Below are 72089 nucleotides of genomic sequence, written 5' to 3'. Positions count from 1 at the left end.
AAACTTCAGCTCCTAGAATACTGAAGTTCAACAATTACAAAACAAAATTCCAGCTCCTAGAATGCTGAAGTTCAACAATTACAAAACAAAACTTTAGCTCCTAGAATGCTGAAGTTCAGTAATGCTGAAGTTCAACAATTACAAAATAAAACTTCAACTCCTAGAATGCTGAAATTCAGCAATTACAAAATAAAACTCCACCTCCTAGAATGCTGAAGTTCAGCAATTACAAAACAAAAACTTCAGCCAAAACATGTTGTAGTTTTATTGAACTGAAGTTTGTCATTGCACTATGAACTGAAGTTTGCGTGATTGCTGTGAGCACCTAATTTTTTACCGTGTTTGAATATTTTCCGCTCCCATCTTCCCACGCGTGTCCCCACTCTTTGTCCCCCACGCGTGTTCCCACTTTACCTTGTCCCCCACGCGTGTCCCCACTTTGCCTTGTCCCCCGCGCGTGTCCCCACTCTACCTTGTCCCCCATGCTTGTCCCCTCCCCACCATACCTTGTCCCCCCATGCTTGTCCCCTCCCCCCCTACAATTTGCTCCCTACTCCTCTCTCCATTGTTCCCCACCTTTGTTCCCCCATGATTGTCCCCTAACCTCATGCCAAAAATCAGCCAAAACAAAAGCCAACAACCACCCCAAAAAACGAGGTCAAAAAAAAAGAGAAAAAGTCAGCAAAAAAAATTCCAGCCAAAAACTCCATAAAAGCATGTTAAAAATGAATCCAAAAAAAGGAGGATAATAACCAGCAGCTCCAAAAAATCAGCCACAGTAGCTCCAAAAAAAAACGCCAATAAACCCGACGAAATACTATCCAAAACCAGAAGAAAAAAAAACACCTCTGTCGAAATGACCCCTTTTACGCTCGAAACGATGGTCTGTATAGATTTCGTCCGGGTTTTGATTCTAGTTTGTCATTGAGGTTTTGGCCGTTTGGTTCTGTTCCGTTGGAAGGTCCTTGTTTTGGTCGAATTTTGGTTTCCAATTTCCTTGTATTTTTGCCTCACCAAAGGTTCTCCAATATAAAAGGAAGTTCTCAGCGGTAAGGTCCACTCTTTGCGCTTATATTATCTCAATTTGATTTTGCTAGCATAGTAAATGATATTGATTATTGTTGCTCCTCGGTGTTATTTTATCCTTGTTCGTCATCTTAGCATAGTGGATGAATTCATGCTAATCTTTTGCTGCTTTGAATTAAGTCATGTGCTTGATACAATTGTTAAATTAATGTATTGGCTTGTTTTTTATTCATTTATGTAAAAATATGGCAGTATGCTTTCCATCTATTAAAGTGCAATCCAAATTGTATGGTAGGAATCTAGAGGCTAGAAGTAATTAATGGGCTCAAATAATGGATTCATACTGGCCATTTCATAAATGAGAGAGGCCACTTAAATCCAAACTCGCAAGGGTCACATGCTGACGATAGAGATGTATCATCGATAATTCAACTCTTGCCAAAAGTGAGACGTCTAATTCAAAAGAAGTGAGTCTACTTGCACCTGTTAGTTTAGATGCCTCGTCCATTAGTACTGTCGTTGTTGCAATTGATAATGAGAGAATAAGTCAGAGAAGGATTGTTTGCTAAAGAGAGAGTAAGAATGAGAAAGTCAAGGAAATATCGTGACTATGGGTACGGTTTCCGTAGCATAGTCATGATACGTAATCACTAATTCGAGTGTGTGTTTCACGTGACTCAACCCTAACTTCAAATAATAAAATAAATATGTTGTAAAACGCGCGTTCATTTCACGTGGCGCTATTCGCAATGCGCACAAAAAAAAAATAAATGAGTGCGCGACATCGCAGCTTGTTCAAACAAATTTCATAAATAATAAAATGGTATAAAAGCGGTAATGTATAAAAGGTTCTAAAACATGTAATAACTCAAATATTCAAGCCAAGTTTAACTCAATAAAGCGACCGTGCTAGAACCACGGGACTCGGGGAATGCCTTGCACCTTCTTCCCGGTCAACAGAATTCCTTACCCGGACTTTGTTTTCGCAGACCGATAATAATAGAGTCAAACCTTCCTTTGACTAGGGATTCAAATAAAAGGTGACTTGAAACACCTCAAAACTCAATTCCAAGTGGCGACTCTGTAAGTAAAATAATCCCTACTCAAGTTTGTCACTTTAATTGGAAAAAATCTTTAACCCATAATCCATAACATATATCTTTTGGGGGCATAAAAGGGGTGTGACAGCTCTGGCGACTCTGCTGGGGACTTCAAGAATTCGAGCTTGTACATTGACTTTATTTGGCTTTATTAATTTTTGTATATATTGTGATTTATTTGGGACTAATGTGCTACTTGTCCACTTTTTACTATCTTGATATTGTTGGACTGTACATATAAATTGTATCCTCTCTCGCATCCCACTGAGTCTTCTGATAATTAGTTATGTTGTGTTTGCCTACCAGCATCACAAAATTTCTGTCTTGAGATAAAGCCAGTTAGCCTACCAGCTTCTGGTGAAGGATTTAGTCACACATGTTTAGGCGGGAGAGCCGTTAGCTAGCCAGTGCTGTTCTACTACTGGTAATGCTTGACGCTCCTCGGCTCAGGTTGTCCGTCCGGGTAAGCCAGGTCTATATACCATCTCCTTTAGGATTTATAAACTTAGAAAAATAAGCCACAAGCAATGAATATCCCTAATAGGCTACGCTTTATTTGCATCATGTGCATTTAATTTAGCAGCGCTCGACTCATGGGCCGAGTTCTGTTTTAGGACAGGTACCTTGTTGAGACCATTATGTCATGTTATGTGCTACTTGTTGCATTATTTGGGAGGCTTGCATGTCGACCGACTTTAGCATATATCGGTTAATCGAAGAGAGAAAAAATAATGTGGTTTAGTGCATATGGTTTTTAAAGATTAATTTTCATATTAAAAAAAAGAAGAACATAGTCAATTTTGACCGAACTACGCGGGTCTGATTCTCACCGGATGTGAGATACGTAGGCAAACCTCATCGGTTCCGGCCCCCAATTTTCAAAAATCCAAAAAAAATAATATTTTTCTTTAATTCCTTATTTAGAAGTCTTTCTTTGAGACGTAAAATCCAAAATTCCAAAAATATTGCCTTTCGTTTTATTTTTATTTTTTTTAAAAAGGGTCTTTCTCCCAAAATTCAAAAAAAAAAATCAAAATCTAAAAAATATTTTCTGTCTTTTTAAATTTACAAAAAAAAAAAAATTACTTTCTTTCTTTTTTTTAAAAAAAAAAGTATTTCTTTCGAAGATTATAAAAAAAAATCTGTGATTATTTGTATATGAGTAAAAAAAAAAAGAGTTAGTTTATTTTACTTTATTCCTGATTTTTCCTGAACTACGTAATGATCTGATTCATGCGGCGACATGATACATAGGCAACCCACAAAAGGTTCGATCAAAATATTTTTCAATGATTCTAAGATGAGGGATCAAAATGAGGCGTGAGTGAAAAGAAAAAAAAAGGAGAGAAGAAGATAAGAGCATAAAAATAAAATAAAATAAAAATAAATAAATAATAAGAGCGTCAATAAGAAGCTACCCCATAAGTCGGAATGAAACATGAAGCCTCCAAAAGCATGTTAGAAATAGTGACAATGATAGGATCATGGCACATTATGTGTGATTTCATATCTATAAAATGCTTAACCCTAACACGTTTGCTGTCTCTTACAAGTTTAGCTTAAGGTGGTTGGTTTGTGGTGAAACTGGCAACACACCATTACTTCACTAGATCTAAGGGAGTAGTAGTAATGACCAACGATGATGAGATCGAGCTGATCAGTGATGACCCACAGGGTCAATCAGTTGAACAAGAGTCAGAGGAAATAAGAAAATTGAGACAGCAATTGTCTGATGTATATCAAGCTTGGGTATCTGGTCAGCCTCCACCCCGTGGTCCCTCAGAGGGAACTTCCACTGTACCCCTGGCTACTCAACCGCCGCTCCATGCAACGAGCGACCACATCCTACCACCAGGGTATGTGCCAAACTACAGCCTCCACGTTACTCCTGGTACCTCTAATGTGCGACCTCCAGCCGCACCGGTCAGGAACACTCCTCTAGTCGTGTCTGGCGCACCGGCATACACAATCCCGCCTCCACCTCCTGTGACGAGGCCAATCAATGAGCCACCATCTCATGTTTATGATGGCCAATACTACTCTCCAAATATGGCTTTCGGGGTCTCGGCTCCATATAATCAGACTCCTCAGTACGAGTCACCAGTGGAAAATGAAAGGCCTACCAAGACGGTTGAATCGGATGAGATGGCCAAGAAAATAAAAAGTCTTGAATAGAACATAAAGAACATACAAGGATTAGGGGGTCACAAAAGTGTTTCGTTCAGTGATTTATGCATGTTCCCTCTCATCCATTTGCCACCAGGGTTCAAGACCCCAAAATTCGAGAAATATGATGGACATGGCGACCCTATCGCCCATTTGAAAAGGTACTGCAACCAGCTGAGGGGTGCAGGTGGAAAAGAAGAATTGCTGATGGCTTATTTTGGAGAAAGTCTGGTGGGGGTAGCCTCCGAATGGTTCATTGACCAAGATATCTCTCACTGGCATGTCTGGGACGACATGGCCCAAGCCTTCGTCAAACAATTTCAATACAACATAGATATTGTGCCGGATCGCAATTCTCTGTCCAATATGAAGAAAAAGCCGACTGAAAGCTTTAGGGAGTATACGATCAAGTGGAGGGAGCAAGCAGCTAGAGTTAAGCCACCCATGGATAACCACGAGTTGATCACTGTTTTTCTGGAGGCCCAAGAGCCTGATTACTTTCAGAACAATATACAGTGTTTAATGCTCAATCATATGCTCATCCTCCTAATCAACAGGTACGGGCACCAGCTCCAAGACTACCCCGACCTCAGCAGCAAAATTTTCGGGCACCCTACAACGCTCGTCCTAGGCAGGATTATGGTCGAGAGCAGAGGCCAGTGGAAAAATTTACTCCATTGGCGGAATCATACTCTAGTCTGTTCCAGAAGTTGAAGCAGATAGGCGTGATTGGACCCATCGCTCCCCACCATATGCATCCCGATTCACATGGATTTCAAGCAAACGCTAGATGTGAATATCATTCAGGTGCTCCGGGGCATAGCACTGATGATTGTTGGACCCTGAAAAGAGCCGTAGAAAGACTCATTGTTGAAAAATTGATTGTAGTCACGAATGGTGAGGACCCTCCTAATGTGACCAATAACCCGTTACCAGTACACGATGATGTTCATTTTGTGGGAATGATTGGCCGAGATCATGAATACAAGCCGGTTGGTCGAGCAGAAATGACAGTGGTAACGATTCAAGAGGGAACCAAACTGGAAGTAAATCCAAGCCTAGATGCACCGTTGATTGTGAAAGGTGCCCAGAGCTCAGAAGGGGCAATTTTATATGTTCCAAAAATCTCGAGGTTGGAGGTTCGCTCCAATGCTCCAAGCCCAAAGTTATACGTCCTTGGAGGTCACCCCATCACAAAGGAGAATCAGGGCGGTACGATGGGTATAATAGAGCCGATCATAATCAAGCCTGCCACACAACCCCGTATAACAAATACGAAAACCATCCCTTGGAACTACAACAAAACTGTAGTAACCTACAAAGGTAAGGAAATCATAGAAGAAGTGGGGGAAATTGGAGGTTTGACTCGATCAGGAAGGTGTTACTCTCCAGAAGAGTTGAGGAAGGCTAAGCAAATCAGAGAAGGCCAAATGCCAATAAAGAAACCGGTCACTGAAGAAGAGGCGGAGGAGTTTTTGAAAAAGATGAAAGTTCAGGATTACTCAATCATTGACCAGCTGAGAAAGACTCCTGCCCAAATCTCTTTGTTATCTCTGCTTATACACTCAGGAGAGCATGCCCGTGTACTAATCAAAATCCTGAACGAGGCACATGTCTCAGAGAATACCACTGTGAATCAATTAGAGAAGATGGCCAATAGATTTTTTGAGGTGAACAGAATTTCCTTTACTGATGATGAACTTCCTGAGGAGGGAGCCGGTCACAATAGGGCTTTGCACTTGACTGTCAAATGCGAGGGGCATTATGTGAAGCGAGTCATGGTTGATGGAGGCTCGAGTGTAGATGTATGCCCTCTTTCTACCTTGCAAAGCATGAAGATCAATACAGACAGGATCCGACCCAGCAATGTTCTCATCCGGGCTTTTGATGGCTCAGCGAGGGATACCATTGGGGAGATCGACCTGACCATGATGATTGGGCCTGTTGATTTTGAAATTGTCTTCCAAGTATTGGACATGAAAACTTCTTATAACTTTCTTCTTGGAAGGCCATGGATCCATACGGCCCGAGCTGTGCCATCCACCTTGCATCAGATGCTCAAATTCGAGCACAACAGGCAAGAAATCATTGTTCACGGAGAAGACGAGTCATCCATTTATAAAGACCCATTAATCCCATGTATTGAGGCCAAGGAAGGATGTGAGTCCATTGTCTATCAGACTTTTGAAGTGGTTGTTGTGGACCATGTTGAGGAAGGAAAACCCATTCTACATCCGCGTCTCTCTGCCACATCTGTAATGGTGGTTGCACTTATGATGAGACAAGGTTATGAGCCAGGAAAAGGTTTGGGGGCATCATTGCAAGGAATTTCAAAACCCATTTCTCCGTTCAGTAATAGGGGTACTTTTGGTTTAGGCTTCAGGCCAACACAAGCAGACAAAGACAAAGCCAAGCACTGCAAGAAGCACGGGTGGGTCTTGCAGAAACCTATCCCTCACATTTTCTACACTTTTGTCAAGCTACGATTCAAATATGGTCAAAATTCTGAGGCGCATGCAAACATTGATGAAATTTGCCATGACCTCAGGCAGATGTTTTCTGAAGTGAATATGATCCAGGCGGGTGAAGGCACTAGTCGTGCCGATATGCAACTAATTGGCCCAGAAACCATGCTCAATAACTGGGAAGCAACTCCTCTCCCCACAAGGAAGGAGTTTTGTTTTGTTAATGCCGACTTTAATAACATGACATGCATGCGGAATTCACGCCCAGATCTCAAAAGGCTGTCTAATTTCGAAATAATGCATCAAGAGGTCGAATATGATGAAGATAAGGTTTTTGATGAAATAAAAAGAGAGTTGGAACAATTTGAAAACAAGCCTAGGCCCAACCTCAATGAAACTGAGCCAATTAATATCGGAGGTCATGAAGAAGTCAGAGAAACAAAGATAAGCATTCACACTGAACAAAAAACCAGAGATGCCTTGATTCAACTTTTATTTGAGTATAGAGATGTGTTTGCCTGGTCTTATGATGATATGCCTGGTTTAAGCGTCGATTTAGTGGTTCATAAACTTCCCACGTATCCTGATTTTCCACCAGTCCAACAGAAGCAGCGAAAATTTAAAACGGACATGAGTGATAAAATCAAAGAGGAAATAATGAAGCAATTGAGCGCCAATGTTGTCAGAGCTGTACGATACACCACCTGGGTGGCAAATGTTGTGCCCGTGCCAAAGAAAGATGGAAAAACTAGAGTCTGTGTTGACTACAGAGACCTGAACAAAGCAAGTCCGAAGGATAATTTTCCTTTGCCGAACATCCATATTCTTGTAGATAATTGCGCAAAGCATGAGATACAGTCGTTCGTGGATTGCTATGCTGGGTACCACCAGATTCTAATGGATGAGGGTGATGCAGAAAAGACCGCTTTCACCACTCCATGGGGTACCTATTGTTACAGGGTCATGCCATTCGGTTTAAAGAATGCAGGGGCAACTTACATGAGGGCCATGACCACCATTTTTCACGACATGATGCACAAAGAGATTGAAGTATATGTCGATGATGTCATCATAAAATCAAAGACACAGGCTGACCACGTGACTGATTTGAAAAAGTTCTTCAAACGGCTTCGAAGGTATGACCTTAAGCTCAATCCAGCCAAATGTGCGTTTGGGGTTCAATCTGGGAAACTCCTCGATTTTATAGTCAGTCGGAGAGGCATCGAATTGGATCCATCTAAGATAAAGTCCATTCGAGATCTGCCACCCCCGAAGAACAAAAAGGAGGTCATGAGTTTGCTCAGAAGGTTGAACTACATCAGTAGGTTCATTGCTCAGCTCACAACCACGTGCGAGCCCATCTTTAAGTTGCTGAAAAAGGATGCTGCAATCAAGTGGACAGACGATTGCCAAAATGCATTTGACAGGATCAAAGATTATCTATCAAAACCCCCTGTACTGGTCCCACCTGAACCTAGTAGGCCTTTGTTTTTATATCTATCGGTGATGGATAATTCTTTTGGATGCGTTCTGGGGCAACATGATGCGACAGGCAAAAAGGAACAAGCAATATATTATTTGAGCAAGAAGTTCACAAATTATGAGGTTAAGTACACCCTTTTAGAAAGGACATGTTGTGCTTTGACTTGGGTCGCTCAGAAGTTGAGACATTATCTTTTGGCCTATACTACTTACCTCATATCCAGAATGGATCCTCTGAAGTATATTTTCCAAAAGCCAATGCCCACCGGCAGGCTCGCAAAATGGCAAATCCTGCTTACAGAGTTCGACATCGTCTATGTCACTCGCACTGCAATGAAAGCACAGGCTTTGGCCGATCATTTGGCAGAGAATCCAGTTGATGATGAGTACAAGCCACTTACCACATACTTCCCAGACGAAGAGGTCAACTCAATAGAGGAAGTAGTTCCAGATGACAACCCTCTATGGAAAATGTATTTTGATGGAGCTGTCAATATCAAAGGAGTTGGGATCGGGGCAATCCTCATCTCACCTATTGGACAGTATTACCCTGCAACAGCCCGACTTCGGTTCTTCTGTACCAATAATACGGCAGAATACGAAGCATGTATCATGGGTTTGAAAATGGCCCTCGATCTGGATGTGCATGAACTATTGGTTATGGGAGATTCTGACTTGCTTATCCGGCAAGCCCAAGGTGAATGGGAGACTCGAGACATCAAGCTTATTCCATACAGACAATGTGTACAAGATTTGAGCAAAAGATTCAAATCCATCGAGTTCAGGTACATTCCCAGGTTTCACAACGAGCTAGCCGATGCTTTGGCTACTTTAGCCTCGATGCTCCCTTATCCGGGAAACACCCATATCGATCCACTAGAAATCCAAGTTCGGAATCAACACGGTTACTGCAATACAATTGAGACAGAACCAGATGGTGAACCATGGTATCATGACATAAAACGATTCCTGAAAATGAGAGAATACCCAGAGCACGCTAAGGGAGATCAAAAAAGAACTATAAGGAGGCTCGCCAGCGGTTTCTTCCTGAGTGGGGAGATTTTGTACAAAAGGACCCCAGATTTGAACTTGTTGAGATGCGTAGATACAACAGAAGCTGAGCGGATCATGAGTGAAGTACATTCGGGGGTATGCGGACCTCACATGAATGGATATGTTTTGGCGAAGAAGATTCTGCGGGCAGGGTATTATTGGCTTACAATGGAGCGAGATTGCTTCAGTTTTGTTCGCAAGTGTCACCAATGCCAGATTCATGGTGACCTGATTCACTCGCCACCTTCAGAGTTGCATCCCATGTCCTCTCCTTGGCCTTTCGTTGCTTGGGGAATGGATGTTATTGGGCCAATTGAGCCAAAGGCTTCAAATGGGCATAGATTCATTTTGGTTGCAATTGATTACTTCACCAAGTGGGTGGAAGCCGTCACTTTCAAAGCAGTCACCAAGAAAGCAGTGTTAGACTTTGTCCATTCCAACATCATCTGCCGCTTTGGTATCCCAAATACCATTATCACTAACAATGCAGCCAATCTCAATAGTCATTTGATGAAGAAAGTATGCGAGCAATTTAAAATTATGCATCGCCATTCTACCCCTTACCGGCCAAAAGCCAATGGAGCCGTTGAAGCGGCGAACAACAACATCAAGAAGATTCTTAGGAAAATGGTCCATGGCTCGAGACAATGGCATGAAAAGTTGCCTTTTGCTCTTCTGGGATACCGCACGACTGCTCGCACATCGGTTGGTGCAACTCCTTACCTGATGGTATATGGGATAGAAGCTGTAATACCGGCTGAAGTCGAAATTCCCTCTCTTCAGATCATTGTGGAGTCGGAGATTGAAGATGTAGAATGGGTAAAGACCCGATTAGAACAACTAATATTGATTGATGAGAAACGGCTAGCAGCAGTGTGCTTTGGCCAGTTATACCAGCAAAGAATGGCACGCGCTTACAACAAGAAAGTGCGTCCAAGGTACTTCGAGGTAGGCCAACTCGTCCTGAAATGCATTCTTCCACACCAAGTATAAGCTAAAGGAAAGTTCGCCCCAAACTGGAAAGGACCCTACATCATCAAGAAAGTGTTACCAAAAGGGGCCTTGCACTTGGTAGATGAAGAAGGACGGGTACCAGACATGACTATTAATGCAGATGCAGTCAAAAGATATTATGTGTGATATATACCCACTGTGGAACTTTCGCTCATGATTTTCTTAGATCGAGATGACGAAGGCTACCATTGCTCGCTATTCCAAGAAAGTGCCACCCTTTTGTTACCCCTTTTTAAGTTGTATTTCTCTTCTTCCTTTGTTTTCCACTTTTTGGAACATGTGTACTTAAAAAATAAAAATAAAATAAAAAAAGAGCAAATTTTCTTAGTCATTGAACTACGTCCGACCTGATTCCGAAAGGATACGTAGGCAGCCTTACCCTGGGTTCGGTCCCATTGCAACAAAAATCCATATTCCCAATACTCCAAAACTGGGGCAGAAGTTTGTTTTTATCTTACGGTTTTTCCTGTAGAAACAGTTCCAAAGGTTGTAATTCAGTTCAAGGTTCCTTTCGACTTTTCCTGTTAAGAACTTCTGATCGATCTTTGAGAATACTTGAAGTCCACATGCCAGGGGCATCAGCCAACCTTTCGCGTGTCGTATCTTAGTGAGAAAAAAAAAAAGAAAAAGAAATGAGAGAGTCTTATCGGTGAAAACCCGTATGGGCACTGTAAGGCGATGGTGATTAGAGAAATGAGAGAGGTCAGTTAGCGAAAACCTGCAAAGGGCGCTACTAGCCGGATGAGGGTCTTCCATGCTCCGGCATGAGCACAACTAAGACAGTTTCAAGATTGAACATTTGCGACATATTTTGAGAATTAGACAGCTTAGACAGATCAGGCGTCCAGTCCAAAATGCATGTCATGATTCATTGAAGTCGGCACATATCTCCAGATAAATCTCCTTATTTCTCTCCCCGAAAGGGACACCTTTTATTTAGACACAATTCCTTTTTCATTTCCAATTGCTCTTCTATTCTTTTCCATAATTTTTCTTAGATTCTCTTTCGGTCTAATCTCGCATCAAAAGCAAAGCAAAAATGGCTGCCAACTGGCTACAGTTTCCCCGTAATACCAAGCATAATTTGGAGCATATACGGCATTGACAAAGGCAGGAATCCATATGTGATCCCTTTTGATAAGGCGGACAAAGTGTCTCAAAGAAACTAAAAAGGTCGCTTAAGCAAGACTTGCTTCATGAAAAAAGTTGATAAGCACTACAGACAAACATTGGTTCTAGGTGAAAGACAACTAAGTTTGATTTTAAAGGAAAATTTCTTTGCCTTAGGGACAAGGATTAGCGGTACCATGGACATCCGGGTATGAAACAGCCAGGGGCAACGTCAGAAAGACAATGTCTCTAGAAAGCAATACAGAGTATTCGGGAACCTCGGTATCACACTGACAAAATGGAGGGGTGAATTCAAACTACTAAGGGCATCAAGGCCACAAACCGACCACCACTTTAAAAAACTCACAAATTTTTCTTTGTTTGAAGCAGGATCAAAGCAGTGCAGAATGGCGATTTTCAAAGGGCGAATGTCACCAAAAGTAAGTTTTCGCAAAATCTCAACTTTCCTTTATTTGCAGCATGCATCACTACTGTTCATACCTCCCATTTTTGTAGCTTAACCCAGGTAGAACCATTTTGCCTAGGGGGATCCAGCTCATAGTTCCGGGTAGAAGTACTTTTCGCTAAGGTTATTTTCGTAGCTTAACCCAGGTAGAACCTTTTCACTTAGGGGGATCCAGTTCATAGTTTCGGGTAGAAGTACTCTTCGCTCAGGATGTTTTACGTAGCTTAACTCGGGTAGAACCATTTTGCCTAGGGGGATCCAGCTCATAGTTCCGGGTAGAAGTACTCTTTGCTCAGGATATTTTATGTAGCTTAACCTAGGTAGAACCTTTTCGCCTAAAAGGGATCCAGCTTATATTTCCGGGTAGAAGTACTCTTTGCCCAGGCTTGCTTTTCGTCGCTTAACCCAGGTAGAACTTTTTCGCTTAGGAGGATCTAGCTCATATTTTCGGGTAGAAGTACTCTTAGCCCAGGTTTGCTTTTCGTCGCTTAACCCAGGTAGAACTTTTTCGCCTAGGGGGATCCAGCACATAGTTCCGGGTAGAAGTACTCTTCACTCAAGCTTGCTTTTTATAGTTTAACCCGGGTAGAACCTTTTCGCATAGGGGGATCCAGCTCATAGTTCTGAGTAGAAGTACTCTTCACTCAAGCTTGCTTTTCATAGTTTAACCCAGGTAGAACCTTTTCGCATAGGGGGATCCAGCTCATAGTTCTGAGTAGAAGTACTATTCGCTCAGGTTGCTTTTCGTCGCTTAACCCAGGTAGAACTTTTTCGCCTAGGGGGATCCAGCACATAGTTCCGGGTAGAAGTACTCTTCGCTCAGGCTGTTTTTTGTAGCTTAACCCAGGTAGAACATTTTCGCTTAGGGGGATCCAGCTCATATTTTCGGGTAGAAGTACTCTTCGCCTAAGCTTGCTTTTCATAGCTTTAAAACAGGTAGAACTTTTTTGCCTAGGGGGATCCAGCACATAGTTCCGGGTAGAAGTACTCTTCACTCAAGCTTGCTTTTCATAGTTTAACCCAGGTAGAACTTTTTCACCAAGGGGATTCAACATTCCTTTTCTCAGTAATACAGGGCACCAACCCCCTGGTTACATTTCCTTTTCAGTAATACAGGGCACCAACCCCTGGTTACATTTTCTTTTCAGTAATACAGGGCGCCAACCCTTGGTTACATTTCCTTTTTAGTAATACAGGGCGCCAACCCCTGGTTACATTTTCTTTTTAGTAATACAGGGCGCCAACCCCTGGTTACATTTGCTTTTCAGTAATACAGGGCGCCAACCCCTGGTTACATTTCCTTCTCAGTACTACAGGGCACCAACCCCTGGTTATATTCCCTTTTCAGTAATACAGAGCGTCATCCCCTGATTACATTTCCTTACCAATATAGGGTACACCAATCCCTGATCTCCTTACTAGTATAGGGTACATCAATCCTTTGTTGTGTTCTCCAATATAGGATACTTTATTCCCTAGTTGATTTGAGCTTAAATGCATGGTACACCACTCCCTGATATTATTGCCAATATAGGGTATCCCATTCCCTTTCCACATTTTTCCAATATAAGGTACACCAATACTTAGTTAAGACATTCTTTTGGGATCATGACCTTTTCAGGGTACACCATTCCTGTTCTTTTATTTCTTTCAATAAAGAAGTAGTTTAGAATTTTTGTTACAATAACTCATGAAATTTTCCTAGTGAAAACTGGGGCAGAAAAATTTCGTTTGTTTGTTTGTTGTGATGTCTGAGCAGGTTTTACCGCGAGGCACAGTGTTCGAGATGAACAAAAGAAAAAGTCTCAATCCAGAATAAAGAAAAGAAAAGGAAAAGAAGTGAATCCAAATGTAGAAGCAGATGGAAAGGATATGAACTACTCAAGACATGACTGGAGTTACGAGCTTCACATTTCCCGTCTTGCTCAAAAGAAGCCGTAGAAGAATGAACTAGCACCTACAGCTAGCAAGCATCAAGGTTCAGATCAGAGTCTGCATGAACAACCAGTCAAGACTCAAGATCAAGGTTCAGAAGACTTATAGATAGGAATTTTGTAACTCATAGTTGATAGGCTTGTTTAGTTTCTTTCAATTTGGATGTAATAGCAAGACCACAGACCGGAGGATCGACGGAACCTAGATCGACTTTCGAACTCATCACTCCATCATTTTTCTTGAACTACACGCGACCTGATTCCCTTATAACCCGGAATATGTAGGCTGTCCAAAACCAGGACTCGGTTGCATATTTTTCTTTAATTTTCTTCCTCTTTTGAATATCGATATGGTCAAAACTTAGTCACACGGCTCACTTTATCTTTGCCTGAAAACTTTTAATGTTTCCAAGCAAAGAGGGGCATGCTGTGAGCACCTAATTTTTTACCGTATTTGAATATTTTTCGCTCCCATCTTCCCACGCGTGTCCCCACTCTTTGTCCCCCATGCGTGTTCCCACTTTACCTTGTCCCCCATGCGTGTCCCCACTTTGCCTTGTCCCCCGCGCGTGTCCCCACTCTACCTTGTCCCCCATGCTTGTCCCCTCCCCACCATACCTTGTCCCCCCATGCTTGTCCCCTCCCCCCCTACAATTTGCTCCCTACTCCTCTCTCCATTGTTCCCCACTCTTTGTCCCCCCATGATTGTCCCCTAACCTCATGCCTAAAATCAGCCAAAATAAAAGCCAATAACCACCCCAAAAAACGAGGTCAAAAAAAAAAGAGAAAAAGTCAGCAAAAAAAATTTCAGCCAAAAACTCCATAAAAGCATGTTAAAAATGAATCCAAAAAAAGGAGGATAATAACCAGCAGCTCCAAAAAATCAGCCACAGTAGCTAAAAAAAGACGCCAATAAACCCGACGAAATACTGTCCAAAACCAAAAAAAAAAAAAAAAACACCTCTGTCGAAATGACCCTTTTACGCTCGAAACGATGGTCTGTATAGATTTCGTCCGGGTCTTGATTCGAGTTTGTCATTGAGGTTTTGGCCGTTTGGTTCTGTTCCGTTGGAAGGTCCTTGTTTTGGTCGAATTTTGGTTTCCAATTTCCTTGTATTTTTGCCTCACCAAAGGTTCTCCAATATAAAAGGAAGTTCTCAGCGGTAAGGTCCACTCTTTGCACTTATATTATCTCAATTTGATTTTGCTAGCATAGTGAATGATATTGATTATTGTTGCTCCTCGGTATTATTTTATCCTTGTTCGTCATCTTAGCATAGTGGATGAATTCATGCTAATCTTTTGCTGCTTTGAATTAAGTCATGTGCTTGATACAATTGTTAGATTAATGTATTGGCTTGTTTTTTATTCATTTATATAAAAATATGGCAGTATGCTTTCCATCTATTAAAGTGCAATCCAAATTATATGGTAGGAATCTAGAGGCTAGAAGTAATTAATGGGCTCAAATAATGGATTCATACTGGCCATTTCATAAATGAGAGAGGCCGCTTAAATCCAAACTCGTAAGGGTCACATGCTGACGATAGAGATGTATCATCGATAATTCAACTCTTGCCAAAAGTGAGACGTCTAATTCAAAAGAAGTGAGTCTACTTGCACCTGTTAGTTTAGATGCCTCGTCCATTAGTACTGTCGTTGTTGCAATTGATAATGAGAGAATAAGTCAGAGAAGGATTGTTTGCTAAAAAGAGAGTAAGAATGAGAAAGTCAAGGAAATATCGTGACTATGGGTACGGTTTTCGTAGCATAGTCATGATACGTAATCACTAATTCGAGTGTGTGTTTCACGTGACTCAACCCTAACTTCAAATAATAAAATAAACATGTTGTAAAATGCGCGTGCATTTCACGTGGCGCTATTCGCAATGCGCACAAAAAAAAAATAAACGAGTGCGTGACATCGCAGCTTGTTCAAACAAATTTCATAAATAATAAAATGGTATAAAAGCGGTAATGTATAAAAGGTTCTAAAACATGTAATAACTCAAATATTCAAGCCAAGTTTAACTCAATAAAGCGACCGTGCTAGAACCACGGGACTCGGGGAATGCCTTGCACCTTCTTCCCGGTCAACAGAATTCCTTACCCGGACTTTGTTTTCGCAGACCGATAATAATAGAGTCAAACCTTCCTTTGACTAGGGATTCAAATAAAAGGTGACTTGGAACACCTCAAAACTCAATTCCAAGTGGCGACTCTGTAAGTAAAATAATCCCTACTCAAGTTTGTCACTTTAATTGGAAAAACTCTTTAACCCATAATCCATAACATATATCTTTTGGGAGCATAAAAGGGGTGTGACAATTGCGTTTGCAAGTCAGGCCAAACTTCAGGCAAAAATATCTGAAGTTTTGCGTTGATAAGACTACACTTAAGGCAAAACATTCTGAAGTTCAAACTTCAGACATAAATTTTTGCTACTTCAGGCCCGTATGTCTGAAGTTACCCGAAAAGTGGGTACGCTTGCAATTTTTTTTGCAAAATGGGTATAAGTTAAAATGTGACCCAAAATCTGGGTATAGATGCAAATTCCTGTGTTGATATGCAACATCTACTAAGGAAAGGGCTATGATTGTGTTCATTCACATTAATTAAACGGACAAAGCATAATGGTTCAATTCACAAGCGTGTTGAAGCCTTGAAGGGTGTAAATATAGTATTCTCTTACCTTTCAATTTTTATCCCTCCGATTATTATATATGTTACGGGATGAAAGGTAATAGTGAGTAAGTTCGTATAGGATGGCGCTAGCCGACATAAATTGCGATATTCATAATGACAACTTTAAATCATGGGCAGAAGATCATTATATGCTATGAACAAATCCCATGTCATCCGCCCTAATATGATTCAAATAAATCGTTAGGCATTTGATTACCAATGGTCAGAAGTGTAGAATCAACCAACCCGTTAGACATGAAATTATAACGGATATAAGTCATGGAACTATAACGTACAATAAGGAGTTATTGCTCATGCTTCCACGATCCGTTAGAGAATAGTATAACCTTATCTTGGATTTATATACTTAGTATATATGCCTGCGCTTCGCACAGTTATAATATAAAAATATAAAGTTCCGCTAATCAAATAGAAAGAATATGTGAAAGACATTCCAGTTAAACATGAAATAGCCTACTTTAATCAGATATAGTAGCTTGCATAAGAAAAATAGAATGAAAAAAAAAAGAATAAAAAAAGGAAATAAAAAAGAGAAAAGAAAAGTTAATGTCAAAATCGAGGGTGTAAACCTGAGATATCACTAAAAATTTTCTTCCACCAAGTTTTTTTCTCAATGAGTTGTTCCTGCCTATATTTTAAAAAGGTTGATCTTTCGTATATGTCAAATAAAAAAAATAGTATTGGAAAGAGAACAAAAAAATAAAAAGAATTATAAAAAGAGGTGGAGAAAAAGAAAAAAAATCAATTAATAAATGTATCCTACTCTTTAAGGCTTTTTTTTACCCCTATACTCGATTTCATTCCTTCCTATCTTTATCTTCAATCCTGGCAACCCAAATCCCCTGTTCATATTTTTCAGTTAATTTTTTATGCTTTGGTGTGATTGTACAGTTAACGTACTTTGTTTTAGAAGCATAATAAATCTGTATACGGTAAAAATCGGTTAGTCCTTCGTACGAACTGGTCGAAATAGTAATGCATTGGATCGAAGATTAGGTTGAGGACCGAAGTTAGGTCATCAAATTTCGAGCCCCAGGGATTGATCAAAGACGAGCTCGATATCATTATCGAGTTCGAATCCAAATCGAACTATGATGAAGTTACCGAGCTTACGAGGCAGAGACCGACCAACACTGTCCCTGAATCAATACAAGGCTCCGAACCAGAATAGAGCTCGGGTCAAGATCGAGAGCTCGAGTCGATATCAAGCTCGAGACAATATCGAGCTCATAGACAAGAACCGTTGCAACCGCACTAGGAGAGAGAATTTTGGCAGAAATTATGGAAAAGCTAATTTATCATGGGTCTTCCACTACGTATTGTTAATTGTATCTAAAGCAGGATCCCTCCACTATAAAGGGGTTGATTATTATTTCTGTAAGGGGAAAGTTTTGCATACATTATAACTGAGATATCATATACCCATATATTGAAGAGTTATCCCTTTTTAGCTTGATAAATTGATTCATCTTGCCTAATCTGTAAATCATCTTCTTCCCAACTTTGCTTATTTTGCATTCTCTACAGTTAACATTCGATATTTCTATTCATTCTTACTATTTGTGTCAAGTTATACCACATACTCTTAGAACTACGTACAATTTCAACTCTATCCGTTTTTCGGGTAAACAGTTTGGCGCCCACTATGGGGCTAAGGATAACAGTGGTTATTTGGTAAGAATTTGCTAAACGCACCATCTTACACTTGTTGTTGAAAGTATCTTTGATTTCGAATTAGCAACAACGAACTCTCAATTAATGGCCTTACCTATCGACAACGAAGCTGGCCTTCAAGGAGAAAACAACAACTTGACAACCAGGGCCGAAAGGTCGCTTGTCGATGCCGTTAGGGCCTGAGTCGAAGTACCATTAGACGTTAATTCTCATATGCTATTGAGGAAAACCAATGTTCTGAGCATGAAAATAGCATTCATGGTGGTACTCGATCTGCACTTCGAGACACCCATAACGTTGAGGAAAACAGAATCAGCTTACGTATTATTTTCAAAAATTTGCAAGCTCAACAGGTAGCGATAGCTCAGTTGCAGAGTCAAACACAGGTACCGAGCAGACCGGAGCCCAGTCCACCCCAAGAAATTACCCACAGAACGGAGCCAGCTGCAGTAAGGTCAAATGAGCAAGAATCGGGGACTAATCCCAAAATTGTTAAGATGTTCGAAGAACTGACAAAACGAATAGAATCAGGAGAAAAGGGGATCGAAGAAAACAATAAAAAGGTGGAAACATACAACTCCAGGGTTGATCAGATCCCGGGGGCACCCCCAATATTAAAGAGCTTAGATTCCAAAAAATTCATACAAAGGCCTTTCCCCCCAAGCGCGGCTCCCAAATCGATCCCAAATAAAATCCGCATGCCCGAGATTCCTAAGTATAACGAAACTACCGACCCCAACGAACATGTCACCTCTTACACATGTGCTATTAAAGGGAACGACCTAGAGGACGATGAAATCGAATCCGTATTATTGAAGAAATTCGTTGAAACCCTGTCAAATGGAGCAATGGTATCATAATTTACCATCCAATTCTATCGATTCTTTTGCTATGCTTGCGGATTCCTTCGTAAAAGCGCACGCCGGGGCCATAAAGGTCGAGACCAGGAAGTCGGACCTGTTCAAGGTAAGACAAAAGGATAACGAGATGTTAAGAGAGTTCGTATATCGTTTCTAAATGGAACGAATGGATCTACCACCAGTCACGGACGATTGGGCTGTTCAAGCTTTCACTCAAGGTCTAAACGAATGAAGCTCGACTTGGGCCGATGCGCATAACCGATATCAATCCAAAATAAGAATCGAAGATGACCAGTTGGGTTCTAGGTCCGTTATTAAAAGGACTGCCAACCGAGAACAGAGATCGATCAAAGACTGATACCGGCCGTATAACGGAAATCCTACGAGCTCGGTGTGATAAACGGCTAAAACGATACTACTGCTAAGGTACGACCCCTCCCCCCTGTTCAATTATATTTCAAAACTAACCCTTGCAGGTGTTTGACCAAAGACGAAGGTTAATGAATTCGATCAGGAACAAATATGGATTATTTAGCACGAAGCCCTAGGTCCGAAAGCACGTGCTGCACTCTCTTTTCCTTAGATCGGTTTTGTCCCAAATGGGTTTTTCGGCAAGGTTTTTTAATGAGGCAACCATTGATCGTGCTAACTCGGAACAATTCAACAGTATTCGAGGCCTCCTTAATCAACCTCGAATATTGGGGGACATACCATTGTCATCGAACATATCAACGATAATCATCAAGTATGGTGCAAATGAAGTTACTTCGTTATTTCATGGCAACAGGGTCTCGAAAGGAAAAACTATAAAGGCCAAATGGTCAAACGAGCCATGCCCATGTAGTTGGCCCGAGCCCTAACACAAAACATGAACACATGTATAACGACTTACAAAGAAATATTTCTTCTTTACCGATATCTTATATCCAAGAATTCCTCTATTTCGAGATCTATTATGCAAACAAGTTTAAGGGCCGATCATTATCCCATGAATCGGGGACTGCCAACCAAAAAATCAATGAGTTCGAACAACACTCACTCGACTATAAAGCCCAAGGGCTACACCGACTCGAGTTCAAGCTACCATTCTCACTCGGGGACTATTTACTAAGCCTACGAGCTACATTTTATTTCGAGTTCGAGCAAGTACTCACTCATCTACTAAGCCTACGGGCTACATTACTTCGAGTTCGAATTACTCACTCGACTACTAAGCCTACGGGCTACTTTTTATTTTGAATTCGAGCAAGCGCTCACTCGATTACTAAGCCTACGGGCTACATTACTTCGAGTTCGAAATCACTCACTCAACTACTAAGCCTACGGGCTACATTACTTCGAGTTCGAATTACTCACTCAACCATTAAGCCTATGAGCTACATTACTTCGAGTTTGAAATCACTCACTTGACTACTAAGCCTACGGGCTACTTTTTATTTTGAGTTCGAGCAAGAGCTCACTCGACTACTAAGCCTACGGGCTACATTACTTCGAGTTCGAAATCACTTACTCGACTACTAAGCCTACGGGATACTTTTTATTTCGAGTTCGAGCAAGCGCTCACTCGACTACTAAAGCTACGGGCTACATTACTTCGAGTTCGAATCACTCACTCGACTACTAAGCCTATGGGCTACATTACTTCAAGTTCGAATCACTCACTCGACTACTAAGCCTACGGGCTACATTACTTCGAGTTCGAATCACTCACTCGACTACTAAGCCTACGGGCTACATTACTTCGAGTTCGAATCACTCACTCGACTACTAAGCCTATGGGCTATATTACTTCAAGTTCGAATCACTCACTCGACTACTAAAGCCTACAGGCTACATTACTTCGAGTTCGAATCACTCACTCAACTACTAAAGCCTATGGGCTACATTACTTCGAGTTTGAATCACTCACTCGACTACTAAGCCTACGGGCTACATAACTTCGAGTTCGAATCACTCACTCGACTACTAAGCTTACAGGCTACTCTTACTTCGAGTTCGAAGTACTCACTCGACCATTAAAGCCTACGGGCTACATTACTTCGAGTTCGAATCACTCACTCGACTACTAAGCCTACATGCTACCTTATTTCAAGTTTGACCAAGCTCTCACTCGGTTATAAAGGCTACAAGATCCAAATTCGATCTAAATTGCCTAAAGCCTTATGTAAACCTTCATAAGGCATGAATGAAACAAAATCTTCACAAGGCAGAAAATAAAACAGAGGCAAGACAGGAAAAGAAAAGATATTTATATATATTTACATGATTGTTTATTACATGATTGTTTACAACATCCGAAATAGAAACTAAGGGCTAAGTTTCTTGGTTATCTCTGGGGGCGGTCTCTTCTCCATCGGGCTCCTCTCCGCTCTCGAACCCATCATCGTCATCATCGGAAGCCAAGGCTTTAGCATCGGCTTCGAGCTCTTTAGCTCTTTTTATCTCTTCAGTAAGGTCGAAACCTCGAGCATAGATCTCCTCGAGTGTCTCCCTCTGAGATCGGCACTTAGCAAGTTCAGCAACCCAGTATTCTCGAGTGTTGGCGGTCTCGGCTGCCTCTCTTGTTTGTACCTGAGCAGCTTCAGCATCGGCCCAATAGACGACCACGAATGCATCCGCATCGGCCTTTGCCTTTTCGGCGTCAGATTCAGCCTTGGCAAGGCCAACCAATCCTCGAGTTCCTCTATTCTTCTTGCTTGAACCGAGATTTTCTCCTTCATACTTTGAAGTTATTTTCGGCCGATGATAGTTGGGCTCGAGTGGCTTCTTTCTCTGTAGCAAAGCGATCCATACCTTCTTTCCACTTCAAAGACTCCGCTTTTACCACATTGACCTCCTCACGGAGTTTCCCGATCATCTCAATTTTCTGCTGCAGTTGTGAGATCGAAAAATTTGCCATCGTTCCGGTATCGAGCCCATAGGCTTTTAAAAGTATCATTACCTACCGGGACAGATTGGTCTGATCTTGGTGAGCCTTGGCCAACTCAGCTCGGAGGTCTTTGATTTCCTCTCCCTTCTGCCCTAAGAGGAGTTTAAGGGTGTTCCTCTCCTCCGTGAATCGTTGAAGGTCTGCCTCATATCGAAACAGCTCAGTTCGAGACCGAGAACATGCTTCTCGATGAACTGCTGCGGCCTGCAAAGAAAGAAGAAACGAAGTTAGAAAAGAAAAACAAGCATAAAGGCATTACCAACAAAGTAAGTTAAGGGTTACCCGATTCAAAACTTGCTGCACTTCGCAGAAAAGGCCCTACACATCACTAGGGCCAGCAACGTCCTCGATCCCAGTAAACAAATCACAGAAGGGATCCTCTTCTTCATGAGATCGGTTCATATCGAGGGCCCCCAAAGCTTAGGCTTCCCGAATCGCCCCTTCGAAAAAAGTAGGGAAAGTGAGCGAGTCTTCGATTACTACTGCCCCAAGTGAGTCGCTTGGGGCATTCTCTTCGGTCCGAAGAGAGTCAAGGACGGCCCCTTCAGACATATCCGCCATCCGTCAACTTCGATGAGAGATATCCTCGATCCCCAACAGCTCGGGGACTTTGCCCGAATCTTTCTCCGATATACCCTCAGTTCGAGGCGGAGCCTTGTAAACCACCATCGATCCAGCTGCCTGTGGGGCATCAATGGTTTTCTTCGCTGGGCCACCAGTACGGACCCGCCATATTTTTCTTCTTCCTCGTCTTCATCCCTCAGACGCCGAACTGATTCTAAGGTTAAAGGGATGGTATTCTTCATCGATTTACGAGCCTTTAGTTTTGGGTTTTCGGAAGTAGAGGCCCTTTTTCTCTTATTGTCCTTCGCCGATTTTGAAACCGGGGCCGAAGTTTCCTCCTCACTAGAGAGGGGTCTCTGAACCGCATCCTTTCCCAAACCTACACACAAGAAAATTGATCTGAGTGTACGGAAAACAGTTAGAACTATCAATAATGCGAGAAAGGAGTTTACCATAATTTTTAGCCTCCCATCGGCCCTTTGACAAATCGCGCTATGAGCGCTCGGCGTATGTAGAAGCCGAAGCCAGGGCCCGTACCCAGTCCTTGAGGTCGGGAACCACACCGGGCATCCAAGGAACCGCTGCACCATAAAGGGAGATATCAGTAAGAAAGGAAATGAAGGGGCAAAACAATGGGAGATATCAGCTGAGTTACACTTACGCTTCATGTTCCATTCTTCGGGAAACGGCATCTTCTCGGCTGGTATCAGGTCCGACGTCTTCACTCGAACGAACCTTCTCATCTAGCCTCGATCCTTATCCTCATCTATGCTTGAGAATAGAACCTTGGTAGCCCGGCGCTGTAGTTTTATTAACCCGCCTCGAAAGAGGCAAGGGCAGTACAATCTAATGAGGTGGTCGAGGGTGAAAGACATCCCCTCGATTTTGTTCACAAAGAAGAGGATCAGAATAACGATCCACCAAAAAGAATGATGGATTTAGCCTAACGTTATTTGGTATTTACAGCAAAAATGAATGATAACAGAGTCGAGGGGGCCTAGCGTGAAAGGGTAAGTGTACACACTTAAAAACCCTTCCACATGAGTAGTAATATCCTCTTCGGGAGACGGAACTACCACTTCTTTGTTCCCCCAGTTACAATCTTTTCTCATCTGATCGAGATATCCCCTGGTTATCGAACACATATATCTTGATACTGGCTCACATCGGCCTGGAACTGAAGAGCCTTTGTCGACCTTAAAATTGGAGGTAAGAACATACACCACGGGAACGCACTCCTCAGGCCGTGGATCCACCGGTGTTTTGTCGGCGGCAGATTGGGAAGAAGAAGTTTTTTCTTTTAGAGGGACGATTTTTGATGTTTTCACTATTTTTGGATTTAAAAAAGGAGATAACAAAGAAATGGTGTTTTGAAGAAGGATTTTGCAGAGAAGAATCACAGATTTGCGAATGAGTTCAGCAGGTGTGAGAAAGAAGTTAGAAAATTTAGAGCTTGGAGATGTAAAAGTGATTAAAAGTAAAAAAAATGGGTTATTTATAGGTAGAGCAATGGCGGTTCAATTTCAATAATGGCCGACCATCGCCTGACAAGCATTAAATGCCTAGGTAAACTGAACCGATGGGACAGCTATCACGCACGTCATGATCGGACTCGATGCAAACGTCAGTATATATCTAATCGTACCGTTGAAAAATCATGTCGTTTCTCGTTGCATCCTTCCCAAGAAATGAGGGGACTATCTACATACGGTAAAAACCGGTTAGTCCTTCGTACGAACTGGTCGAAATGGTAATGCATTGGATCGAAGATCAGGTTGAGGACCAAAGTCAGGTCATCAAACTTCTAGCCCTAGGGATTGACCAAAGACGAGCTCGGTATCATTATCGAGCTCGAATCTAAATCGAACTATGATGAAGTTACCGAGCTTACGAGGCAGAGACCGACCAACACTGTCCCCGAATCAATACAAGGCTCCGAACCAAAATCGAGCTCGGGTCAAGATCGAGAGCTCGGGTCGATATCGAGCTCGAGACAATATCGAGCTCATAGACAAGAACCGTTGCAATCGCACTAGGAGAGAGAATCTTGGCAGGAATTATGAAAAAGTTGATTTATGATGGGTCTCCCACTACGTATTTTTAATTGTATCTAAAGTAGGATCCCTCCACTATAAAATGGCTGATTATTATTTCTCAAAGAGAAAGTTTTGCATACATTGTAACTGAGATATCATATACCCATATATTGAAGAGCTATCCTTTTTTAGCTTGATAAATTGATTCATCTTGCCTAATCTGTAAATCATCTTCTTCCCAACTTTACTTATTTTTCATTCTCTACAATTAACATTCGATATTTCTATTCATTCTTACGATTTGTGTCAAGTTATACCGCATACTCTTAAAACTACGTACAAATTCAACTCTATCCGTTTTTCGGGTAAACAAAATCAAAATAACTTAAGGTGTTACTTATAAACATTAAGAATAGAGTAAAATTAGAAAGGTACTCAAGCAATATTTTTCGTAGTATTATTTCAAGAATGTAATACTCCGTACTAATTACTAAGTGTTGGACATAGAGATTAGATCAGCTGGCAAGAGTGACAATCGAAATATTGCAAAGTCATCCTTCCATTCCTCATTGTTGGCTGTTGCCCCTGTAAGAAGGATCCCCGGCCCATCGGAGAAGTTCAAAAGAGTTAGTTAACGAAGAAAGAAAAGTTTAAAAAATATGCAGTATAGTTAGAAAAAATAAAATGAAGTAGATAGATCATCAAAGAATAACATATAAATGCATACTGGCAGAGAGAAGAAAATAAAATACCGATATCATGTGAAAAGAAAATACTCACATGTATAATAATGAGACCCAAATGGGGAAAAAGCACAAAAAAGCTACTCGAATATAAGTTAGAAGAAGTCAAGCAGCTATGTATCCATTCTCTTCCATAGCTACAAAATTGGGTCTATAAAAAGAATTTTGAAAAATGAACCGTATAATGGAAAAATAAAAGGTCATAAAAACGGTCGTTTATTAACGTATCCTCTTTTAATGCATAGACAGTTAAATTTTTTTAAGAATCCATAAAACTTAACCGTTTTAATATCTCCCCTTTAATGCATTTAGAATAAATTTTTAATCTACAATATAAATAAACACATAAGTTAAAAAAAGGCAAAAATTTAAGAAAAAAGATAAATAGGATCTCTACACTACGAGAGAGCCACATCACCTTTCTCAATGCCCTTCTTTATATTAATATATAGATAGATGCTTGATTTCGAAGCTTCTTTGTGTATTTGATTATATCAAATTATTTTTCTCCCCTTTAGCAAACAAAAAGAAATTAAACAAGAATGAAACGTTAGTTGTCATGTGCGAGATAATATATGGACACTTGGTGTGGAACTACATCGCCGAAATTAGTACGTGTTGGTAATGATACTTCTTAACCTCCTTTACTGATTTCAATACAGTACATTTATTCGGCCAAAAAACATAGACACTTGGTATGGAAGAAACTGGTTTCTTGTAAATTATTGGTACATATTTAATTCTGTTTATATTATTTATTACTTGTTAATAGTGTCACTGGAACTTGAATTTTCATTGCTAAATTATGTTCATTTATAAGTTGGATAGCGTATAGATATGCTAGATAATATTTCACTATGTGGCGAAGCACATTGTCATAAGGTGATCAATTGACCATCTTTCGTCAAAAACTTACACTGTGTATATAGGTAAAATATTACGTTTTAGAGGTATATAACACATATTGAACACCCTTTATCGAAAAAAAATTACACTTCTTTCAAATTTGAACACCCTTGACAAAATTCCTAGATTCACCACTGAGTCTAACATAATTATGTTTATATTAGTAAATTATTTAAGTTATTTGGTTTTTGTAATTGAAAAGTTAATGCATTGGAAAATATTTGTATGATAATTTTAAATTTATCTAAGATATTATAGATTTTAAAAATATTAATAGTCAGTGAAAAATTTGATTATTTTATTTCGTGATGACGCCCAACACTACAGTTAGGCAAGCCAACTAGTAATTTAAACATACATCAATTATTTTCAGAATAATTTTCTAAGTAATTTTATTTTTTTACTAGCAATATTAAGGAGAATAGAAAAGATATCGATTAATTTAAATTCAAGAAAATAATACCAATTCCAAATTCTACCAATGTGTGTGCCAAGACCTGGTGTCACAAGTGTATGAGCATCTAGTATATTATACAAAACTCCAAATAATATCTGAAATAAAATAGACAGAATGTAAATACAAGAAGAGACATTGGTAGCTGCAGAATGGCAGCTCACCACTACGCCTCTGGATAACGTAGATGTGCGATGATAGGTCCTCCACTAGTACCTGCCTCAGATCCTGCACAAAAAGTGCAGCAAGTGTAGCATGAGTACGTAAACAACGTGTACCCAGTAAGTATCAAGCCTAATCTCGAAGTGGTAGAGACGAGATGACCGACTTGACACTCACTAAGAGTCAGTAATAATAAATAAAATAAAAATAACAATATCGAGATCAACATGATTTATAGAATTTACAATGATTTTTCTTTAACCAGCAGAAATAATTAAATTCCTTCAAATGCAACAATTCTCAATATATTAATTAAATTCCTTCAATTCCAATAAATTTTTAATTTATCAGTTAGCTTTACAAGCTGCAATAAACTATCAAAGTATCGTGTAATTATTATTATTAGGCACGATTTCTGCCGAGGTCATACGACCTGATCCAGAGTGTCGTGTACACTGCCGAGGGACGTGCGGCGCTATCCATAGATGCATCTATCCTGTCGAGGCGTTCGGCCCATTCCACAAGAAAGGAAGACATTTTCTTATGTACCTCCGGAAGGAGAGTATATTTATTATAAGATAAATTCGGGAGGAAGAACAATTTGTCTTAACAATTAATTAATTTAAACAGAAAATCAAGTATATGAGATTTCCATCCTTTAATATTTTTATCTAACAATTCACAATATATATATATATATATATATATATATATATATATATATATATATATATATATATATATATACACACACACACACACACACACACATTAAATAATATTAATTAAACAAAGAATACAATTTACACAAGTAATTCATGTTTTGAGTCCTAAACTACCTGGACTTTAGCATTAATAGTAGCTACGCACGGACTCTCTTCACCTCGTGCATACGTAGCCCCCACAATTAGCAACAATTATTACTTTAATTACCTATGGGGTATTTTTCCCCTCACAAGATTAGACAAGAGACTTACCTCGTCTTGCTCCAATTTAATCTACTAGTAGACCCTTTCCTCGATTATCCAATTCCGAATGGCTCGAATCTAACCAAAAATAATTCGATACAGTCACCAAAAATTATAGAATCAATTTCATAAGAAAATACTACATTTTCAATAAAAATTCCGAAATAAATTAAAAATTCGTATGTGGGGCCCACGTCTCGAAATCCAGCAAAAGTTACGAAATCCGACAACCCATTCAATTACGAGTCCAACCATACCTGTTTCACTCAAATCCGACTCCGAATCGATATCGAAATCCCAAAAATTTATTTCTATGAGATTTCTAAAAATTTCAATTTCAAAACACTAATTAAATGGTGAAAACAATGATATATTCGTGTATATTGACCAAATCCGAGTTAGAACCCCAATGTCTTTTCCTTGAAAATCTATCAAAATCGCCTCTACTCAAGCTCCAATTTGTTAAAAATGACGAATGGGACGAAAGCCCTCCTTTATAATTCTGCCCCGGCAGCCCTCGATCGTGATTCGATCATGGCCCTCGAGCCTGGGTCTTCAATCATGACATCGATCCTCGGCCTCGATCATGGGCTCGATCCTCGGCCTCGATCGTGGCTTCGATCATGGCCCTCGAGCCTTTGTCTTCGATCATGGGTCTTCGATCATGACCCTCGAGCCCTGCCTTCGATCATGGCCTCGATTTTGGGCGCGATCTTGGGCGCGATCACATCCCAAAATTTCCAGGAAAAAAGTAAAATGAAGCCCTCGGGACCTCAACCAAATAAACAAACAAGTCCTAAAACATCATACGAACTTATTTGAAACCTCAAATCACATAAAACAACGTAAAATCACGAATTATGCTCCAATTCAAGCTTAATGAAACTTAAAATTTCCAACTTCTACATTCGATGTCGAAACCTATCAAATCAAGTCTGATTTACCTCAAATTTTGCACACAAGTCATAAATGACATAATAGAGCTATGAAAATTTTCAGAACTGGATTCCGAATCCGATTTCAAAAAGTTAACTCCCCGGTTAAACTTCCAAACTTAAATTCTTATTTTGGCCATTTCAAGTCTAATTTAACTACGGACTTCCAAATAAAATTTCGAACACGCTACTAAGTCCAAAATCAACATACAGAGCTGTTGGAATCGTCAAAATTTTATTCCGGGGTCATTTTCTCAAAATGTTGACCGAAGTCAAACTTGGCCTTTTAAAGCCAACTTAAGGAACCAAGTATTCCGATTTCAACCCAAACACTTCCAAATCCCGAACCAACCATCCTCACAAGTCATAAATCATTAAAAGCACATACGGGAAGTTTTATTTTAGGGAACGGGGTTTTAAAAGTCAAAATGACTGGTTGGATCATTACATTCTCCACCTCTTAAACAAACGTTCATCCTCGAACGGGTTTAGAATTGTACCTGGAGTGCTGAATAAATGTAGATATCTGCTCCGCATGTTTTCCTCAGCCTCCCAAGTCGCTTCCTCGACTGGTTGGCCTCTCCACTAGATTTTTACTGTAGAAATCCTCTTGGAACTCAACTGGCGAACATGTTTATCAACAATGGCAACTGGTTCTTCTTCATAGCCCAAACTATTATCTAGTTGAACTGTGCTAAAGTCTAGCACATGTGATAGGTCGGCATGAGACTTCCGGAGCAAAGATACATGGAAAACCGGATGAACTCCTGATAGATTGGGAGGCAATGCAAGCTCATAAGCAACCTTCCCAACTCGTCTCAACACCTCAAATGGGCCTATAAACCTTGGGCTCAATTTTCCATTTTTCCCAAATCTCATGATTCCCTTCATCAGCGAAACTTTCAAGAGAACTTTTTCACCCATCATAAATGATAAATCACGCGTTTTCTGATCTGCGTAACTCTTCTGTCTGGACTGTGCTGTACGAAGTCGCTCCTGAATCAACTTTACCTTTTCCAAGGCATCCTTCACCAAATCAGTACCATATAACTTAGCCTCACCGGGCTCAAACCATCTGATGGGCGAACGACATCGCCGACCATATAAAGCCTCAAATGGAGTCATCTCGATGCTGGATTGGTAACTGTTATTATAAGAAAACTCGGCCAAAGGCAAGAAACGATCCCACTGACCTCCAAAGTCAATCACACATGCCCTGAGCATATCCTCCAAATTCTGAATTGTCCGCTCTGACTGCCCGTCGGTCTGCGGATGAAAGGCCGCGTTGAGCTCTACACAGCTCCCCAATTCACTCTGTACTGCTCTCCAGAAATATGAAGTAAACTGAGGGCCTCTATTTGATATGATAGAAATTGGCACACCGTGAAACCGAACTATCTGGAAATTGGCACACCGTGCAATCGAACTATCTCTTGAATATATATATCTGGGCCAACCTCTCTGAAGTATACGTAGTCACAACAGGAATAAAGTGTGCCGACTTGGTCAACCTGTCGACAATGACCCAAACTGCATCAAACTTCTGTAAGGTCCGCGAAAACCCGACTACAAAGTCCATAGTGATGCGTTTCCATTTCCACTCTGGTATAGTCACCTGCTGAAGTAGGCCACTTGGCCTCTGGTGCTCATATTTAACCTGCTGGCAATTTAGACACCTAGCTACATACTCAACTATGTCTTTTTTCATTCATCGCCACCAATAATGCTACCTCAGGTCACGATACATCTTTATAGCACCTGGATGAATAAAATACCGAGAACTGTGTGCCTCCTCTAGATCTTTTTCCTCGGTCCATCCACATTAGGAACACATAGACGATCCTGGAGTCATAGAACACCATCCGCTCCAATAGTAACTTCCTTGGCACCACCCCGTAGTACCGTTTCTCGAAGAACCATTAAGTGTGGATCATCATTCTGGTGAGCCTTGATCTGCTCAAATAGTGAAGACTGGGCTACAACACATGCAAGAACTCGGCTGGGCTCTGAAATATCCAGCCGCACAAGTCTGTTGGCCAAGGAATGAATATCTGAAGCCAATGGCCTCTCCTCTACTGAAATGAAAGCCAAACTACCCATACTCTCCGCCTTTCTACTCAAGGCGTCTGCAACCACATTTTCTTTTCCCGGATGATACAGGATAGTAATATCATAATCTTTTAGTAACTCAAGCCATCTGCGCTGTCTCAAATTTAGATCCCTCTGCTTGAACAAATGCTGCAAACTGTGATGATTAGTGTAAACTTCACAAGACACCCCATAAAGATAATGTCTCTAAATCTTAAGAGCGTGAACAATTGCAGCTAACTCCAAATCTTGTACCAGATAATTCTTCTCGTGGGGCTTCAGCTGACGTGAAGCATATGCAATAACTCGCCCTTCCTGCATCAATACACAACCCAAGCCAACGCGTGAAGCATCACAATACATTGTATACATCCCCGAACCGGAAGGCAACACTAACACTGGTGCTGTAGTTAATGCTGTCTTGAGCTTCTGAAATCTCACCTCACAATCATCGGACCATCGGATCGGAGCACCTTTTTGGGTTAATTTGGTCAAAGGTGCTGCAATAGATGAAAAACCTTCCACGAATCGACAATAATAACCTGCTAAACCCAGAAAACTCCTGATTTCAGTCGTCGAAGTAGGACGATGCCAATTTTGAACTGCCTCAATCTTTTTGGGATCAACTTTAATGCCCTCGCCCGATACAATATGCCCCAAAAATGCTACAGACTCTAGCCAAAACTCACATTTACAGAACTTAGCATATAGCTTTTGTTCCCGCAACGTTTGAAGCACTACTCTCATATGTTGCTCATGCTCCTCCTTACTACGCGAGTAGATCAAAATATCATCAATGAAGACAATGACAAACGAATCAATATATGGCCTGAATACCCTGTTCATCAGATCCATAAACGCTGCTGGGGAGTTAGTTAAACCAAAGGACATCACCAGAAACTCATAATGACCATATCTAGTCCAGAAAGCAGTCTTCGGAACGTCCGAATCCCGAATATTCAACTGATGGTACCCCAACCTCAAGTCGATCTTAGAGAACACCCTAGCACCCTGCAACTGGTCAAATAGATCATCAATACGCGGCAACGGGTACTTGTTCTTAATAGTGACTTTGTTCAATTGGCGATAATCAATACACATCCGCATTGTTCCATCCTTCTTCTTCACAAATAATACTGGTGCACCCCAAGGCGATACGCTTGGTCTGACGAACCCTTTCGCTAGTAACTTCTCAAGTTGTTATTTCAATTCTTTCGGAGCCATGCGATACGGTGGGATAGATATAGGCTGGGTATCTAGAGCCAAGTCAATACAGAAATTAATATCACGATCAGGTGGCATACCTGGAAAATCTAAAAGAAATACATCGGAGAACTCCCGAACTACAGGCGTTGAATCAATAGTCGGAGTTTCTGCAGTAGTATCCCGAACATAGGCTAGATAAGCCAAACAACCCTTCTCAACCATGTGTTGAGCCTTTATAAAAGAAATAACTCGATTAAATGAACTAACAGACGAACCCTTCCACTCCAGCCTAGATAACGCTGGCATAGCCAAAGTAACAGTTTTGGCATGACAATCTAGAATAGCATGATGTGGAGATAACCAGTCCATGCCCAGAATAATTAAAAAGTCAGTCATCTCAAGCAGTAGAAGATATGCTCTAGTTTCATAACCACAGAATGTAATAATACAGGACCGGTAGATCCGGTTCACAATAACAGAATCGCCCACATGAGTGGACACATAAACAAGAGTACTCAAGGACTCACGAGAAACACCGAGGAATGGAGCAAATAGAGATGACACCTATGAATACGTAGATCCTGGATCAAATAATACTGAGTCATCTTTGTCACAAACAGAAATAATACCTGTAATCACTGCATCTGAGGCCTCTGCATCTGGTCTAGCCGGAAAAGCATAGAACCGAGCTGGAGCGCCAACTGGCTGACCTCCGCCTCTAGGACGGACCCTACCCACCTGTCCTCCACCTTTTGGTGGTAGGACAACTGGTGGAGCAACTGGTCCGGTAATCATAGGTTGCTGACCCTGTTGCACTAGTTTACCCCGAAGTCTGGGGAAAAATTTTCGTATGTGACTGGGATCCCCGCACTCGTAACAACTCTTTGGTGTGATGGCCTGCTGACTAAGTGTCTGGCCCTGGGGACCTGAATACCCACTGGAAGGACCCTGAATAGCTGGTGGACGATAAGAACTCTCTGGTATAGCACTGAAATAAGGTCGCACTGGAACACCCCGAGGAGGTGGTGGTGCTGGATATGGGGGGCCTGTTGGACTGCCCTCTCACGAACTGACCTCTGCCCCCAAATGGAGCACCTCTGAACTCTCGGAAATACCTAAACCGCTTATCTCTAGTAACCTGCTCTCGGCTACGCTGATGTACACCCTCAATCCTGCGGGCTATCTCTACGACCAGCTCATAAGAAGTACTCATCTCAACCTCTCGAGCCATAGTGGCCCGAATGCCAGCATGTAAACCCTCAACAAACCTCCGCACTCTCTCCGCCTCAGTAGGGAGTATCATAAATGCATGGCGAGATAACTCAGAAAACCTCGCCTCATAATCGGTCATTGACATCTGACCTTGCTGGAGCTGCTCAAACTGAAACCTCAACTCTTCCCTCTGGGAGGGTGCAATATACCTGTCCAGGAAGATACGGGTGAACCTGTCCCAAGTCATGGGAGGAGAATCTGCTGGTCTGCCAAGAACATAAGACTGCCACCATCTACGGGCTCTGCCCTCTAGCTGAAAAGTAGCAAAGTCTACCCCATGAGACTCCAATATCCTCATGTTGTACAATCTATCCTTGTACCGATCGATGAAATCCTGGGGATCCTCATGTCCCTCACCCCCAAAGACAGGAGGATGTAGTCTAGTCCATCTGTCCAATAGTTTCTGAGGATCAGCGGCTGCAGCTGGCCTGGGCTCAGGTGCGGGTAGTGCACCCTGGGTCTAATATACAACAGTTGCCTGCCCATGAGCCTGCGCAGTAGGGGTCTGTGCTCCCCCGCCCGCCTGAGATGTAGTTGGGTCTGCCGGAAATAAACCGGCATGAGTCATATTATCCATGAACCGCAGCATACGACCCATCACATCCAAAAATGCCGGTGCAGATGTGAAATCCACCGGAGCTGACTCTGCCACAGGCACCTCACCTTGTTCCTCAACAATGGGGTTCTCTGCTGGACCCACTGGCGGCATAATGGTAGAGACGAGATGGCCGACTTGACACTCACTAAGAGTTAATAATAATAAATAAAATAAAAATAACAATATCTAGATCAACATGATTTATAGAATTTACAATGATTTTTCTTTAACCAGCAGAAATAATTAAATTCCTTCAAATATAACAATTCTCAATATATTAATTAAATTCCTTCAATTCCAATAAATTTTCAATTTATCAATTAGCTTTACAAGCTGCAATAAACTATCAAAGTATCGTGTAATTATTATTATTAGGCACGATTTCTGTCGAGGTCGTACGACCCGATCCAGAGTGTTGTGTACACTGCCGAGGGACGTGCGGCGCGAATCCATAGATGCATCTATCCTGCCGAGGCGTTCGGCCCGCTCCACAAGAAAGAAGGACATTTTCTTATGTACCTTATATATATATATATATATATATATATATATATATATATATATATATATATATATATATATATATATATATATATATATATATATATATATATATATATATATATATATATATATATATATATATATATATATATATATATATATATATATATATATATATATATATATATATATATATATATATATATATATATATATATATATATATATATATATATATATATATATATATATATATATATATATATATATACACACACACACATTAAATAATATTAATTAAACAAAGAATACAATTTACACAAGTAATTCATGTTTTGAGTCCTAAACTACCTGGACTTTAGCATTAACAGTAGCTACGCACGGACTCTCTTCACCTCGTGCGTACGTAACCCCAACAATTAGCAATAAATATTGCTTTAATTACCTATGGGATAATTTCCCTCTCACAAGATTAGACAAGAGATTTACCTCGTCTTGCTCTAATTTAATCTACTAGTAGACCATTTCCTCGATTATCCAATTCTGAGTGGCTCGAATCTAACAAAAAATAATTCGATACAGTCACCAAAAATTATAGAATCAATTTCATAAGAAAATACTACATTTTCAATAAAAATTCCGAAATAAATTAAAAATTCGTCAGTGGGGCCCACGTCTCGAAATCTGGCAAAAGTTACGAAATCTGACAACCCATTCAATTACGAGTCCAACCATACCAGTTTCACTCAAATTCGACTCTGAATCGATACCGAAATCTCAAAAATTCGTTTCTATGAGATTTTTAAAAATTTCTCAAATTTCAATCTCAAAAAACTAATTAAATGGTGAAATCAATGATATATTCGTGTATATTGACCAAATCCGAGTTAGAATCACTTACCTCAATGTCTTTTCCTTGAAAATCTATCAAAATCGCCTCTGCTCAAGCTCCAATTTGTTAAAAATGGCGAATGAGAAGAATGCTCTCCTTTATAATTCTGCCCAGGCAGCCCTCGATCATGACCTCGATCCTCGGCCTCGATCGTGGTTTGATTATGGCCCTCGAGCCTGGGTTCTTCGATCATGACATCGATCCTCGGCCTCGATCGTGGATTCAATCATGGCCCTCGAGCCTTTGTCTTCGATCATGGCTCTCGAGCATGGGCCTTCGATCATGACCTCGATCTTGGGTCTCGATCCAGGGCCTCGATCTTGGGCCTCGATCACAGCCCAGAATTTTCAACAGAAAGGAAAAATTGCAACAGCTGTTTTAAGTCCAACTTTGATCCATTAACCATCCGAAACTCACCCGAGGCCCTCAGGACCTTAACCAAATATACCAACAAGTCCTAAAACATCATACGAACTTATTTGAAATCTCAAATCACATAAAACGACGCTAAAATCACGAATTATGCTCCAATTCAAGCTTAATGAAACTTAAAATTTCCAACTTCTACATTCAATGTCGAAACCTATCAAATCAAGTCCGATTGACCACGAATTTTGCACATAAGTCATAAATGACATAACGGAGCTATGAAAATTTTCAGAACTGGATTCCGGCTCTGATTTCAAAAAGTTAACTCCTCGGTCAAACTTCCAAACTTAAATTCCTATTTTAGCCATTTTAAGCCTAATTTAACTACGGACTTCCAAATAAAATTTCGAACACGCTCCTAAGTCTAAAATCACCATACGGAGCTGTTGGAATCGTCAAAATTCTATTCCGAGGACGTTTTCTCAAAATGTTGACCGAAGTCAAACTTGATCTTTTAAAGCCAACTTAAGGAACCAAGTGTTCCGATTTCAACCCAAACACTTTCAAATCCCGAACCAACCATCCTTGCAAGTCATAAATCATTAAAGGCACATACGAAAAGTTTTATTTTAGAGAACGGGGTTCTAAAAGTCAAAATGACCGGTTGGATCATTACATAAATAGTACGATTCGGCTGGTTATTTTATAAAATTTGTATCATACCAATTTTTTGGTTATTCTATTATGTATAACCAAAATTAAAAACTGTCTCAATCATGTCGGTTTCTCTTCGGTATCGGTACGGTTCAGTTAATTTTCGATATTTTTTAAAATATCATGTAAAAGTCATTAGTAGAAGTAGAATGCAATAACATACGTGATTTATAGGACTTTAGCAAAACACTCTAGATATTTTTACAGTTTAAAAGATAATGAATTAAGAAAATATGAAAGATGACCAGAGTATAGATCTATCAACTATTCTACAACAATGTAAAAGAAACTAAGCAAATACAAAAAAAATATAAATCATACGAAAGAAAATATATTCAATACATTGTAATTTGCTCATCATAGTCGCTACAATACCTTGTGTCTTGCTAGTGAATATGCTGAAAATTTAGTTTCAATATGAGTAGCATAATAGATTTGGGAATTAAGATTTTGAGTTTCATTACTTGTTGGCTTCTAACTGTTTTCATAATTTCAAAACCCAAGTAAAAATTTAATGCTCTATTATTTTTAAACTTAATATATAAATATATTTTTCATATGTAAATTTATTCGGTACAGTTCGATATTTTTTCGATTTATTTTTATAAAATAAAAACCTACTCTGATTATCAGTACGGCTGTAGATTTACATGAAAACCTACAATTTTATTAAAAGAAACATAAAAATCGGTTCGGTACGATATGGTTCGGTCAGTTAGTCAGTTTTTAAATATTCATTGACACCCCAGGCAAAACGCAAGGACCACATTTCAAAGGGAATTCTAAGACGTATATAAGTAGCTATAGTAACCGTTTTTTCCAGCCACTAAAATAATTTTATTTTAATGTAATCACTAAAAGCATCCAAATGGGCACATATCACATCATTAGATCACCTGAATTCTCCAAAAAGGCCCCCACGATGGTCTGTCGTAATCTAAGCCCTTACTGAAATGTACCAAAATTAAAGTAACAAAGTAGTACTCAATAAAGCATATCCAATGAGTAATTCCAATTTTATCCCTGATTGGCAAGCAGGCATGTTGACATGCTGCCTGCTTATTCCCTCTTATATATAGTATATAATAAAATTAGTGGGGTGCTGCACGAGCCCAATAGTTGTTTAATGTTAATGTTTTTCGCAATTGTTTCTAATAGTAACCTAAATTGTCCAAGCAAAACACCATGTTCCTTTGTGTGGTTCGATATTTATGAGACCTTTTCATTTGGTGATACTTTCTTCATTCTATATTAATGTATTATCAATTTTCAATGTTGCATAATAATTTGGTAGCACAGAGTTCATATGTCACGGTATTCATTCAAGAAAGAAAATTACTAATCACTGGGGCTTCTTCTTCTTTCTTCTATTACTAATCACTGGGTCTTCTTCTTCTTCTTCACGAAGTTTGTTTCCGCAACAGAAAAATCTAAATAAATACCCCTTTAACAGCGGCTAACAGTGATGTCAGAAATTAAAATGATGCAGCGAGAAACAAGAAAATATAAAGGCACAATCAACAGTCTAACTACGCGGAAGAAACAAAAAAGACTAAGTAAAAAGAAGAATCAGAATCACTGTTGAAAATTGGGGACTAAAAAAGTACATGGCAGCCCTTACTCAAAATGAAACCAATGGATGAAACTTGAGACTAAAGACAAGAGCATGCATAAGAAATCTTATAGAAAATCCGATTGAAGAATTTTCGCAAACACCTAGAGAACAAAATTTATTAACATGTTACACTTTATTTACAGGAATCCCCTCACTACTCAGGGAAAAACACAAAGACCTAGCATATAATCAAGGACTGAAATAAATCAATACAAGAAGCACAGATGGAGGGGAGGAGTGAGAGCAGAAAAAATCCTACACTTATATAACAAAAACCAGATGCATTCACACCCTTAAAATGGGAGAGAAAGTAAAAACTCTATAGACGACTTCCGAAGAAAATACAGTAGAGGATAAATGGCAGCATAGGTAAACCAAATAGGCACCAATTGTGAGTAATAACTGAAAAAGGCATAGAGAAATACAAGAAAATAATTTGAGTTTATTTTCAGGAAAATCAAGTAAGATCGAAAATGTAATTTCTATTGATATTTCTCTCAATACCTTGGGTGGCATTTGCAGGTGGATCTCAGTAAGTCGGAGGAATACGTTTATTTGGTAGTTGATGCTACTGTCATGTTTGAATCGGGCAGCAAACGAAAACTTTTAGATCTGGCTTCAATTAGTTTTGCTGTTGTCGTAAGCCTTTATAGCTTGAGGATTTTTTCTGGAGAACTTAAATGACTAAGCTTTTAGGTCCTCTTGCTTACAGCTTTTGAAGACCCAGTAGAAAATAACAATGGATGGAGGGGAGGAGTGAGAGTAGAGGTATGAGAGAAGAGGTGTTCGCAGATGGAGCTTTTCAGAACACGTTGAGCCTGGGAGGAAGAGAAATCAGACGGTGACTTAACTGTTGTCAAAGTTGGCTCCACGTGTTGGGCTGTAGTACCAAATTACAATTTTATCGTTAAATTTTATACAATACTTTTCACAAAATATATAGCACAAAAATTCTCCAAAATAAAATAGAAGATACCTATAGTATTATTTTCTTTCCTTTGAATTAGGGCCGCTTATCGGGCGGATTGGGCGATTAATTATTCTTAACGGTTTGGCTTAACGGTTATCGACTTTTAAATGTATTAATCCGCTAGCCATCCGATAAAATATCGGGCAGATTGGTATCGGTTTAGCTCTTATCGGACGGATTGGTATCGGTTTATCGGCCTAATTCAATCTATATTGCGTGCATTAATTGTTTGCTGACCGCCTAGCATACAAATTCAGAATAGGAAATTACACATTGAGTCCAGACAGACATGTTTGTTAACGCCTAAATAAAAATGATTTAGTGTGTCATGTGTTGTAGAGTGAAAAAAGCAGAACACATTGTAGGATAGTTCTAATGGATATGCCACTGTAACTCTTGCTATCTATAACATAGATCATACAAGGATATCAAATTTCATTGAGATGACTATATGATTGTCTGGGTTTAGATGCAAAGGAACAATTTCAGTAGTTTAGCTTATTAAATATAATGGTATCTAAGCCTTTACTAATTTATTCATAGCACAAACGAAGCAAAATTACAATAAACGTGTGGTCCTTCCCTTTGTTTCTTGTTCATTTCTCTTAGAAAGGTAACAATATATTAATAATCAACACAAAGGATGTGTTGGAGCCATATTTATAATTTTAAAAAGCAAAAATATGAGCTTGCTCTTCATACTAGGGCACTAAGATAGAGTGCTTGAAGCCTGGAAGTCGACGAGATAGAGTACTGGGGGTGGCTGCTGGTTGAATTTCTACTGAAGCTGGTTGAATTATGGTCGAATCAAGAGAACCATAATTCTGCTGGTGGCTGCTGGTTGAAGTTTAGGCGTTAGGGTTCTGATTATTTAGGAATTAGGCGTTAGAACTTAGAGATAGAGTACTGGAAGAAGTGGAAGGGTTTTTGATATATATATATATATATATATATATATATATATATATATATATGTGTGTGTGTGTGTGTGTGTGTGTGTGTGTGTGTGTGTGTGTGTTCTTAACGGGTTAACAGATTATCCGTTAAGAAAATTGAATAATTCGCCCCCAAACCGATAAGCCGTTAATAAAAAAAAAATTTAATCTATTCCTCGCCCATTAAACCGTTAACCCGATACCAATAAACCATTAAGTTTCAATTTCGGTACGATTTTCGGTTTCGGTTCGATTTTGAACACCCTAGAATGTAGGTCATAATGTAGGTCATAAGATATTTTTTCCTCCAAAAAAATCTTTCCCTTTTGCAAGAAACAAGAAAAACTTTTATCTTTTCATATCTTCCACCTTCACACGCCTAGACCACCATCTCTCTCCACTTCCCAAAAACCCTTTCCATTTTTCTACCTCTCCCGCCTTTTGTCGCAGAGATAATTTCATCATTTTGGTGTAACTTCTAGCAGTCTGGCCCACTCCCACTGTCTCGCCATCAATTATTCATGCCTTTTGATTTTAGCCACTTGAGATTCTCTATAAAGGTTTAAAATATCTTGATCCTGGGACTAATAGAGTTTGAATTTTAAAGCATGTAACTAAAACTTGTAGAAGATTTCTTTCCCTATCACTTAATGCTCCCATCAGCCGAGCAATCATCTCCCCTGAATAGGACTCTTGTTCCTTTATCTTCTCCACCTAACCCAACCTATAGTCAAACTCCAAATCTTTTTAATTTCACTCCTAATTAAATGGCTAAATCTATTCCCAACAAGTCTCACTTTCAAAGCACGCCTTCTCCACCATGTCACAACATCATTAATCCTTCCCTTTTTCAAACTCCTAAATTATCTTTGCTTCCTCTAGGTTTGTTATATATGCCAAAACCAACCTCTTACACGTGATTCTTGGCAATCAAGATCAAAAAATCCTCCTTCTAATTAGGATGTCGTCGGAGCTCACTCACTTCAAATTTATCTTTGCTTCCTCTAGGTAACTTAAGCTATTTTCTTGGTGTTGAATTGCTTCATAATTTATCTGGCATTCTTTTATTACAGAGGATTCATGATGTTCTACAAAGGTTTGGTTTGGAGCAAACGAAACCTCTGCTAACCCTGCTTCATAATAAGTTGGATTGGCACTCTTTCGTCACGCCATCATTTTAGAACTTTGAACTTGAATATATTTATAGAAAGACGCCAATAATTTTATATTGGAATCAACGTTAAGAGTTAAGACGAAGTAACTCTAGCAAGTAGTGACCACAAGATTCAATAGGCAGGTGAAAAATTGACCAATGAGAAAAGGGCCATATTGACTTTGACCGCTAAGTACGTAGGATACTTAGTATTGAATGGAAAAAGGTACAGTGCTGTTGAAAAATACTCTGTTTACGTACCATCAAACAAAATAGTGTCACGATCCAAAATTTAACTAGTCGTGATAACACCTAACTCAACCCGCTAGGTAAGTCAGTTAATAACTATCTAATTTCAATAATATTTAATAAGACAATTAAGTAAAAGACATTATCCGAATCTTATACATTTTCCAAGCACTAGTAGTACAAATCATGAGGTTCTAAGAATAGAATTCACAAAACTGGTATGAAATAAATACATCATCTGTTCGAAATGTACATAAACATATTTTTTTTGAATATAAGGCTACCATAAACAAGAGGCAGCTACCACCGAGACACAGGTATATTTTCAAATCCAGCTCCCGTCGATCACAGCAACATCAACATCCAATATCTGCACGCAAGGTGCAGAAGTGTAGTATGAGTACAACCGACCCCATGTACTCAATAAGTAACAAACCTAACCTTAGGTTGAAAGTAGTGACGAGCTGGAACAAAGGTCCGGTCCAACACCAATAGCCAACAACAGTCCATAACAACGTAAAACAAGTAATAAAAGAAGTAACTCAAAGATAAAATGCTGAGCTTAATCATGATTTTCTGAAAATAGTTCTGTCTTTCAAGTGTATCAGCGAAAACCCAAGTCGCTTACCGAAGCTGCCAAATATATGAGTAAGTTTGAAAACAATAATTTTTCCTAAAACTCCTTCCAACAATAAATAATATATTTCATTTTCTTTCGAGATAACCAGTGTAAAATGCATCACTATTACCATATATCAATATGTGTGGGAAGTCATGAATGACGTGATACCGTACCACATGAGGAAAAATACATCTCTATGCATGTATGTCACGTGTGCATGTCAATGCAATGTATCTCAGAGATGAACTCATGTACTCATACTCTCAGAGTACTCAATCTCACTGTCTCACACTTTCCACTCATCATGCTCAATCACTCAATATTGTATATTGCCAACCCGACCCAGGGAAGATCCATCCCGGAATATATGCATCAACTAACCATTAGTCACTCAGTACTGAGTAGGGCCAATCCAGCCTGTGGGGAAGATTCATCCCCATGTACAAATGCTTCGGACAGGATCCATGTCCAGGGAAGATCCATCCTTCAATATAAATCAACTTCGATCACTGGGGGGTGTGTGCAGACTCCGGAGGGGCTCCTTCAGCCCAAGCGCTAAAATTCGCACGGACAACTCACGTGCTGCATAGAAAACTCACGTGCTATAGTATCAATATCTCAAAATCAGGCTCTCGGCCTCACTCTGTCATCAACCTCTCCATTCTCTCTCGGGCTCACAATGACATGAACTAGCCCAATCATGATGATATGATGTATCAATTAATAACAACAGAGACTAAAATATGATATGCAATGAATGAATATGACTGAGTATGACATTGCAATGTAAGCAAATAACTTAACAGTAGTAATGACCTCAGTGGGTCCCCACAGAATAAGCATGTAGCCTAGACATGGTTTCTAACATGAATCACAGCTCGATAACTCTAGTACGTAGAGATTTCATGATTACATATAAGTTCACATAACTACACAGTACCACAGAAATAACGGAGTCACAGTTCACACGGTGCACGCCCACACGTCTGTCACCTAGCATGTGCGTCACCTCAACACCAAACACATAACATGTATAGTTAGGGTTCATACCCTTAGCTCCAAGATTAGAAGAGTTAATTACCTCGAACAAGCCGAATCCAATGTCGAGCAAGCTAAACAATGCTCCAGAAATTTCATTCTACGTGTATCAACTTTCGAACGCTTCCTATCTCCTCAATTCAAGCCACACGATCTGTATATATTCAAATAGCGCGCAAATTAATCACAATTTACTCCAATGCTTATAAATTAACAATTTACAAAAATTTCCAACTACGCTCGAAAAATCGACAGTGGGGCCCACGTCTCGGAATCTAATGAAACTCACAAAATTCGATAACCCTTTCAATTACGAGTTCAACCATACTAATTTCACTCAAATTCGACTCCGAATCGATGTTCAAATCTCGGAAATTCATTTTATGAAATTGTAGAAAATTCCCCCGATTTCTCTTGCAAAATCAATAATCTAACGCTGAAAACGAAGATTAATTCATGGAATACAATCACAAGGGAGTCAAGAACACTTACCCCAAGTTGTATGGAAAATTTCCTCTCCAAAGTCGCCCTATTCCAGCTCCAAAATTCGAAAATGAAGAAAGAAACCAAAAACCACGATTTTATCTTATGTCCAGTCATTCCGCTTCTGCGGACACAAGATTCGCTTCTGCGACGTCGCTTCTTCGACACGAGCTCCGCTTGTGGGGACTCCACTAGCCAGCCAACTCCTCGCACCTGCGAATCTCCATCCGCTTCTGCGCAGCGAAGCCAAACGCGCTTCTACGGTCCTTTTCGCTTTTGCGCCCAAGGCCCTCGCTTCTGCAGGGCCGCAGATGTGCTCCAATTTCCGCTTCAGTGATCTTCCCCAGCCAAGCCTACTTGCGCTTCTGCGATCAACTGTCCGCATCTGCGCCCATTCTTCCGTAGATGCGGAAACACCAGAACCAGTATACCTCCAGTAATGCAACATGAAGCAAAAATTATCCGAACCTCGTCCGAAACTCACCCGAGCCACCCGGGACCCCATCCGAATATACCAACAAGTTTCATAACATAACACGGACCTACTCAAGGCCTTAAGTCACATCAAGCAACGCTAAAATCACGAATCATACCCCAATTTATGCTTAAAGAAACTAAGAAATTTCAACTTCTACATTCGACGCCGAAACCTATCAAATCAATTCCGATTGACCTCAAATTTTGCACACAAGTCATAAATGATATAACGGACCTATAAAAACTTTCAGAACTGGATTCCGACCGTGATATCAAATAGTCAACTCCTCGGTCAAGCTTCCAAACTTAAACTTCATTTTTTCGCCATTTCAAGCCTAATTTAACTACGGTCCTCCAAATAATTTTTTCAGACACACTCCCAAGTCCAAAATACTATACGGAGCTATTGGAATCATCAAAATTCTATTCCGGGAGTCGTTTACACATTAGTCAATATCCAGTCAACTCTTTCAACTTAAGTTTTCATCTTGGAGACTAAGTATCTCAATTCATTTCAAAACCTCACCGGACCCGAACCAATTACCCCGGCAAGCTATACAACAACTGTAAAGCATAAATTGAGCAGTAAATGGGGGAACATGGATGTAATACTCAAAAAGACCGACCGGGTTGTTACATTCTCCCCTATTTAAACATACGTTCGTCCTCAAATGTATCAAGAGTTGTTTTTAAGCTATCAAATCACTATTCCATCTTACCACGCACGTACCCGGGGGTGATCCCACGCTAACCTATTCCATATAGGCCTCACAATACAACATAATTGAAGATCATTATTTTAACTTTAGTCCAAAAACCCTGAAATTCAATTTCCAACACTCAAAATTTCTTTTTAAGACATGAATCTTACATCAACACACTGTATGAGTCTGAACAAGCTGTATCAAGCCATAACCATAAACCCAGATATAATCACATAACATACTACACAACTCGCATACTAGCAACACCATTCCCGATCACAGTAACTATTCCAAACTAACCTGGTACTGGTATTAAACCCCATATCCAGCCAAACCTCATTCCAAAACTTTCGTACACTGCTGATAGTTAAAGAAACACGCGAGATCTCATAACCCCTTATCAGATTAACAAGTCATGGGGCTCTCTTTCCCCAACCAGAACCATAATTACTTTCTAAGCCAACTTTCAATGTTATCCTCCCAAATATACCGTAATCAAACCTGATAGTACCCATTCTAGGTCCAATGACCATATATTATTAAACACAACTATCACACATACACATCACACCAATATAACGCAAGCCACAACTGCGCAATTCGGGTACCCAAAAATGAAAAATGTCTCAAATAAGAAAACCGTATTGCAAGTTCAATAAGCACCACCACAACTGCAATGCTATAAGCTCATCATGTATAGTAGAACCAGGACACACGAATCTAACAACAGTAACCAGCTTTTCTAGAGCTCACATTAACATCACTCACACGAACAACTCACATGCCTCCAGTCCGAGCATATCATACATGCGCAATTAAACAAGTACACATGTATATGATAATGAAATAAGATTCTCATCCCCCTGGGCTGGTATAAATAACACACCATATTGTAGGCATGTGCAAAGTCTGCTATCACAACACAAATCGGTAAGTTAACGCAGAAATAGTAACTACCAAGTTTTTCTCAGGGAATTAGCCTCTTTATAACCTCAAGTATAGCCCAGATAGTTCTCCACAAAGGTACAAATACGAGAAACGTTATAACTTTATGTTTAACAGTCAACTCTAGACATATCATAGCCTAAGCATTCTTTCGAGTATAAATACTTGCCCCGATGCCCGCATATGGGCTCAAACCTTACCTATATCCACACTCATAGCGCGTAGCTATCACAAATAATTAACACAACTAGTGCCTCCACTGAGTTTAAATAAAATACTCACCTCAAATAGGTCACAACCCTGAAACAATATGCTTATGAGAACTCCAGTTTCCAAATTTATAGGACACATGGATCATCATAACTGATGCCAATTCTAGCATTCGAATGACTAACACATATTTCATGCACGATCATCCCACGAGGAATACTTTCATAATTCTTCCGTGCCACATAGAAATAATTTGAATATCAGCAGTCTACCAACCATGTGAGTACTGCAATACCTATGAACATCCGTAAGTCAAAACACAATGCCCCTTTTGAAATGCGCACCCTTTTTCGGAATTACCGAGCAATTACAACATTCGACTAAATAACTGAAACTGACCATTCTGCCTAAACTTTGCGACCTTCCTTTCAAGACTGAACTGCCATCTTGTACATGTAAATCTTAACCCCGCACAACACACCACATCTATCATGCCATCATGTAAAATTCACAAGAATCTCATTATCAACTCTGGGTCACCAGCAAATTACATATCCGGTTAGTTAGAAATATTTCTCTTACTTCTTTCCAGGAGAAAATCACAATACAAAACACGTTTCCCACACCGATAGAAAATATCCAGTTCAAACCATGGTAAAACCCATTAAGAACACTTTGAAATATGTTTGCACATAATCAAGCTATTAGAACTAAATTTCTCTAAATCGACCAAGCCACACAGGTCACCAAACCCAAGAATATTTCCATCAAAACATCTGTAGAGCCTAACCACATCATAATTACCCAAAGCTCACTACAAGACATCTTAACATAAAATCACACCGCCCTAAGGCCCATAAGCCGTTGTATTCTTCTTAAGCAACTTCATAATTACCACAACCGTAACACTCACTCTGAAAGACCTTATGTGAACTTAAAATATTTTCTCTTCCTTTCTTATACTGAAATGTAGAATCCACAGTCATACAGAATTACCGCAAGTCCATGCACCATCAAATGCAAATCTCGAATTTTATCCATATACAAGTGCAGAGAAATTCTCAATTGCTATATATAAACCTCGAACCCATTGAAACTTTCTCGAGAGTCACCCACTTTGTTCAAATCCAAATTGCACCACCCAAACGGGCCGAAAGGCATATGCCCCATTATCACAACAACACCCAAAGAAGTAATCCTGCCTTAACACAATCAATCAAATTCATACTTCGTGCGCTCTACATTCTTCAAAATAAAAACTTAATCATTCCATGATTTTTATATTTTCATAAAGTGCAATGTAACCGTATTCAAAAAATTTCCTTACTCGAGTCATCCTCGATCTCAACCTCTGCAATTATTATTAATCCATGAGTATGCCTCAGACCAAAACTAAAATTTAACATATAACCATAAATTGAAATGTCAATAGTAGGCTCCCCCACTTGGCTCAAAGCCATAGATTAAAACACTCGATAACTCACAATATCCATACTCTATTACAGCCATAATACTGCAGTAAATTCAACGAAAATTCTTCTAAAGCTCATACAATGCCAACCATAAAAATACCTCAATCATCCGCTAAGCTCGCATTCATTCACTTGACACTCAATCATAACCCGGTCTCAAGTCCTCTAGACTGGCCCATCATCAGCACACAGAAATCACATCTCACACTTCATCCATAGAATCACAAGCCGTCGACGTACAACTGATACCGAGCGCTCATGTGCGCATACGAATGCGTGGAAGGAATTCAAAGAGTTATGTTTCAAGCTGAATCAATTCTGCACGATGAAGAAAGAAAGATGGAAAATTATCCTAAATTTCATGTAGCCTCTCAAAGATAAGTATGGACGCCATCATACCGATCCGCAGGACTCTACTAGACATTTGCTCATGACTTGTAGAATCTATGAACCTAGAGCTCTGATACTAACTTGTTACGACCCAAAATCCAACTAGTCATGATGGCACCTAACCCAACCCGCTAGGTAAGCGAGTTAATAACTATCCAATTCCAATAATATTTAATAAGACAATTAAGTAAAAGAAATTATCTAAATCTTATACATTTTCCAAGGACTGGTAGTACAAATCATGAGCTTCTAAGAATAGAATTTACAAAGTTGGTATGAAATAAATACATCATCTGTTCGAAATGTACATAAACAGATTTTTTTGAATCTAAGGCTACCATGAATAAGAGGCAGCTACCACCGGGATGCAGGTACATCTTCAAATTCGTCTCTCGTCGATCACAGCAACATCAACATCCAATATCTGCACGCAAGGTGCAGAAGTATAGTATGAATACAACCGACCCCATGTACTCAATAAGTAACAAACCTAACCTTAGGTTGAAAGTAGTGACGAGTTGGAACAAAGGTCCGGTCCAACACCAATAGCCAACAACAGTCCATAATAACGTAAAGCAAGTAATACAAGAAGTAACTCAGAGATAAAATGCTGAGCTTAATCATGATTTTTTGAAAATAGTTCTACCTTTCAAGTGTATCAGTGAAAACCCAAGTCGTTTACCGAAGTTGCCAAAAATATGAGTAAGTTTGAAAATGGTAATTTTTTCCAAAACTCCTTCCAACAATAAATAAGATGTTTCCTTTTCTTTCCAGATAGCCAGTATAAAATGCATCACTATTTCCATATGTCAATATGTGTGGGAAGTCATGAATGACGTGATACCGTACAAGATGAGAAAAATATATCTCTATGCATGTATGTCATGTGTGCATGTCAATGCAATGTATCTCAGAGATGAACTCATGTACTCATACTCTCAGAGTACTCAATCTCACTGTCTCACACTGTCCACTCATCATGCTCAATCACTCGGTACTATATATGGCCAATCCGGCCTAGGGAAGATCCATCCCGGAATATATGCATCATCTGAACATCAGTCACTCAGTACCGAGTAGTGCCAATCCATCTAGTGGGGAAGATCTATCCCCAAGTATAAATGCTTCGGATAAGATCCATGTCCAGGGAAGATTCATCCCTCAATATAAAATCAACCACACTCACTGGGGATGTGTGCAGACTCTGGAGGGGCTCCTTCAACCCAAGCGCTAAAATTCTCACGGACAACTCACGTGCTGCGCGGACAACTCACGTGCTATAGTATCAATATCTTAAAATCAGGCCCTCGGCCTCACTCAGTCATCAACCTCTCCAGTCTCTCTCGGGCTCACAATGACATGAACTAGCCCAATCATGTTTATATGATGTATCAATAAATAACAACAGAGACTGAAATATGATATGCAATGAATGAATATGACTAAGTATGACATTGCAATGTAAGCAAATAGCTCAACATTAATAATGACCTCAGTGAGTCCCCATAGAATAAGCATGTAGCCTAGACATGGTTTCTAACATAAATCGCAGCTCGATAACTCTAGTACGTAGAGATTTCATGATTAAAGATAAGTTCAGGTAACTATACAGTACCACAGAAATAACGGAGTCACAGTACACACAGTACACACCCACACGCTCGTCACCTAGCATATGCGTCACCTCAACACCAAACAAATAACACGTATAGTCAGGGTTCATGCCCTCAACTCCAAGATTAGAAGAGTTACTTACCTCGAACAAGACGAATCCAATGCCGAGCAAGCTAAACAATGCTCCAAAAATTCCATTATGCACGTATCAACTTCCGAACGCTACATATCTCCTCAATTCAAGCCAAACGATCTGTATCTATTCAAACAAAGCGCAAATTAATCACAATTTACTCCAATGCTTATAATTTAACAATTTACAAAAATTTCCAACTACGCTCGAAAAATTGGCAGTAGGGCCCACTTCTCGGAATCCGATGAAACTCATAAAATCCGACAACCCATTCAATTACGAGTTCAACCATACTAATTTCACTCAAATTCTACTCCAAGTCAATGCTCAAATCTCATAAATTCATTTTATGAAATTGTAAAAAATTTTCCCGATTTCTCTTGAAAAATCAATAATCTAACGCCGAAAACGAAGATTAATTCATGGAATATAATCACTAGGGAGTCAAGAACACTTACCCCAAGTTGTGTGGAAAATTTTCTCTCCAAAGTCCCCCAATTCTAGCTCCAAAATCCGAAAATGAAGAAAGAAACCAAAACCCATGATTTTATCTTATGTCGAGTCATTTCGCTTCTGCGGACACAAGATCCGCTTCTGCGACACGAGCTCTGCTTGTGCGGACTCCACTAGCCAGCCAACTCCTCGCACCTGCGGATTTCCATCAGCTTCTGCGCAACCGCAGGTGCAAAGCCAAACGCGCGTCTGCGCTCCTTCTCGCTTTTGCGCCCAAGGCCCTCGCTTATGCGGGGTCGCAGATACGCTCCAATTTCCGCTTCTGCGATCTTCTCAGCCAAGCCTACTTGCACTTCTGCGATCAACTGTCCTCATCTGCGCCCATTCTTCAGCAGATGCGGAAACACCAGAACCAACATACCTCGAACAATGCAACATGAAGCAAAAATGATCTTAACCTCATCCGAAACTAACACGGGCCACCCGGGACCCCGTCCAAATATACCAACAAGTTTCATAACATAACACGGACCTACTCGAGGCCTCAAATCATATCAAACAACACTAAAACTATGAATCATACCCCAATTCAAGTTTAAAGAAACTAAGAAATTTCAACTTCTACATTCGACGTTGAAACCTATTAAATCAAGTCTGATTGACCTCAAATTTTGCACACAAGTCATAAATGACATAACAGACCTATTAAAAACTTCAGAATTGGACTCCGACCTTATCAAAAAGTCAACTGCCCGGTCAAGCTTCCAAACTTAAACTTCATATTTTTGCCATTTCAAGCCTAATTTAACTACGGTCTTTCAAATAATTTTTCGGACACACTCCTAAGTCCAAAATTACCATACGGAGCTATTGGAATTATCAAAACTCTATTTCGGGGTCGTTTACACATAAGTCAACATCCGCTCAACTATTTCAACTTAAGTTTTCATGTTGGAGACTAAGTGTCTCAATTCATTTCAAAACCTCACCGGACCCGAACCAATTACCCCGGCAAGTTATACAATAACTGTAAAGCATAAATTGAACAGTAAATAGGAGAACAGGGATGTAATACTTAAAGCGACCGGCCAGATCGTTATAAATAGTCTAGTGCTCCATTACTATTTGAAAGAGTCCGTATATAAGTGTGTGTATTCATTTTCTATTACCCCTTTTCCTCTCTTTCGTGACCCCCAATGGAAAATTATTTATAACTTTGAAAAAAGTACTTGCCTACGTTTTAAATTTTCACTGTTTTATAGTTTACTATAGGTACTAAGATAAAAATAAACACAATTTAACTTTATTAAGAGACAAAAAACTGCTATTAGACAAATCTAATATGTCATGTGTTTATTGAGTAGCAACGTCAAAGCATGAATTATAAGTTTTTGCCGTTAAAATAATACGGGCTAGCCAGTTTTTGGACTGGTAATTTAAAAATAGCCACCAATTGCAAAGTTATTGAATAATAGCCACTATTTTACTGCAACACGGAAAGTTCCAGTATAATATACTGGAGATTGATGCACATGTGTATGAATATTATGCTGGAACTCCAGCACACGGAAAGTTCCACATAATATACTGAAGATTGGAGTATATGTGTATGAACTTCCAACATATTATACTGGACCAATATATTATGCTGGAACTTCAGTATATTATGCTGGAAGTTCACATGTAAAAAATTCGAACTCCAGTATATTATGGTGGAATATTTTTCAGATTTTGAACAGTATTTTCGTTCAAATTTATCTTTACATGAAAATTGGCTAAATTTTGATTACTTTTGAAATTGTGGCAATTTTTCAATTACCACCGGCTATTTTTGAATTTCACCGGTATTTGCACCCAGGAAAAGAGAGAAATCATTTATTGGACTCGTGGAGATAAAGCCGATCAGATCGAGGCCAAATGTGGAATAATTTCTTGCTATCAACAAAAATGTGTTGGGGAAGGAGAATTCAGAACAATACATGTAAAGGAAGCAAAGCGGATTTGAAACATGGCGTGGTAGGGCTTGCAAAAAATGAGGTATTTGGCAATTGGATATGGGATCGAAAGAGAAATTGAGAGTAGTCTAGATGATCTAGAGTATTACTCAACTCTAATGTGATTTTTATTTTTGCTTTATTCAATTTTTTGCACGCAAGCTATATAGAAATAGCAGTATTTATTCCTGCACGACCTAATTATAAGTAATATTTTACTTCCAATGCCTGGTTTTTTCCCAATTTAACATGCATTATAGAAAGCGAACAAAAGCTGAGTACGTAGCAGCGATAATATTTCAATAATCTCAACTTCAAACATAATGAAGTCGTGGAATATTGAAATCTGAAATCCAAAAGAAATGTAAGCTAAAAACAGGATAAAAGTACTGCATAGCCTCTAACTTTAGTGAATGAATGTGTTTATTTCAGCCCGTAGCACCTCTCCAGTCTGCGGACAGAACAGATTTTAGAGGTCTTACGATAACAAATTATCAATTTTAAATAATAGAAGAATGCTACTGGCTGTCTTTGGTTCTCAGTAACAAGACAAAATCACATTAAAACATTCTAAATTATACATTTCTTCGAATTTTATCATATGGAGTAATATAATTAGGCTGCTCTAATGCCCCAAAACTAGAATATTAGCAACTATTGCAGATTCTGAAATAAAATCATCTTGAAAAAGTAATCCAGGACATGTTGCAGTGTCTTATTCACAGAGGACCAATTTATGTGTACTAAAATTGTTATATTATTCGTGATGTAGGCGTTCATGTCAATAAAACGGGAGAAGTGCCATTCTAATATAGTTATAGATGCTGTCCATTCTAATCAGAGATCTTGGTGCCAGCCAAAGTGCCAAAGGCTCCAAACAACGTATCTTCCAACTACACAAATAACAAAAACAGATAAATTCATCGACTAAAAAGGAGTACACTTTCAAAATAAAGTGCAGATGAACCAAGTGAATTAGAGTTAAAAGTAATATCAAAATCTTGTTAGTTCTTCAATTTTAGTTTGCTATTTGTTTCTTAAACACACAAAATGTATTTCTTAAACCATCAACTTTATCCATCTCAATTGATTCAAGATGGAAAGCTAGCAGTTTGCAGTTGAAAAATCAGCTAGAGATGGGAATATGAACCCCATAGCTCAATTTGCATAGAGCTTTCATTTAATAATCATTTACTTTTAGTTTGATGATCTTTCAGTCATAACCAATCTTTATTCAAACTCCATTTACTGCCCTCTCTATATATGTATATATCCCGAGGATGATTTACCTATTTAAGGTCTCTGCCAAAACCGTTCAGGGCCATTTGAATGTCCACCTTCTTAATTTGAATATCCTCCGCCTTGAAGAGACGTCCTTGAAAACCACGAAACAATGCACTTTCCAATGCCGTCTGTAACAAACCTTCAACATCGACTAAGCTAAGTCCTTCTGTCGCAGAAGCTGCACATCAACCGTTTATTCAGTCTCTAGACTTAAATATCCATAGTTATCAAATCTTAGGACACAAAAATAATGATACATCCTATGGAACTAACCTATGGCTGAAAGGTCTATGTCAGTATCGAAAAAGAATCTTCTCTGCATCCTTTTCGCTTTGACTTGCAGAATCCTCAACCGTGCATCTTCATCTGGTAGACCTAATTGCAAAAGCAGTTCAAATCGCCCTGGTCTACAATCACACCAAGATATGTCAACTAAGATATATTGAATATATAGAGAAACAGAGAGGCCATGAAAATCGGACAAGTTACTTTACTTTCCACTTCAAAACTATTTGGAATAGAATATGAATAGCATATTAATGAAGTTAAGAGAGAGATCATTGGAGAAATGTATACCTCAACAAGCCATCATCAATCAATTCAATCCTACTAGTTGTCCCCACAACCAATAGATTGGTTTGTTCCCTAACGCCATCAACCTAGTCTCGTTAAACCAACATTAGTTAGTCATACACAAATAACTTAGGAAGCAAAGTCATTCATAGAGTTGGCGGAGGTGAAAAGCATAGAGGTATTGAAGCATACCAATGTTGACAGTTGGCTCACTATCCTATCAGTTACCGAGTTCGCACCTCTTTTCTGACGTCAAAAACCAAATTTAAGTTAGACACTGAAATAAGCACCCAAAAGAAAGAAAGAAATCAAGCTAAACGACTAGGAAATGCTTACCGCTGCAAAGGCATCAATTTCTTCAAAAATGATTACATGAACAGGACTTTCTTCACCTAATATGCAATATGTATCATCAAATAACGCAACATATCCACTATATAAACAACATAAGAATTATTATCTTACCTTGAAAGACAGTAAAAGCTAATAATAAGAAAGTTCTACCCCGAGACTACCCGTGGGCTCAAGAAATAAATTTGGTCTTAGGTCTTTATCCAACATTTTATTCGATAACAGATTGGTCACTGAGAAAAATATATTTCAGTTTGATAATTGGCGACCTGTGCAGCCTCTTCATTTTAATTTATACCTATATTCTCTAACATCACTTTAACGATTGCAAATGGAAACGAATCTAGAGATGCTATATAGCTTATATTAACTCTACAACTGCCACTGATTTGCCTAGTGGGAGATACAGATGCACTTTAATAAACAGTAGTCGGATCACACAATTTACATTAGCTAGAAACAGAAACAACCAAAGATGTAAGGAATTAATTTCTTATTATAGAACCCAAATTCTAACTTTTCAAAGCTAGAGAAAAGCAATGAGGAGGAAAAACTAGAACCACAGAGGACATCATATTCTTACCCATTTGCTCAAGATCTCTAATTGATGGAGCAAAAATATCTCTCAGATTCTTTTCACCTGATCCTAGGAAAGTGCTTATGATCTCCGGCCCTCTCACAACCTAGAAAAAAGATAAAAGGAAAGATAAGAATAAAGTCAATAATTAAAAAAAAAAAATGACTACCTTAACATTACAACCTTTAATTTTGCATTGAGAATTTCCGATATGCATCTCGCAACCAGTGTTTTTCCTGTTCCAGGTGGTCCGTAAATGATTAATCCTTTCATAGGTTGGAGCCTTAACCTTCATTCATTAAAACAACCATCAAATACTTGATAGTAAGCTCATCAAGTTTACGGAAAATCTAATTTGATAAAAATGCTTACTCTCTAGATAAATCCCGAGGTAAGGTACGAGGGAGAACTAAGCTCAAAATGATATCTTTGAATTGGTTGTTAGGTCCCCCAAATCCCATGGACGCCATTTCTTCTTCAAGCTCCTCCATAGTGAAATTTCTCCTTAAAATTTCTTTCGTAACTTCTTTTTGACCACAAGCCTAGCAAAAAAGTGAATGACTCCGTATACTTAAATAAAAGCACTTGGAATCCAAATTACGAACCTTCTGAAATTTCTTTCTTAATGTTAAATAGAAAGGAACTTTTAGCTCAAAACTTTATCGTCCAAGCAAAAGCTTTGCCAAATTTTAAGGACTTTGAAACTGAAAATTGGAAAAAAGAAGAAAAATTATAATTTATGAAGTACCTCTCTATGTTTTTTACTTAAGATATGCCACCATTTCCTGCGCTTCGGTACTCTGAATTCGGTAAAACTAGAGATTTTAGTCGGGTCTATTGTGTCTTCTATGTCAGTATCTTCATGTTTAATGAACCTCAAACAGCATTGTACACAATTCCAGTTCCTAATTGTCCGACTGCAAAAAGGTAGGCAACAATTCGAGCAAATTTTTCTCTGTAGAATTAAAATCCTTAAACTATAGTCTTAGTTCATATATAGCAAGTGGAAGATCTGGCTAGTCATGGTTAATGGTTTACGATTTACCTTTCCACCGTGGCTCCCTGCTCGGTTGTTTTCTGACTGCATATCTCCGCAGTTGCCGCCTGACTTCTAAAACGGGCAAGCTTAGCTTCGATAGCCTTCTTCAATTTTATGCACACCTTAAATGCTATGATAAATGGCCGTCCCAAAACGGACCTGAAAGAGGAAGGATCGTTTATTGGGTTTAGATCATTCAAAGTTGGGGTTTGTTAAGAGACTCCTCTTCTAAAACATATGCACTGCACTAACTAAATTCACAAGATTAACCTTTTAATTTCTCCATTCACTCAGAATCACGGAAGCATAAAAGTATTTAAAAAGTAAATTTGTTCCTTCCCTGTACGATGACACCTAATTAGTCAGAGAGAGCAATTTTAACTTCTTATCTTCCAAACTGACTGCTCGTTCTCTCGACATGTTTTAGCGTTGCTTTAGTTCAGTGTAACAAGATTTACTTTTCTGGCTGGTACAGGTTTGTTTTCAATAGTCCTATTTGGTGCATCTCGTTTTGGTTCTCATATTTTGCAACAGTCAAGGGACCAAGATGCCTAAGCAAGCATAAGAATATATGTGCCTTTAATTTCTTTCAGATTAAAATAAGGATTCAATATTCGTTCTGAACTATGAGGACTTCAAGTCATCTTTAGGCTTTGACTCCACAAGGAAGTAATCTTTAGGCTTTGACTCCACAAGGAAGTAATGTAACACTAGCTTACCAAAACACTGTAGCGCTGAGGGCAAAATCTTGATATTGCAGTATACTAGACAATGCAAACCTTAAAATCTTAGATTAACACTATTAGTTTAAATACAAATCGTGGAGCAATATAGTTTGAATCAATGTTGTTTTTGCCTTCGGCGTAGGGACGCAGCGGGGTACGGCCGTACGGGGATAAATCTCAAAAAACTTACAACTTTAGGAACCAAGATTCAGTTTCCTTCGTATCATACGCAACAGTCACAGTAGCCTGCACAAACAGCATACAAATTTATAAAGGGAAAAAAAGGAATGAAAAGGAAAAATCAAGTTTCAGTGAAAATAAGAGATCTTCTACAATATATAGCTACACTATAGGACTAAAAAAGACCACAAATAAGAAGATGAATCAAAACCTAAACTGAAAAGAAACAGAAGCTTAGGGTTAGCGAGTAAAAGGAACATTGCTAATTCTGAGGTAGAATCGCACAGTGCTATATTACATCGATGTTCGAAATTCTAGGTAATTGGCTTTTAGAAGTATTTCATAATCACTGCACACAACTATCTATTGAGTATTAGTCATTAAATCCCCATTGGACACTTCATCGATCAAATATTCAAATTCTAAGTGAAAGAACTTTGTTACATTTGAAACTTCCAAAACACATTCTATGTTGCCAGTGATGAATCTGAGCCGATACACAGCCGTGGGGAAGTGTTTGATAGAGGCAAAGGAGATTTAAACTTGGCCAACTAATTTTGATTAATTCTACTTGATGAAGTCTGGTGCACGTGGAATGTTCTAGATAATCAGGAGCATGCACACAAACAGCTCTACAGGATCACATGTGTATTTAATTATACTAGTCTATATTTTGCTATACGACTCTTTTTCAGTTTTAGTTTGTTACAGCTAGGCCAATAGGAGTTTGACACGTAGCATTAGCACTAGACATTAGGAGTTTGACACGGAGCATTAGCACTAGACATTTTTATTTCTCAGTTGAGTTGTATATATATACACGATACATAGTAGCACAAAAAAGGAAATCAATGAAATCATTTCTTCTCGTTCAAGTTTTCTAGAATCTTCTCTTCAATGGTTTCTTTTCAATTCCATCATGGTATCAGAGAAGCGATGGAGATCGAGATTACGTGAATCAATTCTCTTCTAATCCATTTCTGATTCCTATTGATTCTACGAGTCCGTTGTTCTTCTCTTCAATAATCCTTGTTCGATTTTTTTTATTGAATTCTCTTTCGTTCAATTTTCACTGAAAATGGGCAGCACAACAGAAACGATTTCTTCCCCATCAAACATGACTTCTCCGGCTAGTGCTATGGATTATTCTGATCCATATTTTCTGAGTTCGACCGATCACCCTGGTTTGACTATTGTATCTCAAGTTTTTGATGGTTCCCGCTATGGAGCTTGGAGGAGAAGTGTGCTGATAGCTTTATCTGTGAGGAACAAATTAGGTTTCATAAACGGTAGTATCAAAACACCAGATGAGAAATCAGCTCAGTTTGAGAACTGGAATCGGTGCAACGATATTGTAATCTAATGGCTTCTTAACTCCTTAAGCAAAGATATAGGTGACAGTGTTTTGTACTCCTCTACAGCAAAGGAACTTTGGGAAGAACTAGAGACAAGGTATGGACAGTCAAACGGAACTCAATTTTTTCAAATGCAAAAGGAACTTAGTAGTATTACGCAAGGAACTGATGATATAGCCATTTATTTTACTAGAATTAAACGAATTTGGGACGAATTGAAGTTTCTTCACATTTTCGAAATTTGTGGATGTGAGTGTAAATGTGGAGCTAAGACAAAGAATTTGAAGGCGACGGAAAATCAGAAGCTAATTCAGTTGTTGATAGGATTAAATGAGGCTTATACATTTATTAGAGGAAACATTCTTATGATGAAGCCTTTGCCTACTCCAAATGAGGCTTACTCTATTCTGTTGCATGAAGAAAAGCAACGTGAAGTTCATGCTTCTATACATTTTTCAGGACAAACCTCTTCATTCAATGCAGCAGGTACGAAGTTTCAAAATGCAAAGTGGAAAAACAGAGGTAATGTCCAGAAAGGCAATTTTGAGAATCGTAAAGGTGGAATATTTTGCAATTATTGTAAGAAATCGGCACATTTGATTGAAACGTGTTTTAAGTTGCACGGATTTCCTCCCTCTTTCAAGTTCACTAAGCAGAAGAGGACTTATGGAAATGCATTAGGGAGCGCAAATGCATCATTTGGAATTGAAGAAGGAGGTTCTTCTGAGACTAACCTGAATGTGAATCCCATGAGTATGGTGCAAGGCTTCTCAAAGGAGTAGCGTGATAAACTAATTCATTTACTTCAAAATCTTCATGCAGGTCAAGGAGTTTCTTCGGATTTTGAGGCTAATGTGACTGCTAACATGGCTGGTATGATAGCTGCCTTGTATGCCTTTTCTTCTCACCTCAATAAACTCCATAATAATCCCTGGATACTTGATACAGGGGCCACACAACATATGACTTATGATATTTCACTTCTTCATGACACCAAAGAATTGTCCAGACCTGTATATGTTAATCTACCAAATGGATACAAAGTTAAAGCTATTGGCATTGGAAAATTGCTTATTCCTCCTAATCTGATTTTAATAAATGTTCTATATGTACCAAGTTTTAAACACAGCTTGATCTCTGTACAACAATTGTGCACTCAACTTGACTGTTTACTGATTTTTAGCAAATTTGGTTGTTACATACATGCCCCTTCTCTGAAGAAGCTACAGGTGTTTGGTGAGACCACTGATGGACTCTATGTGTTGGACAATGCAGCTCCCAGTTCTAGTTCCAGTCTTTCTAATGTCAGTGTCACTTCCACTATTTCTGCTGAACCTAGTCTCCCATGTAGTTCCTTACAATCTCTACTTTCAGATGTTTTCAATGTAAGTCCTTTTGATTAGCGGCTTTCTAGCGACGTGGTGACTGAAGCTAATTCCATGAATAAAATTGTTTGTTCTATGAATTGTAGTACTTTGAGTAAATTGTGGCATCAACGTTTGGGTCATTTACCATACCCTGCTATGGGTAACATTACTGGAATACCTCACAAATTGAATTCTGAACAAAATGAAGTCTGTGTAATTTTCCCAAAAGCCAGACAAACAAAACTCCTTTTTCCATCTAGCTCTATAATTTCTAAACAAAAATTTGACCTCATTCACATAGACACTTGGGGTCCATATTCTACGCCCACTTATAATGGTCATCGTTACTTCTTGACAATTGTTGATGATTTTACAAGATGTACCTGGACATTTTTGTTATCCACTAAGTCAAATACTTTTCTTGTCCTCAAAGCATTCTTTGCCATGGTAGAGCGACAATTCAATGTCAAAATCAAGAAAGTCCGATCTGATAATGCATGTGAGCTTGGGTCAGGGACTACACATTATTAGTTTTTCTCCTCTCTTGGTGTTCTTCATCAAACCTCTTGTGCGGCGACACCACAACAAAATGGTGTGGTTGAACGCAAGCATAAACACCTACTTGAAATATGCCGGGCATTATTATTTCAGTCCAATTTACCTACCAAATTTTGGGGCGACTGTCTGTTAACAACTACATTCCTTATCAACCGATTTCCTTCAAGAATTTTGGGTAATGTTTCTCCTTACCAAATATTATTTGATAAACCACCAGATTACTCCTTCCTAAAATCGTTTGGTTGCTTGTGTTTTGCTTCTACACTCTCTCATGGGAGAAATAAATTAGATCCTAGAGCCACACCTTGTGTATTCCTTGGTTATCCCTTTGGAAAGAAAGGCTACAAAGTCATGAGCTTACAATCGAAGCAATTCTTTGTTTCCAGAAATATTAAGTTTCATGAACACATATTCCCTTTTCATTCTCCTCTTCCTATTTCATCAGTTATTTCTTCTGTTTACACTCGTCCTAATGTTTCTCCTTTCCCGCATCCAGTTCCTACCTCGTCTCCTTTGAATTCCTCTTCTATTTTTGTTTCACCTACTCCTATTTCTTCTGAATATATTGTATCATCCCCTCCTACATCTCCCACCTCTCCTACATCTACTGCATCACCTCTCACCTCATCCTCGTCTATTTCTATACCTTCTTCACCTGCTACTTCTCCTGCTCATGTTGCCGCGAGTCCAACACTACGAAGGTCCATCAGAGTAAGGCATACACCTAAGTACTTAAGTGAATATATGTGCAACACAGCTTCTCCATCTCCATCCCCTGTTGTTTCTTGTTTAAATTCCTTTTCTTTTACTGCTTTATCCACCCCAAATCAGAATATCCTCAGCACCCTTACCCATATCCAAGAACCTTCCACGTACCATCAGGCAGCTCTCCATCCAGGTTGGCAGGATGCACTGGCCAAAGAGTTCGAAGCTCTAGAGACTAATAGAACTTGGGATTTGGTTGAGCTCCCTCCTGGAAAGAAGCCTTTGCCCTACAAATGGATTTACAAGGTTAAGACTAAGTCTGATGGTTCTGTTGAGCGTCTAAAAACTCGATTGGTAATTCAGGGTGACATTCAGAGAGAGGGTATTGACTACACAAAGACGTTCTCACCTGTAGTTAAGATGGCTGCTATCCGGTGCATTCTCAGTGTCACTATTAAGCGCGATTGGCCTCTATTTCAGTTGGATGTCAATAACGCTTTTCTTCACGGTGATTTCGATGAAGATGTGTTCATGAGGCCACCTCCTGGACTGTCTGTTCCTTCTCCTCGTCATGTTTGTGACTCCGCAAGTCCTTATATGGCCTTAAGCAGGCTTCACGCCAATAGTACGCTTGCCTCTCTACTGCCCTTGTGTCTCGGGGTTTTATTGTGTCGCTAAATGATCACTCTCTGTTTTACAAGCACCGGGGATCTTTTTCTACGCTTATCGCTGTTTATGTAGACGATATTCTCCTCACAGGGAACAATCCCACTGAGATACTTGACCTTAAGCAGTTTTTGGATTCTGAATTTCGTATCAAGGATCTGGGATTTGCTCACTATTTTCTTGGGATGGAATTACTTCGCGAGCCCGATGGCCTCATTGTCTCCCAGCAAAAATTTGCTATTGAGTTATTGTCGGAGTTTAACTGTCTTCATTCCAGACCAGTCTCTGCTCCTCTGGACTCATCCCTCAAACTTACCTCTGCTACTGGTGTTCCTCTTTCTGATGCGTCGACATATCGGCGTTTGGTGGGCAAGCTTAACTTTCTAACCCATTCTCGCCCAGATTTGTCTTTTGCTGTGCAAGCTTTGAGTCAATTTATGCAATCTCCTACCCATGATCATTTTCAGGCTGCGCTTCACACACTTCTCTATGTTCAGGCCGATCCGGGTTTAGGCATTTTTATGTCTAAAGATCCTTCTTTTCAGCTGGTTGCCTATTGCGATTCTGATTGGGCATCTTGTGTCGGTACTCGGGCGTTCCGTTAGTGGGTTCTTTATTAGCCTCGGTTGTTGCCCAATTTCTTGGAAATCCAAAAGGCAGACAGTTGTATCTTTGTCATCGGCAGAGGCTGAATACCGTTCTATTCGGAGCCTTGTTGCGGAGCTCTTGCCGGCCCTCTTCACCGCTCTATTCTCTGCAAGTTGGGAGTTCGTGCCCCACCCTCCAACTTGAGGGGGGGTGTTGCCAGTGATGAATCTGAACCGATACACAGCCGTGGGGAAATGTTTGATAGAGGCAAATGAGATTTAAACTTGGCCAACTAATTTTGATTAATTCTACTTGATGAAGTCTGGTGCACGTGGAAGGTTCTAGATAAGCAGGAGCATGTACACAAACAGCTGTACAGGATCACATGTGTATTTAATTATACTAGTCTATATTTTTTGCTATACGACTCTTTTCAGTTTTAGTTTGTTACAGCTAGGCCTAGACATTTTTATTTCTCAGTTGAGTTGTGTATATATATATATATATATATATATATATATACACACACACGCACACACCCCACATCGAGGGAATCAATGAAATCATTTATTCTCGTTCAAGTTTTCTAGAATCTTCTCTTCAATGGTTTCTTTTCAGTTCCATCATTCTAAGGAAAATGACTTCTAATACGTGTATACCAAAGAAGCTATCATTCGAAAATGTCCTGAGTTCTAGCTGAAAATGCTTAATTAGATACAGTCAATGAAAATCAAAAGGTGACCTCTCAATCTCAAGCAATGGTATCAAGTATCAACCTCTACGATCAAAGCAACCTAAGAAAGAAGGTATTGTATTCAATCGAATGCATAAAACACGTACCATCTTTGCTTCTAGTGTTCAGGATGCAGCAATGAGTGTCACAATAAATTGATGGATATGATGCAAGTAGGAAGAAGAATTTCACCTGCATTTTGTTTCCATGAAGGAAAAGTTCGTTAAAGCTAGACTATGCCCATTAATGATGTGTCTCCATTAAATATGAAGGATTCAGATCCCCTTCAATTCATATATAGTTGTGATTTAAGTCTAACTATGACAGGTACCTTCTCCAATAAGTAAATAGGACACATAGCAAACGACAATGGACAATGGGAATATAAAAGGCCAAGATCGTGATTTTTCTGGCAGGAGTGGATGAGGCTACAAAGATAAGAATACTGGAAGAAATTGGATTCTCTGTTGGAACTCTTCCCATAAGATATCAAGGATTACCTTTGTCACCAAGAAGTGGAGCAAGCAGGAATGTCATCAGTTGATTGTCAAGATCACAGCAAAGATTCATACAGTATCAGTTGGGCACTTATCTTATGCAGGAAATCTACAGGTTATAAACTCAGTGTTATACTTTGTACATAACTATTCGGATTCAGTGTTTACATTGCCACAAAGTATATTGAAAGAAGTGGATGGAAAGTGTAGAAACTATTTGTGGGGGGCTTCAGATGGAAAAAGAAAGATGGCACATGTAGCTTAAGACAAAATTTGTCTACCAAAGAAGAAGGGGGATTAAGTGTGAGGAATTGTAAACTCTGGAACAATGGCATGTATGTGGGAAAACTGAAATGGAAAAAGGATGTGCTTTGGGTCAAATGGGTTCATGGGATATATATGAAGGCTAATGGGGACTTTTGCACGCATATACCAATTGCAGACAGTAGTTGGTAGTGGAAAAGGCTGCATAAGATCAAACAAAAAATGGATAAACTGGTACAGCAATGGTAAATACACTCTGACCTCAACAGACAAATATTCTGTGTCCGCCAGCTATTTCGGGGCTCCAGGGAACAGGCATGTCATGGATGGAGCAAACCTGATGCGGAATTCAATTCTGATGCCAAAACATAGATTCTGGATATGGCTAGCAGTGCAAGGGAAACTGCTGACTAAAGAAAGACTATGCAAAATGGGGATTGCAAGTGACAACACCACCGGTTGTTTATGTGAAGAAGATGCAGATGAAACTACCCAACACTTATTTGGTGAATGCCCTTGCTCTAAACTTGTATGGGGAGAAATCAGCAGCTGGAGTGGCCTAAAGATCAGCCATAATGACATTCTGCGCAACATACTATAGAGAAAGAAGAAGCATTGGAAGAGATTCAAGAAGGAGACTATGGTAGAAGTTTATGGAGCATTTGGATATCATATTTGGATAGCCGGAACTGGAACATTTTCAGAAATATAGTGTAAAGAAAGATGTTTTAGTACAAGAGATTAACTAGAATTTAGGGAAAGAGTGGATACACTTGTTACTTATCGTTTCATAATGTATCGTATTGTATTATATTATATTGTATTGTTTTGATGAACACAACATTTGGATATATTGTATGGGGAGCAATGTTGCTCGGATTCTCTGACAATGTTGCCGGATACGTGTCGGATTCTCCAAAAGTAGTGCATCTTTGGAGGATCCGATACGGGTACGACAACATTTTAGAAAGTCCGCGCAATATAGATGAGGAGAAATCCGCAGCTGGAGTGGCCTAAAGATCAGCCATAATGACATTCTGTACAACATACTACAAATAAAGAAGAAGCATTGGAAGAGATTCAAGAAGGAGACTATGGTAGCAGTTCATGGAGCATTTGTATATCATATTTGGATAGCCGGGAATTGGAGCATTTTTAGAAATATAGTGTACAGAAAGATGTTATAGTACAAGAGATTAAACTTTATCATAACAACTTGTTCGGATGATTGTTACACATCGTTTCATAATGTATCGTATTGTACTGTATTATATTGTACTGTATCGTTTGATAAATACAATATTTGAATAGATTGTATCGTTTGCCATCGTTTCATGATATCTACCAGCAATATGAAGAATAAACTTACAATATTATAAAAAACAAGTAGGTACATGATAGAATTATAATATAAAATGGTAAGGAAAAGAGTAAAATAAAATTATTTAATAACAAGGAAGTGCAATATGATAGGAAAAAAATAAGATAACGACACGATCATACCAAATCGGCCGATATAAAGTGACATATTTCGGCGTCACATGACGACGGATTTAACAATACGATACAATAAAATTTAAGTAACAATCAAAACAAACATTGTATTTAAAGTAACAATACGATAGAATACAATAGGTAACAACCATCCAAACAAGCTGTTAGGGGTTCGAAAAGATGATGCATTGGGTTCTTCAAGCAAATATGTAATTAGTTACTGGTTTTCTGTGAGGCCTATATCCATGATCATCTGAGATGGGAGGCATGATATGAGTAAGGGCGGACCCACATATTGCTAAGGGGTTCAACTGAACCCGCTTCGTCGAAAAATATTATTGTGTATTGTGAGTATCTAATTTTTGACAAAAATTAGGTGCTCACACGTATCAATATAAATTACAACTAAAGCAAGGTAACTTTATACAAAATATTATATTTGAACTCACGTGAGAATTGCTTTGCTCCTGCAAAAGTGGTCAGGCGGGTTCATAGTTTTGGTGAGGTCGTGTGTTCAATTCCCAGTCAGTGCTTTTATACTTCTTTTTTGTATAGATAGCAACAAGAATGTGCAAAGCATCAAATTAAATTAACCATACTTGGCTTGTTGATTTATTACTCCAATGGCTAATATTTTCTCGTTTTCTCTATTTTACTTTAAATTTTGTTTCTTTACTTAAAAGTCAAATAAAATTTATACTGAAGTTTACTTTACTTCAAAAGGTAATTTTAGCTCTCTCCTTCATAAAATTTGCTAAGCCTTGCAAGTATATTTGTTGAAATTATATATTATTTGTTAATTTAATTTAATTTAATTTAATTTATGTTGAAACTTTTTCATTATTTTTTAATTAAATATTAATTACACTACTGTATAAGCTCTCTTATTTATTTATAATTTTGGTATTGATTTAGTTTAGTTTGTAACTCTTTTCTTATTGCCTTCTTTTATAACTAATAATTTGTTACTTATATTTTATAATCTCAAATTTCTTAGAGTTAATAATTTTTGATTGGTCAAATATTATTTTTTGGTTAAAGTATAACAAAATTTTAAATTAGCTAAATTTAAATTTGTTAAATTAAAATAAGCAAAAGTTTGTTAGAACTATAAAATATCGACTTTAAGATGATTTCATTTTAACATTACGCTATGAACAAACACGACAAAAAATTGCTTCATGTTACTGCTTATATTAGTTATAGTTGTTTTCGACTGAACCCGCTTGCATAAAATTCTGGATCCGCCACTGGATATGAGGCGCTCTTTGCATGTAATAAATTGATTTTTCTGAATGGTAATATTTACATGTCTTACCAAAAAAAACAAGTTGCCCCTTTTCTTATAAAGAAAGCATATGGAATGCAACCAAAAGAGCATACTAACATAACACCGGCCGTTAAATGCAGAATTGGGTACAGAACAGTATTTCCATAATCACAACTTCTGATATTTTTATCAACCTAGACATTCTATAATCCCCTTAGGTCATCATATTCTTTTATTCCTTTTTCTTTTAGAATAAAAAGACATCCTAAATCACTTAGGATGATAGAAATTTTAAGAAGAAAACAATACTAACTATATAAATTCAAGCAATTTCTAGATTGGAAACAAATTAAAGCTTCCACACCACATTCCACAATGAAGCCCCTTCTAAAAAAAGATAAATAAATCACTAGAATAATTCCATACGCAAAAGAATGCTAACACTACTATTAAGTTATTAAATAATAATCTAAATCTTGAGATGGAAATACCTAATCACCTAGAAATAAACAACTAGCAAATAAGTAAGCACAACACACAATTAACACCGAGATATAGTGTTAAAATGTCGTTAGTGATCATATGATCAACTAACAATTAACACACAATTGACAAGAGTGAGTTGCTCTAGTGCTGAACACCCTCCACTTCCAACCAAGAGATTATGAGTTCGAGTCACCCCAAGAGCAAGGTGAGGAGTTTTTGGAGGGGAGGGAGCCGAGGGTCTATCGGAAATAGCCTAGGGTAAGATTATATTGTGTTGTTGTTGTTGTTGTTCGTGACTGGTTTAAAAAAAAGGGGGAGGGGGTGGAACTGGAGAAACTATGGTTAGTTTATTTTTTTTTTGAAAGAACAAAATTAGCATGAGAATTATAAGGGGAAAACAAGGATGAAGACGCACCTGGACAACGAAGTACAAAGGTTTCCCTGTTTGCTGCTAACCAGAAACTAATCACTTTCTCTACGGATTTAGGGTGCCTTAAATACTGGAGATATACCAGTTTGTGGATCCTACTGTGATTGGATTCTAATTGACAGAATTTGCATTAAAAGCAAATTAAACAACGTCATGTCAAAAAAATATTTCACTGCAATATTTAGTCATAAGAATGGTACAATTCCGAAAAAAGTGGAAAAAAAATTATATTTGAAAATTAGAATTTTGTTGGATATAAATATAATTTTGGGTTGTTCTGAGTGAAAATTTTAAAAAATAGCTTTTGAAAATTTTCAAATTTTTGAAAAATTTCAAAATTCATCTTTATTAATTTTATGTTGAAACACTGATTTGGAAAAGAAAGTGGAAAATATTTCTGGCCAAACAGACTCTTAAATATTATACTCATTAATTTTTATCTAAATCTGTTACTTAACAACCCTCTAAAATCGGTCAATCTATCTACATGTATTTATCTATCTATATTTATATTTTTATTATCCTTTAAAAATATATTTTGTATTGAGTAAAATTGTCATCACATATTTAATTTGTTTGTTTTTTCTGTTCAAACAAGGAAACTAATCAAAACACGTTGCTTGAGTTTATTGTTGAGTAAAATCATCCGGAAGAAACGATCCATATATGACAAGAATTTGACTTTGCAACATTCACTAATCATGCGCCTAATTTGTTCCCAGTTACACACTTAGATAACACCAAAAGTTTACCGTCCAATAGCCTGCCCCTTTACGTGAATTAGTAGAAAAATAGAACACTACTATAAATAACTTAATTCCTTCTTTAAAAGTGAATAGGAGTCTTGCCACATTAAATAATCTTTCTAGAACTACCTAAAGACTCTAAGTTAATTTTCATAGAAAATCTACTAAAATTTCATAGTATATATATTTTTTATTTGGAGTATGTAGGAAGTCATAATATTTAAAATTTTAAAATCAATTAAATTTTTACCCTAATATAAATCAATTCCTTATGCTCTTTAGGATACACTTTATTGGTATATGATAAAAACGTTTAAAAGATGAGTAAAAATAATTTTAGTTTTGATAGTAGTAAACTATAAAAAGATCTATAGGAAAATGTGGAGCTTTCCTTTTTTTTTTTTTTAAGTCATACATTCTTATGATTTAAAATTAATATCAAGGTTTATTTTATTTTATATAATGAAAGAGGTCATACATGTTATGACAGAAACAGAAATGATTTTATAGAGATTTTCACCTTAATAGTTAAGGCCCAAATAATAACTCAGTATTACTCCCATATGTGCTATCGTTAGACTTTCTTCTTTAAGCTTGTAAAAGATTAGGAGTACGTAATAGTCCATCAAATATTATTATAAGCATAATAAAATCGTGAAACATTTTAATTTACGAAATAATTTTTCAACTGATCCTTAATTTTAGTTTGTCGTTGTTTTAGATTTTTTGTTTTGTCCTTACTTTCTTTACTATTTCTTGTTTAGTAGATAAATGAACCGTGTTTAAGTAAGTTTTACCAAACATATTATTTCTATTTTCCAAATATGCTTCTATTTAAATCTATATCTACCTATCTATATCTATAATAATAATAACAATAAAATTAAGAAGGCCCTTAACGAAATGTCGTTCACCTTTTTTGCCTTTTAAAAATAAGTTTTATGATGGACAAAATTGTAATTTAGTTATTTTCCTAATATTTAAGACTTTAATATCAAGTAAAATTTTAATAATTAAATATTTTCTTATTCCCTAATATTTAGGAGTTCTAAATCAACTAAAATCTTATATTTATGTTAAATATCTTTTTCCTAATAAGAACCAAAAATATTTAAAGAAAAATACAAACACATAGAAGGTAAGTTTCTTTTCCTACATGAAAAATGACGATAAACATTTTGTACTTTTTGTCTTCTTACCAATTTTGCCTCTTTATTTTCCTTTCTTTTATTTTCCTTTCTAAAGAAACTGTTTGATATTCTTAAAAGAGTAAATTCTATCTTACCCCCTTAATCTTTAAGGGTTGGAAAAGGATATCCCCAAACATTTTGAATGGGAAAGGGAACTCCCTTGAGCAATATTTTCCGGTGAGACTCAGAATTTATTTACAAAGAAAAAGTATTATTGTTTTGGTTTTTTTCCTTAAAGGTTTTTTTCAATACGATGCATTGTTCCACTCCTGCTTAATTTCTGCAATTGTACTTTTTTAAATGCAGTTTCGACTTTCGAGTGATGGGCTATGCACGGGAAAGGATCTTCAAATCATGATTTGTCTTTAACGCCGTGAATTCAGATTTCACATATGCTTTGTTTCACTACTATTCTATTTACATGTTGGTGCTGATTATTGATGTTAAATACTCCATTGTTTTAGTCTATCTTCTCGATAAAGACATTGGTAGAGATTAATCTGCATGCACCAGAAAAGAGAACTCATCCTCAAATCTTTCTGAAAATGAAATGACATTCATTTTTCATTTAAAGTATATAGATATCTTTCGTACGTGGGTTGCTCTAATGGTGAGCACCGTCCACTTCTAACCAAGAGGTTGTGAGTTCGAGTCACCCCAAGAGCAAGGTGAGGAGTTCTTGGAGGAAAGAAGCCGAGGGTCTATTGGAAACAGCCTCTCTACCCTAGGGTAGGGGTAAGGTCTGCGTACACACTACCCTCCACAGATCTCACTAGTGAGATTATAATGTGCCAAAAGTTGGGAACTTATTTATACTAGAAAGGGCTATAAGGAATATGGAAGAATGTTTAGTAGTATAATTAATTTATGGGCCAAATACCTATGCAGCCCCTTAAACTTGGCTCCAGTTTTCATTTTGACACTTTAATTAAAGCCAGTACCTATTGAACACTCAAATCTTGTCTTACTTGTGCCTATTAAACACAATAGCTGACATGACAAAAAAATGTGTATTTCACCACTCTTAAGCGCGTGAATGGATCTGAAATTATATTTTCCTTCTTTTTTATTTAAATAAAACCCCTTTTTTCTAAAGAAACCATATTACTACCTTATTAATTCCATTACTGCTGCTCCTCTGCCATTGGTGCGACCATTTTCCTTCGTTCTTCTTTCTCCGCACACCACCCTCCACCCTCCACCCTTCCCTTTCTTCCTCCTCCCTACCCATCACTGCCACCACCACCCTCGATCCTTTTTCTTCCCTCCTTACATGACACGGAGATTTAAAAATTCAGAGATGAAGTACAAGTTGACTCAGAAGGTTGAATTGATGAGATAACTAAAATTGATCAGAAATTGGATCAAAAAAAATTGGTGAAGTATGAGATTGACGAAGAAGACGGCGATGGAGAATTTTTCGACCATGAAGCTCTGCAAATTTTCACTGAACTTCAAATTATTTTGTCTTTAGATATTTATTTTTTAGTCAATGGACCAATCTCATATATCATCAATCTGCTGCAGAGCTTGAAAGAAATCAGATTCCATAAAAGACTCTCCCCAATACACAACGTTTAAGCAGATGGAATGAAACCCATTTCTCTTTCTCTTTTTTCCTTCCTAGATTGTTTACTATTCTTTTTCTCTACTGGCTTGTCTTTTTCTTATTGGTGTCATTTGTTAGGTCAATGGCAAATAGCTTTACGCTTTGAAGTCTGTTGAGGGTTATAAAAAATATGTTTAATAGGTATAAGTAAGATAAAGTTTAAGTGTTCAATAGGTACTGGTCTTAGTTAAAGTGTTAAAATAAAAACTGGAGCCAAGTTTAAGGGACCGAATAGGTATTTGGCCTTTTTTTTTGGTAAGAGGGAAAACACGCAGTCGCTACAATCTCTGCCATAGCCTCTGTCCTTCGGGTGAGCACTCTGTGGTGAGCACTTTGTGCGCACTGGGTAAATGTCACGACCCAAAATCTTAACCTGTCGTGATGGCGCCTATCTCAATACTAGGCAAGCCGGCAACATCATTAACCCACGATTTTATTTAAGTTTGAAAATATAATATTTAAATACAATACCAGAAATCTCGCAAATACCGATCCAAACACTCCCAAAACCTGGTGTCACTGAGTACATGAACATCTATACATTTCAAGTCTGGAAAATATGGCCTATAATAATCTATGACCAAATACAATAAACAAAAGGATAGAGAAGGAGAGACAAGGTCTGCGAAACATGGCAACTACCTCTGAATCTCCGAAAAATTAACTATGTGAAAGAATCAACACCCACTGTATACGGGATCACCTGGTTCTGCACACGAAGTGTAGGGTGTAGTATGAGTACAACCAACTCAGCAAGTAACAATAATAAATAAGGAGCTGAAAGTAGTAATGAGCTTCACAGCTAAGTCCAAATAAAGTACTTTTCAACATGAAAAGGTAGGCATACTTTCAAGTTCAACATTTAAAACTCTATAGTAATTTCATATCAAATTTTACTGAAACAGAAATAATGTCTTTCAGAGTTTTCCAAAAACAGTGATATGTATATGACAACTGAAATGCAACAATAATGGAATCAATGCATCCTCTCAGAGTAACAGCCACCTAGTCCTCCCATTCACTCCAACCTCACAGTCACTCTTTCCTCTCAGTCACTCATTCCTCTCAATCACTCAGCACTCACACTCTGTAGGTACCTGTGCTCACTGGGGGTATGTACAGACTCCGGAGGGGCTCCTTCAGCCCAAGCACTATATCAAGCCAATCATGGCATATAACAATAAAACACACTGCGTATTTTATGATATGATAATATGATATATCAATAAATAGCAACAATGACTGAGATATGATATGAAATGAATGAACATGACTGAGTGTGAAATTACAATTTGAACATGTAATTCAACCACAGAAATGACCCCAGTGGGTATCAATAATAACAACATATGTCTAAGCATGATTTTTAATCCGAGTCTTAGCTCAATTTTTCTCTAACATGTAGAGAATGTACGGATATCAACAGATTATTCAACTACACAGTTTCATGTGTCACACTCTCTTTTCTACCCGTAAAATAATATAATGTGGATTAAAGAGTTTTTCCAATTAAAGTGACAAAATTGAGTAGGGATTATTTTATTTACAG

The 72089-nt window shown here is 38.6% G+C and overlaps 1 protein-coding gene and 1 long non-coding RNA gene across 3 annotated transcripts; both read right to left on the bottom strand.

The window, feature by feature from the left end:
* Positions 1–34698: 34698 nt before the first annotated feature.
* Positions 34699–38902, bottom strand: LOC107798496 (uncharacterized). Its single transcript, XR_012697232.1, has 3 exons — positions 38516–38902; positions 35323–37840; positions 34699–34979 (listed from the first exon to the last, which is right to left on the bottom strand). It is a non-coding gene; the product is annotated as an uncharacterized LOC107798496 (long non-coding RNA).
* Positions 38903–52388: 13486 nt separating this feature from the next.
* On the bottom strand, positions 52389–67114 carry LOC107795805 (vesicular-fusion protein sec18-like). Of its 2 annotated transcripts, none has more exons than XM_075226274.1 (14): positions 66981–67114; positions 62662–62746; positions 56593–56648; positions 55684–55836; positions 55387–55555; positions 55011–55180; positions 54822–54927; positions 54645–54744; positions 54047–54102; positions 53903–53956; positions 53714–53796; positions 53411–53544; positions 53143–53315; positions 52389–52746 (listed from the first exon to the last, which is right to left on the bottom strand). In XM_075226274.1, exons 2-13 carry the CDS (start codon positions 62662–62664, stop codon positions 53143–53145), a joined length of 1257 nt encoding a protein of 418 aa, XP_075082375.1. In that variant the 5' UTR covers positions 62665–62746; positions 66981–67114; the 3' UTR covers positions 52389–52746. The 2 variants fall into 2 exon arrangements, with proteins under 2 accessions (XP_075082375.1, XP_075082374.1); XM_075226273.1 differs by lacking the exons at positions 62662–62746; positions 66981–67114 and adding exons at positions 59688–60854; positions 60977–62069.
* Positions 67115–72089: the final 4975 nt, after the last annotated feature.

This window comes from Nicotiana tabacum, chromosome 12 (assembly GCF_000715075.1).
Source record: "Nicotiana tabacum cultivar K326 chromosome 12, ASM71507v2, whole genome shotgun sequence".
Taxonomy (NCBI): Eukaryota; Viridiplantae; Streptophyta; class Magnoliopsida; order Solanales; family Solanaceae; genus Nicotiana; species Nicotiana tabacum.
This window is presented reverse-complemented; position numbering and strand designations above follow the sequence as displayed.

Coding starts and splice junctions, on each gene's coding strand:
- LOC107795805 (XM_075226273.1), bottom strand. CDS start 59,750: ATGGCAAAGAATGCTTTGAGGACAAGAAAAGTATTTGACTTAGTGGAT. Junction 54,745..54,821: donor TTCTCAATGCAAAATTAAAG/GTTGTAATGTTA, acceptor TCTTTTTTCTAG/GTTGTGAGAGGGCCGGAGAT. Junction 54,103..54,644: donor TAGAGATCTTGAGCAAATGG/GTAAGAATATGA, acceptor ATTGCATATTAG/GTGAAGAAAGTCCTGTTCAT.